The sequence below is a fragment of the Halichoeres trimaculatus genome, unplaced genomic scaffold (assembly GCF_033239565.1).
Source record: "Halichoeres trimaculatus isolate MK-OKI-2021-1 unplaced genomic scaffold, fHalTri1.1 fHalTri1_scaffold_42, whole genome shotgun sequence".
In the NCBI taxonomy this organism is placed as follows: domain Eukaryota; kingdom Metazoa; phylum Chordata; class Actinopteri; order Labriformes; family Labridae; genus Halichoeres; species Halichoeres trimaculatus.
This window is the reverse complement of record NW_027437220.1, coordinates 1-62,142: the sequence shown is the minus strand read 5'-3', so window position 1 is coordinate 62,142 and position 62,142 is coordinate 1. Positions and strand designations below refer to the sequence as shown.

Genomic DNA, 62,142 nt, shown 5'->3' with positions numbered 1-62,142 from the left:
AATTTGTGTTAGGTGTTGCAGTGTTCAGGCACATGATAAATATTTAATCCCACAAAACTATCAATATACTAAACTTCCATGTCACATGATTCTGGCTATTGTTTTTATTTCTTTTTTTGATTGTTTATTGCCACATGTGGTCCCATGGTCCTACTGAAGGCCAAGTGGCTGGGGCCACGGTTCGCCTCTGACATTTATATATATATATATATATATATATATATATATATATATATATATATATATATATATATATATATATATATATAATTATAAATTGTCTTACTTCCCATGACATGTAGTCATTAGTTCATCACATAAGAGTTTACATTCAAAAGTGTTGAACAACTTATCGTAATATGTCAAACATCTTTCCATTGGACTTTTTTTCTGAATCTGTTTTTTTCGAAGTCAGGATTGGTAAATTGCTCCCTGGTTAATCTTGACTTCCTTACAATGGCTAAGGTTGGTTAAGAGATGCAGCCAAAAGCTGGGAGAACAACTGTGTCCTCAATCATTCAGACTTTTTGTGGAAAGAGACGATCTTTGTTGTGATGTGGATGAGAATTTCTGGCCCAACATACAGAAACATAAGGAGGTGTAGGAAGACTGCACTGCTCTGTAATTCCCACAGCACTGCATGAACAGTGTTCCCTAAAGAGACTGTCCTTATATGTTCATCACAATGATGGGGAAGGTCAACAGAGTGCAGCACAAACAGTGAAAGTAAAAATATGAATATTTTCCAGTCTCTTGTCATCAATCTCCCACATACACTTAGATGTAACTTACAATTTCCATTAACTGTCATCAAAGCTTTAGGCATAGTTATACATCAGAACTTCCTTCCAGAATACTCTGTTATACTGACAACATGACTAAGCACTTTAACTTCTCTATCAATACACAGACACAAGGACTCATCATTCTGATGCACAGGCATGTTCATTGACACAGAAATTTACTTTTAAGGGATGAACTAAAGATTTTTCGAACAATACTGGCTTTTGCAGGTAATCGATGGTGTTTTGCAATTTGTACAAACTGTTCTGAAAAATGCACTTATTGTTTTGCAATTGGCAATGATGATTCGAGAAATGTACCAAAGCAACTGAAAAAAAAAATATAAATATATATATATATATATATATATATATATATATATATATATATATATATATATATAAATTTTTATATATATATATATATATATATATATATATATATATATATATATATATATATATATATACATACTATATAAGTGTTGTCAGGCGATTAAAAAAATTAATCTGATTAATTACAGGATTTGTAATTAATTAATCTAATTAATACCATTTTAATCTCATATCTGCTTAAGGTCCCAAAATAAAGACTTTGAATTCCAGGACATTAAAATTACATTAAAAGACATTTAAAAATAAGGTGGGAATATATACAACACATTTTTAGGTACCCTGAGGCATAAGGAACGTATTATGAAAAGTTTTTATGGTTCTATCTTTACAAAATCTACACAGTCCTGCACCTAAGGTAAGCTGATTTGATTTTTAGGACGTTTTTTGCTTCTGTTCACATTTTTACTCGATGTGGACTCAATTTTCACTGCAATATGAACTTCTATACTTCTATGAGGTCAGGAGAACCAGGGCTAAAGGCTAAAAACTGTGAGGAACTATATACAAAACACTTTTTTCAAGTCTTGGATCAAAGAAAAGTGAAGTATTCTCAGTTTAACATGCTCTGAACACACAAACTGTTGCTCATTGGTGCAGAGCAGCCCCAAGCTAACACACGACACAAGGAAGATGGAAGGAAATTTTCAAAGAATTCTTTAGATTTAAACACATGACATTTATCGATCATTCAGGGCTTGTTTGGTGCAGTAAAAAGTGTAAAATGACCTGTTTTTTACAGAATTGAGCTAGACCAAACGGTTGATTTTCTGTAGATTTTCAAATAGGACGTATATAAACAAGATGTGGACGACAGTCCCATTAACAGTGCTCTCTCTAACCCCCCGTGCAAAGCATGTTGCTGACGTCAGGTGTGATACATTCAGGGACCGTCCGAAATTTGAAAATCTGACGAGAACACCACTTCTTCCATGTAGGACAAACGGTTTGTAAATGCTAGGCATTTGAAAATAAGTGCGTCTTTGAAAGCCTCGCATGTTTGGGATCCAGATTAATCTGCGTTCATTTTTAGAACGCGTTAATTTGCGGTGTCATTAATTAATCTAATTAACTGGTTAAAATGACAGCCCTAATATGTGTGTATATATATATATATAAATATATATATACATATATATATATATATATATATATATATATATATATATATATATATATATATATATATATATATATATATATGTGTGTGTGTGTGTGTGTGTGTGTGTGTGTGTGTGTGTGTGTGTATATCAGTGGCGATTGCTCTAAGACTGCAAGGGAAGCTCAGCTTCCCCTAAAATGTCCCCCAAAAAGTGGTGCTATGTACTGCTGTGTGTACATTTCATTGACAAAATGAATTCCTTCATCTTTTGTTCAGAATCAGCTACCTATCACAGGTAACAGGCTTAACCTCCTCCTCGTTCATCCCCGCAGCATCTCAAGCGCTTAAACACAGTCAGACGCTGGGCGTCTTCTGACTTCACGGAGAAGCGGGTTGTTCCACTGTGGAAACTGGACGGTTATTGGATAAACGCTGGGCTTTGTCTCGTCCTCGGACACGAAGCGTCTCTGGGGGTCTATGAGACAGTGGGCTGGCCTGGACGCTGGGCTTCTGCATGGTGATTGGATGATCTGTCAGAGGCCGAATCCCTTTTTGATTGACAGTGAAATGAGCCAGTCAGCGATCTTGAAGTATAACCCTCCACGGGAGCATCTTCTCAGTTGTACATTCAGTTGTTCTGGACTGATTCGGTGGCTTTAGCGATCCCAAGCGAGTTTACCTTTCTTAAAAACGACGAGCGTTGTGTTTAAAGATTCTCTCTCTTTTCACCAATACAGCTACAGCTACAGCTATAGCTGCCGAGTTTCTCCCCCGTCACTCACACTTACAGCCTGCAGGTGTAGAGAGGAGCTTCTGTTTAAAGCGGCTCAAGTCTAACACCCACAACACAATGGGCCAAGACCCTTTTAGCAGTCTAGCTCTGCTGGCCATTGAGAGAACACTGGTAAAATCCCTGGAAAAAACACCTGGTTGATACGACAGGGTCACAGATCATTTTCTTGAGAAGAATGGAGGGTAGAATTTACGTTTAAATATATAATCCAATTTATGATGAAGGCTGGAAAAAATGAGCTTCCCCTCCTTGACTTGACCAGCAATCAATTTTACTGTAAAATAACAGATTTTCAAAGTAAAAATTTTAGATCCTAAAATAAAGGAGTAATAGCTGTGATGTTTTGGTGGCTTTAAATTTTTATGTTAGCCATAAGTTCTGACAATTCTTGGTCTGGATGTTTTCACTACTACTCTGACTTCTCACAAACGAGAAACCAAGCGATTAATGTGGAATAACATTAATTTTTTTTGTTATCCATGAGTTCCCACAAATTTTGTTCCGTATGTTTTTGGTACCTGTCTGACTACTTACAAAAAAATTCAAGAAATTTTATTTTAGAAAGAAGAGATTTTCAAAGTTTAAAGTCTTACACTATAGAATTGAAGGAGTAATATCTCTGATGATTTGGTGGCTTTCTTTTTTTTTCTTTTTTTTTTTTTTCTTTTTCCCCCTTGTCCTGTTCATTGTCACAACAACAGAATTATGGTCTGGCTACCGTATTGTGCAGAACACATTTGCTTTTTCCAAAAGGGAGCCGTTAGTGTATAAGGCTCCCTTTGAGTGTTAAAATTGTACTCTTTATTACTGTTTTTGGATATATATTTTATACATATATATACATACACACACATACGTATATATGCACACACACACACACACACACACACACACACACACACACACATATATATATATATATATATATATATATACACACATACGCATACATGTATCCATACAGTTTCCCTCCCGTATATTGCCAAGTTTGAAGATTACTGCTTAACCAGAACAAGGTGATATCAGGAAAGAAACAGTGATAAAGGGAAAGAGTGTAGAGAAGAGACTAGACAGAGGGGGAGAGAGAGACAACAAAACAACAGTAGAGAGCAACCACAACAACTGAACAAATGACTACAGACAGGAGAAATAAACAACCAGCTACTGAGCCTGAAAAGAGGCAGTATCCTGAGGTCTTTGACATCATAATCACAAGAAGCACCTGTGGAGAAATGAACTGGAGAAATCATGAGTAGCAGTGAGCACAACAACGACAATTGTAAAAAGGTACATATACGTATATAGAAATATACACAGAAGCATATACTCACCTACACATATAGGGGTACAGGTGGCAGTACAGAATATTGGGTTTGATTTAGGTCAGGTGATCATGCCAAGGTGTGATCATGCAGATGTGGCCCCGCTGTTCCCAGAGGCCAAACACGCACTGAGACAGCCCTCATATCCGGGCATCTAGCAGCCACAACAGAGCACAGGGCCCAGACAGACCACCACGGAGACAGCAGCACGCCAACCCAGGAGGAGGCAAGGAGGGGGCGTCCCCCGACACTGCGGAGGGAGGACCCCAGGGGGCCAGGGACTGAGGCCTACAGGCCCCGCTAGACGCAGGGCCCCCGATCGAGTGCAGGGGGTAGGACCCAGGGTCACCTGTGCCCAAGGGCCACTCACCCCCGAGGAGGGAGGGTTCGGCCAGGTACCCGGGAGGAGGGACCCAGCCCAGGCCACCACCCATCACGAGTCGGTGCCAGCCCCCAGCGCACCCGGCCAGACACCGGAGACCACAGAAGTCCTCTCCCCAAAAACCCAGTGTCCCCCTTACACAACCCCCTGTCCCAACCCACCCCTATCCCCCTCTCATCTGTACCCCAGCTCACCAGCCCTCCACTGGGACCCTGACACCCGCACATAAACATTCTGTCCATCCATACCCATACGTTGACACAACAGCACAACGACACCACAGCACCACAAAACGACCACACAACAACATCACAACACGGCAGCACCATATCACAACACACCTTTGGAGCCTCCAGCCACTCAGGTGGTGAAATACCCCTCCTTTTCCTCCTCACTCACCAAAAAATAAAAAAAAAAATTAAAATTTTTTTTTAAAAAGGATTAAATAAATAAATAAATAAATGAATAAGTAAATATGTAAATATAAAGCCATGGGCATCCCCCGGGGCGCCGCAGGATCCCCGCTGTGCCACTTGCCCAGAACCCAAGGCAGCAGATCCCTTTTTTACCCCATGCCCCAGGGGGCACTGTAGAAACAGGGGTGTGAGAAGAGCTCCCTACCCCACCTCTGATTTGGTGGCTTTCAATTTTTTTGTTATCCATAGTTCTGACAATTCTTGGTCTGTACGTTTTCAGTACCACTCTGACTTCTCATAGACTCAATCAATTTTACTGAAGAAAGACAGAGATTTTTTAAAGTTTAAAGTCTTACATTTTAAAATGGAGTAATATCTCTGGTGTTTGGGTTGGCTTTTAATTTTTATTATTATTATTTTTTTCTTTTTTTTTGTTATCCATAAGTTCCTACAATTCTTGGTCTGTATGTTTTCAGAGCCACTCTGACTTCTCACCATAGAATGGAACTTATTGTCAATGTAACAAGTACAACGAAATTGAAGTCGCAGCAGCAATCAAGAAAACAAAAGTAAGAAAGTGCAAAAAGGTCCATAAGAAAAAAGATTATGATAGCTTGTCTATCATTCTCCAGTTCAGCCAGCCTCCACCTCCACACGGTCCGGACTGAGCTTCTTTCAGTCATGCTCCATCTCTGTCTTCTGTATCCTGTCTACTCAGGTGAAGCTCTTCCAACATGACGTTGGTGTCTGATGTTAGCTTCGTTAGCCATGTCTGTGAATAGCATGATGCTACTCTGCCCTCTGGAATTCCCTCTATTGCTGGGTTAGCATGGATAGTTTGTCCATCTTATTGGAGATAGATCTTACATATCCAATAACGATGGATCCAACAGGTCTATGTCTCAAACAGGTCCATGTCGTCACTTCTTAGTTCACACCTGAGAACCATCACGTCGTCCTCACCTCCTACTCCTCACCTTGTAGGAAGACATCGGGCCTTACACCAGTTAGCGTTGACATGCTACAGGCTGCAAACAGCTGAGTTCACATGTAAACAATGCAGCCATGGTTACATGTAGGATCCCCAGACAAACACAGGAGCAAAAGTTGTAAAAATATCACTAAGCCACAAAAAGTTTGGTGTCCATGACCAACAAATGAGTCACACAAAGTAATGATCCACTCCAAATACAAAGATTACAAAATAAGAGACGAAAAAATTACTAGAAACGGACAGGAAAGAGAGAGCTTCTGCAAAGGCAGCCATAACCAACAGAGCGGCGCCTAGCAATAGGTTGTATTTTGTTATCTATATTTATCTTATTTGTGTTAACTGAAACATATTCCTACCTGTACAATAATATATTTCTTCATTGCTGCTCTGGGTGCTCCATAAAACCCTATTCAGTGTTACTACAAGCTTAATCTTTATGATTAGACTTTTAAGACTTTAATCTGACATGTGAACTGCAGGTGTCTTGCCGCCCTGCTCTTGCACTCCATGAACACTGCTCAAACAGGGTGTATATCAGTGTATCATGGCTGACGACCTCAACACCTTCTACTGCAGATTCGAAAGGGACCACTTCACACCTGCCCCTCTCCTCTCTGCAGTCACTCTGCCCCCCCTGCTACCACCCACTGACACTGAGCCCCTCATCTCAACTCCATCTCACCCCCGGGGCTCCAGCACACCCACCCCCCAAACCCTCCAAGTGAGCGAGGAGGAAGTGACCCGGCTGCTGCAGGGACAAAAAAACAGGAAAGCTCCAGGCCCTGACGGGGTTTCCCACTCCTGTCTGCGAGCCTGTGCAGACCAGCTAGCTCCTGTCTTCACCCAGCTCTTCAACCGGTCCCTGGAGCTGGGGTGGTCCCCTCCTGCTTCAAGCGCTCCACCATCATCCCTGTCCCCAAGAAACCCTACATCTCAGGACTAAATGACTACAGGCCTGTCGTGCTGACATCTGTGGTCATGAAGACCTTTGAGCGGCTGGTGTTGGCCCACCTGAAGACCCTCACAAAGGACCTGCTGGACCCCCTGCAGTTTGCCTACGGGGCAAACAGATCAGTGGACGACGCTGTCAACTTGGGGCTGCATTACATCCTGCAGCACCTGGATCATCCTGGGACCTATGCCGTGTCCTTTTTGTGGACTTCAGCTCGGCCTTCAACACTGTGGTCCCCCCCTCCCTCTGCTCCAAACTGGCCCAGCTCACTGTGCCTCCTGCACTCTGTCAGTGGATCTACAGCTTTCTGACTGACAGAAGTCAGCAGGTGAGGCTGGGGCAGGCCATTTCGGACATTTGGACCACCAGCACAGGGACTCCCCAAGGATGTGTCCTGTCTCCACTACTCTTCTCCCTCTACACCAATGAGTGCACCTCCACAGACGCCTCTGTGAAGCTGCTGAAATTTGCAGACGACACCACCATCATCGGTCTCATCCAGGACGGTGATGAGACTGCTTACAGACAGCAAGTGGATCAGCTGGTGCTCTGGTGTAGTCAGAATAACCTGGAGCTGAACTCGCTCAAGGCGGTGGAGATGATAGTGGACTTTAGGAGACATCCCCCCGCCCGGTCCTCAACAGCCCGGTGTCCATTGTGGAGCACTTCACATTCCTGGGCACGATCATCACGCAGGATCTGAAGTGGGAGCAGAACATCAGCTCCATCCTCAAGAAGGCTCAGCAGCGGATGTACTTCCTGCGCCTCCTGAGGAGACATGGACTGCCCCCTGAGCTGCTGCTGCAGTTCTACACTGCAGTCATCGAGTCCGTTCTGTGCTCCTCCATCACTGTGTGGTTTGGAGCTGCCACCAGGCAGGACCGATTCAGACTGCAGCGCACTGTGAGGACTGCTGAGCGCATCATTGGTGTCCCCCTGCCCTCCATCCAGGACCTCTACTGCTCTAGGACTCAGAGGAGAGCAGGAAACATTGTGAGGGACTCCACTCACCCTGCTTACGGACTCTTTGAACTGCTCCGGCAAGCGCCTCAGAGCTCTGCGGACCAGGACAAGCCGGCACAGGAGTAGTTTCTATCCGTCTGCAGTCTCCATATTAAATAATAAAAGCTGTTACTAACACTGGCACCTTTTTAGAACAGTTTATAGCTGCACTACGGACCGCACAGTTGCACTTTTCCAACTTCAATTGTAAATATCCCAGTATTCTGTAAATATTTCTGATGCACATTTTATCCCAGCCCTTTTCTACACCCACATCTTTTTATTTATCTATTGTTTATTGTCATGTTTATGTGTCATGTTTGTGTGTACCTCTTGTGCTCGAGACAACAACTGCCGGAGTCAAATTCCTTGTATGTGTTGCATACTTGGCAATAAAAACAGATTCTGATTCTGATTCTGAATCAGTACAGCACGCACAGTGCAACCTTTTCTCAGAACAGTACTCAATTTGTTAATTGATCAAGGGCGCCATCTAGCGACCATATTTAACTCATACACTTATCTAACAGCAAACACAGGAAAAGATACAAATCAGTGTCATCTTATAATGCTTTTAATATTTTGTCATACACAAGTTCGTTTCGCTCCAAAAATTATTTTGGTTCAAACAAACAATGTGATTCAGGTTAATTTGAAAAATCTAAAATTTGTTTTAATGTCATCACTATTAGGAGGATCACTGTGCAGAAATTCAGATCACCTATCATTGTTCTCCTTCGCTTTTTCCTGCAGTAGCTGTCACACTCGACAACCAACACATGAAAAAAACAAAAGCAACTGTGTTTAAATTATAGGTCATTTCTGGGTGTTTCTGGCTCTGCAAAGCATGTTGGTACATTACCACGACTCTGCGATGCAGGTACAAGAGAACTGTGGAATCATTATGCGTCTATGAAATAATAACCTGTTCGGTGCTGTTTTGGCATCCAGCATATTATTGTTGTGCTTTCTACGATCATTGCACCTTTCTGCATTCTCTGTCCTCTTTAGCTTTTTCCTGCAAAAGCTGTGATATTTGACCCCCAAGACATGAGAAACTTTCAAAGTTAAGGGGAAGACAATCGCGAATGAGTGTACCTGCAGTTTAAAGTTTGATTTAAATTATATGTCATTAATAGGTTTTTCTGGCTAAGGCAAAGTGTTTTAGTGCTTAACCGGGATTCTATGATGCAGGTACACGAGAACTGTGCAAATCAATCGTGCTTTTGTGACACAATCACTGAAATGAATAATTCCGAATACACTTCGAGTGTCGTGAGCCTTTTCGGGTTTGTTTTTGAATGCAGCATGTTATTGTGTTTTTCGGGGTGTTTGTCGCTCTACAGAGCGTTTGGGGTCATTATAATGACTCTTTGATGCAGGTACAAGAACAACTGTGGAATCATTATGCTTTTGTGACACTAATACTGAAATTATAAAAACAGAGTACAAAAACATGTAATTCCGTGTCCTGAGCATTTTCTGTGCTGTTTTGGCATCCAGCATGTTATTGTAGTGCTTTCTACGATCATTGCACCTTTCTGCGTTCTCTTTCCGCTTAGGCTTTTTCCTGCAAATACTGTGATATTTGACCCCAGAAACGCGAGGAACTTTCCAATTCAAGGGAAGAAAAGTATGAATAAGAGTTTACAGTTTGATTTAAATAATAACATTTTTATGTTTTTCTCGATAAAGCAAAGCGCTTTTGGTGCTAAACCACGACTCTATGATACATGGGAACTGTAAAACAATTGTGCTTTTGTCACACACCTACTGAAATGATAAATCAGAGTACTTCTCCCGTTTCCTGAGCCTTTTTTGTACTGATTTGTCTTATTTAGCATGTTTTCTAGTCTTTTTGGTGTTTCTCTCCCCGCAAAGCGTTTTGGTTCATTACAGTGACTCTCTGATGCAGATTCAAGAAAGACCGAGGAATTATTATGCTTTTGTGGCACTAATCCTGAAATGAGCAAAACACAGTGCAAATACATGTAATTCGGTGTCCTGAGCCTTTTTCTGTGCTGTTTTGGCATCCAGCATGCGATTGAAGTGCTTTCTATGATCATTGCAAATTTCTGCATTCTCTGTGCTCTTACGCTTTTTCCTGCAAATACTGTGATATTTGACCCCCAAAACGCGAGAAACTTTCAAATTCAAGGGAAGACAAATGCGAATAAGAGTTAACAGTTTGATTAAAAATAAAAGGTCATTTTCATGTTTTCCTCGCTGAAGCAAAGCGCTTTTGGTGCTAAACCACGACTCTATGCAGGTAGATGGGAACTGTAAAACAATTGTGCTTTTGTGACACTATGACTGAAATGATAAATCAGAGTACACTCCGTTTCCTGAGCCTTTTTTGTGCTGATTTGTCTTATTCAGCGTGTTTTCTAGTCTTTTTGGTGTTTCTCGCCCCGCAAAGCGTTTTGGTTCATTACAGCGACTCTCTGATGCAGATTCAAGAAAGACCGAGGAATTATCATGCTTTTGTGGCACTAATCCTGAAATGAGCAAAACACAGTGCAAATACATGTAATTCGGTGTCCTGAGCCTTTTTCTGTGCTGTTTTGGCATCCAGCATGCGATTGAAGTGCTTTCTATGATCATTGCAAATTTCTGCATTCTCTGTCCTCTTACGCTTTTTCCTGCAAATACTGTGATATTTGACCCCCAAAACGCGAGAAACTTTCAAATTCAAGGGAAGACAAATGCGAATAAGAGTTAACAGTTTGATTAAAATAATAGGTCATTTTCATGTTTTTCTCGATAAAGCAAAGCGCTTTTGGTGCTAAACCACGACTCTATGCAGGTAGATGGGAACTGTAAAACAATTGTGCTTTTGTGACACTATGACAGAAATGATAAATCAGAGTACACTCCGTTTCCTGAGCCTTTTTTGTGCTGATTTGTCTTATTCAGCAGGTTTTCTAGTCTTTTTGGTGTTTCTCTCCCCGCAAAGCGTTTTGGTTCATTACAGTGACTCTCTGATGCAGATTCAAGAAAGACCGAGGAATTATCATGCTTTTGTGGCACTAATCCTGAAATGAGCAAAACACAGTGCAAATACATGTAATTCGGTGTCCTGAGCCTTTTTCTGTGCTGTTTTGGCATCCAGCATGCGATTGAAGTGCTTTCTATGATCATTGCAAATTTCTGCATTCTCTGTCCTCTTACGCTTTTTCCTGCAAATACTGTGATATTTGACCCCCAAAACGCGAGAAACTTTCAAATTCAAGGGAAGACAAATGCGAATAAGAGTTAACAGTTTGATTAAAATAATAGGTCATTTTCATGTTTTTCTCGATAAAGCAAAGCGCTTTTGGTGCTAAACCACGACTCTATGCAGGTAGATGGGAACTGTAAAACAATTGTGCTTTTGTGACACTATGACAGAAATGATAAATCAGAGTACACTCCGTTTCCTGAGCCTTTTTTGTGCTGATTTGTCTTATTCAGCAGGTTTTCTAGTCTTTTTGGTGTTTCTCGCCCCGCAAAGCGTTTTGGTTCATTACAGCGACTCTCTGATGCAGATTCAAGAAAGACCGAGGAATTATCATGCTTTTGTGGCACTAATCCTGAAATGAGCAAAACACAGTGCAAATACATGTAATTCGGTGTCCTGAGCCTTTTTCTGTGCTGTTTTGGCATCCAGCATGCGATTGAAGTGCTTTCTATGATCATTGCAAATTTCTGCATTCTCTGTCCTCTTACGCTTTTTCCTGCAAATACTGTGATATTTGACCCCCAAAACGCGAGAAACTTTCAAATTCAAGGGAAGACAAATGCGAATAAGAGTTAACAGTTTGATTAAAATAATAGGTCATTTTCATGTTTTTCTCGATAAAGCAAAGCGCTTTTGGTGCTAAACCACGACTCTATGCAGGTAGATGGGAACTGTAAAACAATTGTGCTTTTGTGACACTATGACAGAAATGATAAATCAGAGTACACTCCGTTTCCTGAGCCTTTTTTGTGCTGATTTGTCTTATTTAGCATGTTTTCTAGTCTTTTTGGTGTTTCTCTCCCCGCAAAGCGTTTTGGTTCATTACAGTGACTCTCTGATGCAGATTCAAGAAAGACCGAGGAATTATTATGCTTTTGTGGCACTAATCCTGAAATGAGCAAAACACAGTGCAAATACATGTAATTCGGTGTCCTGAGCCTTTTTCTTTGCTGTTTTGGCATCCAGCATGCGATTGAAGTGCTTTCTATGATCATTGCAAATTTCTGCATTCTCTGTCCTCTTACGCTTTTTCCTGCAAATACTGTGATATTTGACCCCCGAAACGCGAGAAACTTTCAAATTCAAGGGAAGACAAATGCGAATAAGAGTTAACAGTTTGATTAAAATAATAGGTCATTTTCATGTTTTTCTCGATAAAGCAAAGCGCTTTTGGTGCTAAACCACGACTCTATGCAGGTAGATGGGAACTGTAAAACAATTGTGCTTTTGTGACACTATGACAGAAATGATAAATCAGAGTACACTCCGTTTCCTGAGCCTTTTTTGTGCTGATTTGTCTTATTTAGCATGTTTTCTAGTCTTTTTGGTGTTTCTCTCCCCGCAAAGCGTTTTGGTTCATTACAGTGACTCTCTGATGCAGATTCAAGAAAGACCGAGGAATTATTATGCTTTTGTGGCACTAATCCTGAAATGAGCAAAACACAGTGCAAATACATGTAATTCGGTGTCCTGAGCCTTTTTCTTTGCTGTTTTGGCATCCAGCATGCGATTGAAGTGCTTTCTATGATCATTGCAAATTTCTGCATTCTCTGTCCTCTTACGCTTTTTCCTGCAAATACTGTGATATTTGACCCCCAAAACGCGAGAAACTTTCAAATTCAAGGGAAGACAAATGCGAATAAGAGTTAACAGTTTGATTAAAATAATAGGTCATTTTCATGTTTTTCTCGATAAAGCAAAGCGCTTTTTGGTGCTAAACCACGACTCTATGCAGGTAGATGGGAACTGTAAAACAATTGTGCTTTTGTGACACTATGACTGAAATGATAAATCAGAGTACACTCCGTTTCCTGAGCCTTTTTTGTGCTGATTTGTCTTATTCAGCGTGTTTTCTAGTCTTTTTGGTGTTTCTCGCCCCGCAAAGCGTTTTGGTTCATTACAGCGACTCTCAGATGCAGATTCAAGAAAGACCGAGGAATTATCATGCTTTTGTGGCACTAATCCTGAAATGAGCAAAACACAGTGCAAATACATGTAATTCGGTGTCCTGAGCCTTTTTCTTTGCTGTTTTGGCATCCAGCATGCGATTGAAGTGCTTTCTATGATCATTGCAAATTTCTGCATTCTCTGTCCTCTTACGCTTTTTCCTGCAAATACTGTGATATTTGACCCCCAAAACGCGAGAAACTTTCAAATTCAAGGGAAGACAAATGCGAATAAGAGTTAACAGTTTGATTAAAATAATAGGTCATTTTCATGTTTTCCTCGCTGAAGCAAAGCGCTTTTGGTGCTAAACCACGACTCTGTGCAGGTAGATACATGGGAACTGTAAAACAATTGTGCTTTTGTGACACTATGACTGAAATGATAAATCAGAGTACACTCCGTTTCCTGAGCCTTTTTTGTGCTGATTTGTCTTATTCAGCAGGTTTTCTAGTCTTTTTGGTGTTTCTCGCCCCGCAAAGCGTTTTGGTTCATTACAGCGACTCTCTGATGCAGATTCAAGAAAGACCGAGGAATTATCATGCTTTTGTGGCACTAATCCTGAAATGAGCAAAACACAGTGCAAATACATGTAATTCGGTGTCCTGAGCCTTTTTCTGTGCTGTTTTGGCATCCAGCATGCGATTGAAGTGCTTTCTATGATCATTGCAAATTTCTGCATTCTCTGTCCTCTTACGCTTTTTCCTGCAAATACTGTGATATTTGACCCCCAAAACGCGAGAAACTTTCAAATTCAAGGGAAGACAAATGCGAATAAGAGTTAACAGTTTGATTAAAATAATAGGTCATTTTCATGTTTTTCTCGATAAAGCAAAGCGCTTTTGGTGCTAAACCACGACTCTATGCAGGTAGATGGGAACTGTAAAACAATTGTGCTTTTGTGACACTATGACTGAAATGATAAATCAGAGTACACTCCGTTTCCTGAGCCTTTTTTGTGCTGATTTGTCTTATTTAGCATGTTTTCTAGTCTTTTTGGTGTTTCTCGCCCCGCAAAGCGTTTTGGTTCATTACAGCGACTCTCTGATGCAGATTCAAGAAAGACCGAGGAATTATTATGCTTTTGTGGCACTAATCCTGAAATGAGCAAAACACAGTTCAAATACATGTAATTCGGTGTCCTGAGCCTTTTCTGTGCTGTTTTGGCATCCAGCATTGTATTGTTATGTTTTCTTTGTATATATTTATTCTTCATTCACTGTCCTCTTTTTTTTTTTACTGCAAATGCTGTCATATTTGACCCCCAGAACGTGAGAAACTTTCAAAACAAAGTGAAAACAATGGCGAATAATTGTACTTTGGGCTTAAAGTATTATTTTGAATAATAAGTCATTCATAGGTTTTTCTTGCATAAACAAAGCGTTTTGGGGCTTAGCCAGGATTCTTTGATGCAGATGCATGAGAACTGTGCAAATGAATAGTTTTTCATTATGGAAAAATAACCAAAATGAGCAAATCAGAGTACAAATCCATGTTCTTCCGTGTCATGAGCCTTTTATGGCATCCAGCAGGGTATTGTAGTGCTTTCTATGATTCTTGCACCTTTATGCATTTTCTGTCCTCTTTAGCTTTCTTTTTCCTGCAAAAGCTGTGATAGTTAACATCCAAAACGTGAGAATCTTTCAAATGCAAGGGAAAACAATCGCGAATAAGTGTTTTAAAGCTTAAAGTATGATTTTGAATAATATGTCATTAATAGGTTTTTCTCGCAAAGGCAAGGTGTTTTGGTGCTTAACCACGACTCTTATATGCAGGTGCATTAGAACTGTACAAATCAGTAGTCCATTTGTGACACAATCACGAAAATTACTTGTTCCGAGAATTTCTCCTATGTACTGACTCTTTTCGGTGTTGTTTTGTCATACAGCATGTTATTGCAAATGCCCTGCACATGCCCTGCAAAGCGTTTAGGGTCATTACACTGACTCTTTGTTGCAGGTACAAGGAAACTGTGGAATCATGATGCTTTTGAGACACTATTACTGAAATGAGCAATTCAGAGTACAAACACGTGTTATTCCGTGTCCTGAGCCTTATTTCGACATCCAGCACGTCATTGTTGTTCTTTCTGTGATCAATTGCACTACTGTGTTGTCTCTATCCTCTTCAGCTTTTTCCTGCAAAAGCGCTGGTATTTGACCACCAAACCTGAGAAACTTTCAGATTCAAGGGAAGATAATCCGCGAATGAGTGTACCTAGAGTTTAAAGTTTGATTTAAATAATATGTCATAAATAGGTTTTTCTCGCTAAAGCAAAGCGTTTTGGTGCTTAACCACGACTCTGTGATGCAGGTACATAGGAACTGTAACATAATAATGCTTTTGTGACACTATGACTGAAATGAGTAAACCAAAGTAGGTACTTTTTCCCGTGTCCTGAGCCTTTTCGGTGTTGTTTCGTCATACACCATGTTGTCATGGCTTTTTGTTGTTTCTCGCCCCGCAAAGCGTTTTGGTTCATTACAACGACTCTCTGATGCAGGTTCAAGAAAAACTGTGGAATCATTATACGTTTAAGACACTTTTACTGAAATGAGCAATTCAAAGTACCGATACATGTAATTCCGTGTCCTGAGCTTTTTCGATGTTGTTTGCCATGCAGCATGTTGTTGTGTCTTTTTGGTGTTTCTCGCCCGCAAAGCGTTTTGGTTCATTTCAGCGACTCTGCGATGCAGATTCAAGAAACTGTTGAATCATTATGCTTTGGTGACACTGTTTCTGAAATGAGCTGAAAATCCATGTAATTCGGTGTCATGAGCCTTTTATATGCTTTTATGGCATCCAGCATGATATTGTAGTGCTTTCTATGATCATTGCACCTTTCTGCATTCCCTGTCTTCTTTAGCTTTTTCCTGCAAAAGCTGTTCTATTTAACTCTCACAACGTGAGAAACTTTCAAATTCAAGGGAAAAAAATCGCGCATAAATGTTCTTCAAGCTTAAAGTATGATTTTGAATAACATGTCATTAAAAGGTTTTTCTCGCTAAGGCAAAGCGTTTTGGTGCTTAACCAGGATTCTATGATGCATGTGCATGAGAACTGTGCAAATCAATAATGCTTTTGAGACACACTCACCGAAATGAGAAAATCAGAGTTCACCTCCCGTGTCCCGAGCCTTTTCGGTGTTGTTTTGTCTTACGGTATGTTGTTGGGTTTTTTTGGTGTTTCTCGCTCTGCAAAGCGTTTTGGCTCATTACCACGACTCTGCGATGCAGGTCAAAGAGAACTGTGGAATCATTATGCTTTTGTGACACACTCACTGAAACGAGTAGTTCAGAGTACATTATCCGTGTCCTGAGCCTTTTCGCGATTGTTTTGTCATACAGCATGTTGTCCTGTCTTTTTGGCGTTTCTTGCTCCGCAACGCATGATTATGCTTTTATGACATAAGAACTGAAATGAGCAAATCAGAGTACAAATCCATGTAATTTCGTGTCATGAGCCTTTTATGTGCTTTTATGGCTAAAGTCAAGCGTTTTTGGTCCTTTACAACGACTCTATGATGCAGATTAATGGGAACTGTGACAAAATAAAGCTTTTGACACTACTACTGAAATGAGTAAACCAGAGTCCAGTGTCCTGAGCCTCTTTGTTGCTGTTTCGTCATACAGCATGGTGTTGTTGCGCTTTTGTCATTACACATCAATACCTCTGCTTTCTCTCTCCTTTTTAGCTTTTCATATTTGACATAGTTACGAGTTACATCAAAATGACTTCGGAAACAGCCCAACATGTTTTCATGAGAACTTAAAGCACGATTTAAAATATTTTTTCATTTTCCTTTATCGCTCTGCAAACCATTTTTCTTTCACTAAACAGGTCCATGGGTATTGCCGTCCTCACTACTTTGTCACTTAATCACTTCTGTGTGATCTGTGTTGTACAAAAATCCATCTTATTCACTGTTGTGCGTTTTCAGTGCTGTTTTGGCATCCGGCATAGTACTGTTGTGATTATTGTCATCATATCATATTTCTGCTATCTCTGCCCTCCGTAGACTTTTCCTGTGTTGCATTCATATCCAGGAGAAAACAATCGGAAAATGTGTGTTCAAGAGTGATTTTGAATGATGAACAAAAAGCTTTCAAAATCAAACATCAAACGCTTTGAGTTACCTACAAAAAGCTGACAGACGCAATAAAGATGTCTTCAGCATCTCAAATCATAAATTGAATCATGACATGGTCTTTTTTGCTCTGCAAAGCCTTATATGCATAAAACTGTGATGTGCTTTTTATTTGGATCAGTATTTAATTAACACATAATTGCTTTTAAGCTCATGTCACATAACTTTAGGTAATACTTTTTGAATGAGTTGTAACGACGTGCTATTTCACTCTGCAAAGGTAGAAACTCAGCTATGGCTTCTAAAAACATGAGCGGTTGTTGCTTTTTAGTGAAAAAATTACAATATTATCACTCAATATTTTTATGTGCTTCAGAATGCGTTATCAGCAAGTTTTACTGCCTTTATGGTACTTGGAACTAAAACGTGCAAAGCTGTACATTGTGACCACAAGATGGCAGCATGTGACTACAAGTGAAATCACCGCAAAACAATTTCATCTTCAGTATTCAGGCTGAACAATATTGAACTGGAAAGGTGCCTTGCAGAAAATGCGTTGAAAGGCTGACACCAAATACTGCAATGCAAAACTGTGAAATTAATTGCACAAAAGCAGTGCATGACAACTGAAAATGCAAAACATGTAAAATAAAAACTACATAAAGTTGTGGTACAAAGCAATGAATGACAAAATGTGAAATAATATTGCACAGAGCTGCGAAAACATTTGCCTGTGGAAAGACAGTGAAGATCATTGTCTTTACACCCCAGGAATAAACTACTTTCTGGGAAGTAGAACCAACCACTTCCACAGTAAGTGATACTTCATCATGTAAAGCCTAAATGAAAAACATACACACAGATGCATGCATGATGCACACACACACACACACACACACACACACACACACACACACACACACACACACACAAACGAAAGTTGAGTTTATGTGTATATTCACGTGTAGTCTATTATTGTCTCATTTTAGTCTGTTGGAGCTATTCAGTGACCTGATCCCATCCATTCACAAGAGAGGGCCACAAGAAAAAGATCTAAACCACCAAGCTACAACCTCACAAGTGAGGAACACCTTAGCTACATTGCCACAAAAGATAAAACCAAACCAAAGCAATTAAAAAAAAAAATAAAATACAAAAGGGTAAAAAGGTCAACAGGAAAACACAGCAAGACAACCAGCCATGTCACTTCTGTATGGCTCGCCATGGTACCTGGTGATCCAAAGGCAACAGAGGAATGGATCATCAAGTCTCTAACTGCTCGGTCAGGTGCCATGAGAGCTATGGCGAAAAGAACGGCATCTGTGGCGATGACGGCTTCACCTGTTAGGAATGTGTCTAAATTCGTATTTTAAGTAACAGTTTTTGCATAAATCCCATTTTAAGGCCTAGTAGGTTGCAGTTTTTATTGTTTTTATCAATGTGTTTTATGCCAAAGTTCACATTGCAATTTGCGATGAGCATATCAGTTGGTGTCTATTTATTCATTCATTTATTCATCATTTACTATGTAATTAATTGTCCTGATAATATGAAATAAATTATGTTGCCACATCGATAGTTGTTTAACAATAAAAATTAATGACTATCCCTTTGCAGCTGGACTGGCCCAACTTACCCGATAAGCGTCCCATTTTACCTGATCAGCTGACCCATTTTACCTGAACTCTGCTTGTGTAAAAAAGTTGGCACAGCTGACCAATCAAGACCTGTAGGGCCTAAAAAAAATACTGCATAATTCCAACACAAAATGTAAAGAAAACAACCATTATTATTAGCCATAAAACCACATTTTAATAGAATGCATTGTTTTTTGTAAATGCCTGAAGCTATTTACCAAGAAGTGGCCCAATTTAGCTGATGTCACCCTACATTGTGACCACAAGATGGCAGCATGTGACTACAAGTGAAATCACTGCAAAAACATGTCTTCATCTTCAGTATTCAGGCTGAACAATATTGAATTAAAGATACACCACCCACCCACCAAACCCAGTTATGAAATTAATGGTACAGGCGTAATTTTAGTATGTTCTGTCTTGATGTGCGCGCTGCACAGGATCTCATGTGTTCACCTCTGCTTTATTGTTCCAACGGTGGCACAGCAGCAGCCTTTGGTTTTCTCTTCAAGCCTCTCAAACCTTTTCTGAAGATTTTCTGAGTTTCCTATCTCTCATTTACCTGCAGGAGGCCTTGTCTCCATTGTAACTCCACATCACTCATCCTTCCTTGCTGGACATGACTGACCCGTTTTCTTGAGCTCCATGTCATTTAAATCCTCTTCACCTTTGGCTGCTATAGAAATACAAAAGAAAAACAATTCCCACCCTGATCATTCATCAGTGTTTACAGATGCACGTTTTCTGTATATAAAGTCAGCGCAAGCAGAAGTGCCCCTGTCACTCTGTGGTTTACATTTGCTTTAAATTTCATCCTGATCAGTTTGCGGAGTCTGATATGATGATCAGTGCGGTGCTTACGCTGAGTTCACTCGTGCATATTACACTGCAGCTGATCGCTGTTCCTTCTCCCGCTCCCCCAGGAGTCACCTTTCTGCTCTCTTTGGGATGGAAGTTATAGTTTTGCTGTTTTCCTCTCATTCTTTAAAAATCAGCAGAGGAGTTTTCCTCCAGCTTTCAGAGATCAAACCTGAAAGCCTTCATGCCACTCTGTACCTCTGTGCAGGGGCGTGTCCAGACTTTCAGACTGGGGGGCGCAAACATATAAATTATTACCATTTGTCTTGACTCACTACTTTAACTATGAGTAACTATGGTTGTATAACTATTATAACCCAGTGTATGATTTTAGAATAAAATGTACTGTGCATCAGCCTGTCTAATAAATTAAAAAAGACTTTTTTTCAAGCCCAGATAAAAAGATAGAGCTGACTGTAAACTGTGCCATTAGATAAGGCTAAACTATGTTTGTGTTAAATTGATAATTAATCTATAAAGGTTTTAAGATGTAGTATGTTTTTAAGTATTTAGCAGTCGGGGGTGGGCCGCGAAAATGTCTGAGACTTAAAAGTGGGCCCTGAGTTGGAAAAGGTTGGGAACCACTGAGTTAGAGCATCCTGTCTCTTATGAAACTCCTGAGCGCAGTGAGTGTGTGTTGAAATTTTCAGTTTGCAAACCAAAAGCAATTCAATGATACTTGTTCAGTAAACAGCAGTGACTGCATGCAGAGTATCTAATCCTAAAGAGTAAATTAATACAAGACCACATCTCTAACAAAGACATCAAAATTATGAGTGCTTTGCATTATGTTGAAGAGATATAGTGTACTTTATAGTGGACGTGAGAGATTAAGTGTTGGTGAACGATAACCATGTGTGAATGATACAGCATTCATTTACAGAAGTCAGTGCTTCAGAGTAAGGGGGCCCCCAAATGAAATTTGCCTAGGGCCTCATACTCACTTGGGCCCTGTTGTATTATTTGGTTGCAAAGGGAAACTGATATCATGGAACCAAAAATATGGCTCCAATATTGTGCAGATCTACTACTCATGCTTAGCTAAAGGGGTGATTCAGATAAATGTTAGGGAAGAAAAAAGCATTTCAAACAGGAATAAAGATATCGCCTCATCTTAGAAATAGAATGGACCTTCAGAAGTCTAAAAGAGTACCAAGTGTAACACAGATCAGTAGCTATATACACACTATGTAGTCTTGTGTGTATATACAGGAATTTTTTGGGAAAATTGTTTCAAAGTGTGCTTTTTAACAAGGATTGGAGAATGGACCCTTGTATGCCTTCTGTTGGGGTTAAAATCAAGAACACCTATAATGAAAAACTGTGGAATGTTGACCTATGCTGCAAGAAAGTTTGTAACTTAAATGGATTTCAGAAAAGACACCAACCCTCTCAAGAATGGCACAAAGTTACATTTGCACTGCTTCCCATAGATTATTTGACATATCGCACCAAAAAGGAAAATTGGAACATTTCATCATACATGGACTCCCTTTCTTGATTATGTGGGACCGAGAATGTGTATGGTATTCTGGCAGATGCATCCTAGACTGAAGGGGGTTCGCTAAAAGAGAAGGAGAGGTTCTGTTGTCTGTATCAGTTCATTCCCCATATTTATCTATGTTTATTGTGTGTAAGTTTTGTCATGTTCATCTGTGCTGTGCCTGTATACAAGTTTGGGGGATTGTGTTGATTGTGTGGGAGAGAATAGAACAGAAAATAATAGAATAGAACTTTATTGTCATTGTAACATGTACAACGAAATTGAAATCACGGCAGCAATCAAGAAAACAAAAGTAAGAAAGTGCAAAAAGGTCCATAATAGATGATGACAGCTTGTCCATCATTCTCCAGTTCAACCAGTTCAACCAGACTCCACCTCCACAGGGTCCAGGACTGAGCTTCTTCAGTCATGCTCCATCTCTGTCTCCTGTATCCTGTCTGCTCACAGCAGGTGAAGCTCTTCCAACATGGCGTTGGTGTCTGATGTTAGCTTCGTTAGCCATGTTTGTGAATAGCATGATGTGACTCTGCCCTCTGGTTTTCCCTCTATTGCTGGGTTAGCATAGCTAGCTCGTCCATCTTATTGGAGATAGATCCTACGTCCCCAATAACAATGGATGGAAAGACAGGTCCAAATCGTCACTTCTTAGCTCACACCTGAGGACCAGCATGTCGTCCTCACCTCCTTCTCCTCACCTTGTGGGAAGACATCAGGCCTTACACCAGTTAGCATTGACATGCTACAGACTGCTAACAGCTGAGTTCACATGTAAACAACGTGGCCATGGTTACATGTAGGATCTCCAGACAAACACAGGAGCAAAAATAGTAAAAATATCACTGAAGCCACAAAAAGTTTTGTGTCCATGACCAACAAATGAGCCAAACAAAGAAATGATCTACTCCAAATACAAAAATTACGAAAAAGAGACAAAAAAAAAAAAGACAAAAAATGGACAAAAAAAGAGAGAGCTGCTGCAAAAGGCAGCCATAGCCAACAGGGCGGCGCCTAGCTCTGTGTTTCTGACTGTATGATGATCCATAATAGGAATACTTGAGTCCAGATCAATGTGAGAGGATGACAAATGCCCACATTAAAAGTTATGTGGGTGATTTAATCAGTTATTATGTGAGTAAAGCAGGGTCACATTATCTGATGGCTACGCTGTTGTCTCCTTACAGCATGTTCTTAAATAGTTGTTTTTTTAAATTATAGCCACAACACTCATTTTAAATTTTTACTCATTTATTGAACATGTTTAGAGGGATTACATTATATGACGATCGTGAAGATAAGTATAGATGAACTAAAACGTAAATTTAAAAGGATTTGTACATGTATCTCATGAGAGAGCAGGCACAGCGAACTACATATTTGAAACAGTTCATATAGACTTTTACATAAAATGTAGCTCTTAGCAAACGTAGATTATAGTATACATTTCCTTTAAAAGTCGCCTGATCTAATGTAGGGTTTTTAGTTCCTGGGTTATGTAGCTGTATATACGATGGTTTCTCCTTTATCAGTAGGAAGCCATCACAAGCGGTGCTTACTCGTGGGTAGCAGATAAAGCAACATCAATCGACTGCTTTGTATAAATTACACACAATTTCTTCAGATTTTGCAAACATTTACCCCAGATGTATCTTTGAGTACGCCATTTATGTAACTCAACTTCTCCTCCTCTTTTTTGGACAATGCACACATAGTCAATGCCCGCCATCGCCCCCTGCGGTCACATATTCCGATGGTCACAGGTTTCAGTGCAGCACCGTTCAGACATCTAGCTGCATGCAATTATTTATTTCGTCCACTAGATGTCACAGTTGTGCCGTGTAGCACCGCTAAAGGAACAGAGGTACAAGGGAAATTTTAGAAGACAATTCATGTGTTTTACTGTCTTCTTACACTGAATAAATACTGGAAGAATTGTGAATATGTCAGCTCTCCCTCCATGTGCCAATCATCGCACGTTTCACAGACCTTGAAAACATTTTATTGCTCCATTCATCCCTTGTGGCAAGTGTTTGCAAGTTTCAATGAAGGTAAACTACCGGGATAGATTACAGATTAACTGCAGTGCGCATGTTTCGTTTCGACATAAAGTTGTCCTCTTTTTGCTCCTTTTAAGTTCTAGAGTTAATTTGATGAAAGAAAAAGAAGCATGGAGCTATTTTTTTCTAGGAGGAACTAAAAACGGGAATTTCTTCAGTGGCTTCTAATCAAACTTTCTCAATTCACACAAAAATTGCCCCTAGATGTGGACTATTTCCAGTTTGTTGTCAACCAGGAGATGCAACTTTTTAGAACATTTTCCAGCCAGGTTGAGATGCCGGAGAACATCACCCATGCTTTTACTGAGCTGTTAGCGCTGCACAAAGTCTGATCAATGAGACCAAGGAGTTGAAAATGCTGACATAGCACGGTGCATGTTCACTTTCAGGGGGTGTGGCAGGGGCAGTTTCCCGTCAGGAAAGAGGGTGCACAATCAATGGTATTTATGCATTTATTTATAATTTTCAGCAAAAAAAATCATCTATGGTAAAAAAACAAAACAAATGCACTGTGAGAATTTGAAGTTAATTGTACTTGTACTAGAACTTGTACTAGAACGCCTGTGGCGAGACGCAAGGATGGCTGTAACAAATGTGCACTATGAGAGTCTTCACAGCCTTGAAGATGAAGGTCTTCTAGATCCCTCTGATAGCATCCACCTCTTCTTTGTCCAGCATGTTTTCCTTCCGCATCTGCAAAGGGACCTGGGCCCTGTTCTACGAAGCAAGTTTAGCCTAGCGAGATAGCCTTGGAGCTACCTCGCTGAAGAGACCACAATCAAAATCAGTCAGAGAATATTGTGGGCTTTTGTTATGTTGAGGTCCCTCAAAGAATCGACCTTCAGTTCCAGTCACCATTTCAACATAAAAACAAAACAAAACAAAACAAAACAAAGCATTTACTGTGGTGCTCAAACAAAATAATTTGCATGTTTTTATAATTCTTCTAATTTGTACCAGCAGTAAATAAGACTTTAGACAGGAAAAGACAGGAAGAGAAGAGAAACAAAGTTTGCAGCATAACACACTTCTCAAGAATAGAAATCCTTCAGTAAGTGCATATCTTTTTTAACAGATGAAAGTTTAACATAGGATGGCCTCTTTTTTATTTTCATTTTTTTACAAACTCTCATTCAGTAGCTTAAAGATCATAAAATTGAACCCCTTTAAGACACATGGTTCTTAGGAGAATCATGGACAGGGGTCAGGGACACAGTTTTGTTAGAAAAGCCAGAACAATATGACTAAATAATTAAATCAATATCTAAGTCTTGATCTAATTTTCTGCTTGCTCTGTAAGACTCTGTGTAAGACTGAAAAAGTGTTGCTGGTGATTTACCAGTGACAATTTTTTTTCGGACGCCACCTGTGTCCACCCCTGTGGACACAGGTGGGTGACTCCAAAGAAGGTGACTGCCAGTGTAGCAGTGGGGGAATTTTTCTGCTGGCGTTACCACTGCAGAAGGCCTCTCTCAAGGATGTTTGTTGAGATCTGGATATGGAACTGCTTTTCAACATCAACTCCTCGACACATGGTTTCCAAGATATCATCAACACTGTCAAACAGTAAGCATAATCAGTAGATGTAAACTACTTGTGTTGAAAACAAATGCACAAGGATAACTTCATGTATTTACACACTAGATTTACGTTTTGATGACTTCTCCATTTTCCTGGCTCAAGGCATTTGCCTTACCCGTCTCAAAATGGTCTATTCCTCTACAAAAGTACAATAAGAATCTTGGTTGAAAAGAATAGCAAAAACGGGTAATGTAAGTTGCATCTTCAAGTAAAATAATCCCATATAATACATGTAGTATCTTCAGATATTTATGAAGAGAAGCACGCATTTACTTATTATTCGACTTAGCTTTTAACTTGGGGGGGGGGGGGGGGGGGGGGAGACTTACAACAGGTTTTCTATCACAGCAACTTGTTTTTTAATCTTCTTCACTCTTCAGTGCTGTGTTTTGTAGATTATCTACAACACTAAATCAGTAATCAACTAATTTGCATAACAAGTCACTTGTATGTTACGGTTGCATTTTCTTAATATATCACCTCTTCATGGCCCATATCCCTGGACATGTCGGCATGCCTTTTTCCAAGACCAGCCTGGGCAAGGTCAAACTCTTCAGAAAGAGGTTGGGGTTGTCTCCGGATTCAGGTTTAACAGTTATCCATAGATGGTATCCATAGCTAAAAGGCCTCCGAATTTTTAGATGCTGTGCCATAGGTTTTCAAACTCTGTATCTTTTGCTTTCCAGAACAAGATTTCCTGTGAAAAAAAATGGGAGAGATCTGATTTTGAAATATAAAGTCCGAATTTGAAATATAAAAATACTGTTACCATACTATACTAAAAATACAAAAAAGAATTAAAACATGACACACACACACACACACACACACACACACACACACACACACACACACAGAGATAACCTGGGCCCATATTCACAAAGGTTCTCAGAGTCCTCTCAGAGAGCTCCTAACTAAAAATTCCTAGCAAGTAGTCTTAGCTTAAGAGTGATTCAGGAAGGTTGTAAGAGCAACTCTGAGCAAGGAGGAGACAGAAACTTTTATCTTAGGTTGTGTCCGAAATCATTCACTCATTCTCTACTCACTCCTCACTATATAGTGAATTAGATGTAGTGGACTACATCAGCTAAATTAAAACAACATTTCCAACACTACTCACTCACTCGCCAGCCGCTAACAGTGACGTAATTACACTCGCATCGCTCATGGACGGCTAGGGATTTACAGTAATTATTACTCTCAAACACTGCAAAACGTTTTTTATTTCAGTGATAACTAATGTTATACTTGGCGTATTTTCCGCAACAGCCAAATAGAATAACTTATTACACATTATTTATAAAATTCATATACCATATATTTGCACAGCAACTTATGCTATATTTGAGAATTACAAAGTCCGGTGAATGCATCATCCGCAATGAAAAATTTAGCGGCTAACGTCTGTGTTGTTTGTTTCTCTACTCGAAGTTGTGAGACACGTTTGTCCCAAAGTTTAGCAGAGAGCTTAGAGTCATTCTCTGACAGTTTTTAAAGATTTTTCATGTTATCAGTAATCACTAATCATGTAATCAGCCATTCCTTCAGTTTGAACTCATGATGGTATATATTGCTATTATAGTGAGCATCTCTAATACACTACTTTACAAAATGCATTGTGGGATACATTGAGTGGACTATATATTGAATGACTGTGCTTACTCAGAATTCGGACAATAAACATCGAATTATACTATGTATACAAAGCTGCTTAATTGCAACAAACACTAGTCAGAAATTGTTAGAAAAGAATATGTATATATATAATATAATAGAAGCTTATTTACATTGTACAACTGAACTCAGAATCTCCTACTGGGAACTCGGGGTTGGTGTGGGTGCTCTAACTTACAAGTCGGAAATTCCGACTTCGGGAGCTGTTCCTGTTGGCCGTTCCCACCGGGAACTCGCAAATTCTGACTTCCGAATACAAATGGAATGCAGCATAAAGTCGAAATGATGAGAATAAAATTGAAATTTCAAGATCAAAGTGGAAATGACTAGAATAAAGCTGAAAAACAAATTCAAGATCAAAGTCAAAATGACGGGAATAAAGTTGAAATGACAAGAATACAGTCAAAAAATAATTTGAGATCAAAGTCGAAAGGACGAGAAAAAAAGTCAAAATAACCTGCTCTGATGTTTACCGGCAGTACGCCGGTTACAGTCAGGTCCTCAACAGTCACAGACACAACTTACAGTAGTAACAGCTGCCATACAGGAGCCTAAATGACAATCTTCGGAATCTGTGTTTGTGTGACAGGGTTGGTCTTTTATATTTTTATTGCATGTGGCGTTATATGAAGTGTGTGGGTAGGTAATGACTTTTCTGACTGGCCCTGAAGTACCCCCCCCTAAAACCAGCTCATTGGAGACCGGCGGGCAGGACTTCAGGACAGACACCTAAAAAGAGCAGCAGATAGCAGAGAGGGACGACAGTAGGACCGCAAGCAAAGCACGAGAAGCAACCCTGAAAAGACCCGATTGCTCTAGGAAGAAGAAGCAGCAGCCAGTTGTGGGCCTTTACGGTTTCCTGTGAAGAGAAGGAGGCTGATGTTGGGGAGTCACCGTGGAGTTGCCAAGGGGACCGTTGCTGTGAGGCACTGGCATTAGCTTTGAGGAGAAGCAACGTTGGATGCACCCCTCTCTGAGTTAAGTACCCTCACAGGACCTTTTTATATTGAACCTTGGACACGGTTATAATTGGGTCAAGGAACTTTTTAAACACAAAACACCAGTTTCATTCTTTTCTCTTTGTGGGTTTTAAGTGTTTTAAGGGGTTTAAGATCCTTTAGGGAGCTATTCTTTTATGCTAGTTCTTTTTTAGGATTTTACTCAGACACTTCTTTCTAGACCTGCAACCTGTCACAGAGCCATAATGTGTGTGTGTGTGTTTTTGTCAAAGATTTTCGTTATATTTTCTGTTATGTGTACAGGAAAGAAAAAGACATTTCAGGTACACAAAGCAGAACAATTTCGGAACAAAAACATTATATTCAATCACACTTATTCACACTACAAGAACTAAGAGACAAGACAACACACTCAATCGACATGGGGTATCAACAAGTGGACAAGTGGTATCGCAGAAATGAAGGGGAAGGGAAAGACAAGAGAAAAAGAAAGAAAAAGAGGAAAGGAGAAACATGCATTTAAGTATGTAATAATATTCAAATAATGAAAATAAATAAATAAATAAATAAATAAGAAAATTAATAAATAAAGAAAGAAAGAAAATCAGCAAGTCAGTAGTTCATAGGTTTTCAGCCTCAATGACAGGGTATCTATATGAAGTAAAAAGGGTTGCCAGATTTCATGGGAGGTCTTAAGGGAACCTTTCAGGGAGAATCTGATTTTCTCAAGTCTCATGCAATGTAAAATTTCTTGAATACATCTGTTATGTGTAGGTGGGGATAAATGAGTCCATTTAAGAAGAATGAGCCTACTTGCTAGCAAGGTAGAAAAGTCAAAAATACAATATGAAAATTTTGACCAGCCAGAGGATGGAAACAGTCCAAAAAGAGCAATAAGAGGGTCGGCGTTCACAGTGCAGCCAAGGACTTTCCCTAATGTATCAAAAATGGTGCCCCAAAAATCAGTCAGTTTAGTGCATGACCAAAACATATGCATGTGCTCAGCTGGAGACAGTTTACACCTGTTACAGGAGTCGTCTCTATCTGGATAGATTTTGGCTAGTCTCACATTAGTGAAGTGTCTCCTGCGTAAAATCTTACATTGTAGAAGTTGTTGTCTGGCGCATATAGAAGAAGTATGAGCAAGGTTAAGTATGCGGTTCCTTTGTTTGTCGGAGATTGTGATTCTGGGGTCCTGGTCCCAAATAGCCCCGAGGGAGTGGAGGGAGGTGGGGTTTATTCTGAACATTGAGTTTTACAAGACTGAGGTCTGGGATTTATGGTTTACTTTGGTCAAAAGAAGGGAATCCATCAAGGTCTCTGGTCTCTTTATTTGACCAGGATTCAAAAGCTGAGTCGGAGCAGGATGGAAGAAATAAAAGGTTTTGATAAACTGGAGCAAGTTTCGATGAGGAATGTAGGCCAAATTGTTTCCTTAATTGACTCCAAATTTTCAAGGTCTCAGAAATAATGGCGTTCTGTGCTATTCGCTTGATTGGTGAAGGTAACTGTGAACAAATCACTGACCATAACGCAACGGGTGAGGAGGCTAGTTCCATGCAGGCCCATAGAGGGTGATTATTAGGAGCCATCTTAACATTCCAATAAAGGATTTGCTAATATTGCTAGCCCAGTAGTATCAGTAAAAATCAGGTGAGGCCAGACCCCAGAGAGATTTAGGAAGTTGGAGAGTTGATCTTTATTCTAGCTTATTTATTGCACCGTAAAAAAAGGAATTAATCAGCTGGCCAAGTGAAGAAAAAAAAGATTTGCAGATGAGCACTGGAACATGTTGAAAGATATAAAGAAAGCAGGGAAAAGTACCGTCATTATGATCAGGTTGATACGACCTGGTAAAGGTAAAGGGATAGTGGACCACCTGGTCAGATCTGATCTGCAGCGCTCAAGTAAAGGTTGAAAGTTTTTTGCAAAAATACTCAGAGAATGGTTTTGTTACAAGAACACCAAGATATTTTAATCCTTGGGTCGTTTTCCTAAAAGGAAAGAGAGCGAGAGGGAGGTTCTCTGCAGTGGAGTTAATTGGAAGGTACTCGCTTTTATGTAGGTTAATTTTTAGAGGTGTCCCAGTCCGATATTAATATCGGATATCGGTCCGATATCAGCAAAAAAAAACAAATATCGGTATCGTATCGGAATGCATCTAAAATCTCCGATATAAGCACTCTGATATAAGCAGTCCATTCCAGACTCCGCTCCTGCTGTTTTTATTTGATTTATTTAGGTTATTTTCTGGATTTTCTAATTTATTCTTTATTTTATTCAATTACTAGTATTTTTTATGTTTAATGTTAAAATTTCTGTTACCCGTTGGTTAATAATAGATGGGTCAGTTTTTCCTCATACCTACTGTTGCTGACTGCTGTTCTTTGTTTGAATAAAATCACTGAATCAAGTCTTTTCTAACATGACAGACATACTACAAAATAAGTAATAAAAGTATGCATGTTTAATGCTGACATTGTATCGGATTAATATCGGTATCGGCCAATACTCAATGCTGCAGTATCGGTATCGTATCGGAAGTGAAAATGTAATATCGGGACATCCCTATTAATTCTATAGTCAGATAATTTCATAAATTGTTCTAGAATATCCAAGATAACAGGAAGTGATGAAGTTGGATCGGTGATGTAAAGCAGAAGGTCATCTGCATAAAGAAATAAGCCAAATCGAGAAAATCCCTTCAAATTTATCTTCATAACGAAGCCATACAGCTAAGGGCTTGACGGCTAGAGCAAGCAGAGATGGGGAAAGCAGGCATCTCTGACGAGTGCCCCAGGATAAAGGAAATGAATTAGATTTTATACCGTTAATATTAATCTTAGCCACAGGGGGAAATGTAAAGAAGCTTAATCCATGATATGAAGTTGGAGTCAAAACTGAATTTACTTAGAATATGGAACAAGTAGCTCCACTCGACCCGATTAAAAGCCTTTTCGGCGTCTAGAGATAGGATGATTTCAGCCGGGATGGAGTCTGAAGAAGAGCAGATGATGTTGAATAACCTTCTAGTATTACTGAAAAAGATTGTCGACCAGAGATGAAACTGGTCTGGTGTGGGTTCGTTAGTGTAGGGGTGACCTTCAGGAGACGAGTGGCGAGCACTTTGGACAATTTTTAGAGTCAACATTTAAGAGGGAGATGGGCCTATAGCTGCTGCAGTGGAGAGGATTTTTATCTTTCTTAAGTAACAAGGTTATTGACACTTCTGAGAATGTAGAAGGAAGTTTCCCTCTTGCAAACGCATCATTAAATACCCTTGCTAGGATGGGAGCTAGTTTGCTAGAAAAGGTTTTGAAAAATTCTGTGGAGTATCCGTCCAGGGGATTTGGAGCTTTGTAAAGACCCGATAGCTTCTTGGACCTCAGCAAATGTTATGGAGGCTCCTAGATTACTAAACACATTGTTGTCTACTTGAGGGAATGTAAAGTAGTCTAGGGGGTTTGGCTCTGACCAGTTGTGGAAGGAGATTTCGGACGAGTAGAGTGTTAAATAACAATTAGAGAAAGTATTAAAAATTTCCCTAGGATCTGTTGTAACTAACCCAGCTGGGGATGCTATGTTAGGTATGAGTTTAGAGGCAGTTGCAGAGCGGGCTTGATATGCTAATAGTTTGCCAGGTTTATCAACTTGTTCAAAGAAGCGTTGCTTTGTTTGTAAAAGCTGAATTTCAACTTTGCTGGTTGATAGCAATTCATATTGAGACTGTAGCTGTAATCTCTTTTTGTATAATGCAGCTGAGGGATTGGAGGCGTATTGGGCATCTAAAATACGGATTTTATCGGATAGTTCTGTCAACTTAGAAAGCTATGATTTTTTAGAATGGGAAACAAATAAGATGATCTGCCCGCGTAAATATGTTTTAAAAGAATCCCACAGTATATCACTGCTGATATCAGGCATGTCAATTATTGTAATTGTTAAAGAAGAAATTGATTTCCTCAATGAGAAATTCTTTAAATTTAGCTTCAGAGAGCAACTGTGACTTAAATTTCCAGAATTTGTGAGCAGGTCTGCAGAGGGAGAAAGTAATGTCTACTGATGCAAGGGCATGAACAGAGATGACTATACTATGATATTCACAGGCAACAGTACTGTGCAACAGTTTATTATCCAGTAGGAAGAAATCTATTTGTGAGAAGCTATGGTGCACATGAGAAAAGAAGGAAAATTCTTTGTTGTAAGGAAACCTAGTTCTCCAAGGGTCAGACAATCCCAAATGGTCTGTATGAAATTTTAAGGTGGTTGCTGATTTTGTTTGAGCGATATGTTTAGCAGATGATCTATCAAGTGTGGTGTCCTATACCAGATTAAAATCGCCCCAAACAATGATAAGGTGGTCTTAAAGATTAAGTGAAGAAGAAAAAAAAAAAAAAGATACAAATTTTTCATCATTCCAAGTGGGAGCATACACTGAAGCCAGGACTACAGGGGTGGTTTGTCAGAGACTATAACAACACGTCCGTTAGGATCAGATATAGTAACAGAGGTTTCGAAGGAGTTGTATAACAATTGCAAGCACCCCTTACCCTCTCAGTAAACCCAGAGTGGAATAAGTGACCCATCCAAGCCCTTTTTACACAAGATATTTCAGAATTGCGAAGGTGAGTTTCTTGTAAGAAGCACAGATCTCCCCTTCAGGTGTTGCACGTGTGATATTACCTTGTTGACTTTGACGACATCATTCATTCCTTTGACATTCCATGAGACGAAACGAAGATTTCTACCAGACATCAAGATGGATTATTCGCAGAACTGGCTGACTGAGCTGTGAAAAGAGCAGAGAGAGAAAATGAAACAGAGAAAGAGAGCAGAAAAAAGAAAAACAAGGAGGAGGGATAACAAGATACAAGGAGAGACAAAACACACACACATACTTGTCATCAGTGGCGAATCGTGGCCCCAGCCACTGGGCCTCCAGTAGGACCATGGGACCACACGTGGCAATAAACAATAAAACAAAGAAATAAAAACAATAGCCAGAATCATGTGACATGGAAGTTTAGTATATTGATAGTTTTGTGGGATTACAAATTTATCATGTGCCTGAACACTGCAACACTTAACACAACTTCAAACAATTAAAAAAATTAAGATATAAAATTGTACAAAAAACAAAAACAGGGTTTCAAGTAATCCAGCAACCACACAGTCTTCTCCATTACTTTCCGCCATTTCTATTCACGTTCTGCCAACTAGATCTTCTCTTTTCTCCTCACTCATTCACAGCTACAGTTAGGCGTTTATCCATCAAAGTGATACTCTGGGATGGAACAAGTTGGGTCCTATCACAAGGTTTAGGGCAGAAATTACCCCTACAGCAGTGTTTTTGTGCAGCAGAAGCCCAGAGCACTCACACCAAACACCTCCTCCCTGCTCGTGTGCCGGTTTCTAGTGATGCTACAAGATGTGCCGAGGCTTCGAAGCGCGCATCGAGGCTTGCTTCATTAGGAGGAGGAGCCAAAAATTATGACGTCCAAAGCCTCCTTGCCCGACTGTACCACGTGACTGCTTTGGAAAGTGGTTCAGAGCTTACCGAGAGGTTTGACAGCAGCATAAGCCCATCAGGCTCCATTCCAGGTGATATTTTTTACTACTTTCTCCTGTGTTTGTCTGGAGATCCTACATGTAACCATGGCTGCATTGTTTACATGCGAAATTAGCTGTTAGCAGCCTGTAGCATGTAAATGCTAACTGGTGTAAGGCTTGATGATTTCCCTCGAGCTGAGGAGGAGGTGAGGACGACGTGCTGGTTCTCGGATGTGAGCTGGGAGGTGACGACGTGGACCTGTCCTTCCATCCATCGTTGTTGGGAACGTGGGATCTAGCTCCGGGGGATGGACGAGCTAGCTATGCTAACCCAGCGGCATCGTGCTGTTCACGGACGTGGCTGACGGAGCTGACATCGGAAGCCACATTGGAGGAGCTTCGCCTGCTGTGAGCAGACAGGATCCAGGAGACAGAGACTGAACAGACTGCTGGGGAGGCTCAGTCCTGGACCCTGTGGAGGTGGAGATTGGCTGGGCTGGAGAGTGGTGGACGGGCTGTCATCATCTAATTTCTTATGGACATTGTTGCACTTTCCATGCTCTTTCTTACTTTTGTTTTCTTAGATGCTGCGGTGACTCCTGAATTTCCCCTCGGGGATAAAGAAAGTATTTTCTATTCTATTCTATTCTATTCTATTCTATTCAAAATGTAGGCTTTTGATAGAGTTGATCAGTCACTTATAGTGTTGATACTAGAGTTGGGAAAGCAGTTTTAGTTTTCAAAATAAAAAAGAGTAAAATCTCCCCTGTACTGTATATTATATTATATTGCCCATATATAAGCATATTCAGTGCTCCCTAGTTCCACACTTTCACTGTGCTCTGCCTGTTTGAGCTCATGCAATTTTCCTAAAGCAACAGAAAAGCATTATTACACAACCTGCCATATCATTGATACTACCATTTATGGGGAATTTACACACAGAATATTAAAAAATGCTGTTTTATATGAACATGTGTTCATTTATGTAGAGAATTTATTTTGTTGAACATTTTTTTATTTTCATTTTTGTAATTAACAGTCGTTCCCAAGAGCAAAAATAGGCACAGAAGTTCAATCACACATTATGTGGTCAAGCTATAACTGCCTGTGATTGTGTGCCTGATCAGCAGGTGGTTTCGTGAGCACATGAAGCTTCGCGAGATGAACCCTTTCTCAAACCACTTGGGCTTAAGTGGTTCGATGCTTCATGAGGCTTCATCTCACCATCACCACCGGTTTCCTCTGCACTCAGACGGGGCCATCTTTTACTTGACCAAAAACACAAATAAACGGACTCCAACCGAAAAAATCTGATATCGGTCTGAATTCACGCTTTATTTAGAGAATTTTCAGCTTGTTACTTTCACATAAAAACACCACTAAATAAGGCTCTAGTTCTCATCGTGTCTCTTCGTCCTGGCAGACTACCTGCGTTTGTTTATATCTGGCACGCCGTGCGCGCGGACTGATAAACTAAGCGGCGAGAGCCTCGTAGCCAGCTGTGGCTCTGCAGCAGAGGTAGCGCCGTTTTACGACACGATGAGAACTAGAGCCTTATTTAGCGGTGTTTTTGTGTGAAAGTAACGCATTGAAAATTCTCTAAATAAAGCGTGAATGCAGACCAATATCAGATTTTTTTGGTGGGAGCCTGTTTATTTGTGTTTTTGGTCAAGTAAAATATGGCCCCCTCTGAGTGCAGAGGAGCAGGGGGGGGGGGTGTTTGGTAAGTATTCGTGAATGGACGGAAGATGACAGGAAATGATCCCACCCACACCTGAAATAAATATGATTGGCTAAGACAGCTGTCATTGTAAAATTGTGTCCACATTCCCTTGAGTTACACAGGCATTCGTTGCAGTTACTGAAGGCCCTGCCTGCCAGAATGTGTCGCTGATTTACCCAGATACCATCAAAAGGAAAATTGTGATTGGTCCATTTTTCATTTAGTTATATAAACCCATTGTTTGCCAGGACAAGTTTATAAAAATAATATAAAACTCATTACTATGATTTCATTGAGTAAAATAAATAAATAAAAAATAAATAAAGAAATAAAATAACTATTAAGGAATTCTTTTAATATTTTTATTAGGCCTTCACTGAATACCTTGAAAGGCCCAGAGGGTTCCCCTCTGCTTCTCATGCACTCAAAACAAAACAAAAGAATCCCTTGGGAAAACTAAACTTCTGTATCATACAAGATACAAGACTTTCTATTCCTACAACTCCATCTTACCCCTGCTCCCATTACAAAACAAGAAAACATACATGAAGAGAATTAACCCCTAAAACAAGGAATGGCAACTGCTCAACAGATTATGCAAAATAGAGCAGCACCTAAAGCACTAAAGTTTCCAGTATGTGAGTATTAAATGTTAAAATATTCAAAACATATAACTGGTGGTGGTCGGATTCACATTGGGTCACTAAGTTATCTCATTTATCACTACTAATGCACAGCTGCATAATTCAGGTCATTGCTGCCTTTCATATGGTTGTGGGGGCTCTGCACACTGTCGTTGCTGACACAAAGGTCGTCGGACCTCCGCACACTGTCACTTCTGTCACCAATGGTCATCGGACCTCTGCTCACTGTCACTGCTGACAAAAGGTCGTAGAACCTCTGCTTACTGTCATTGCTGACAAAAGGTCGTGGAACCTCTGCTTACTGTCATTGCTGACAAAAGGTTGTCGGACCTCTGCACACTGTCATTGCTCAGTTCCAAGGATGTCGGACTTCTCACCTCTGTCATTGCTCACATCATGGGTTGAGTTGCAATCATCATATTTCCTTTCTATCTTCACTTACCCCAATTATTTGTGTTATTTAACATTATTTCTATGCCTTCTCTTTGCTTTTATCTAGAATCATCAGACTCCCCCTAAGGTACGTATTCTTACGGGTGATAATCATAATTCATGCCATTGTACCCCCTACATTGATTATTTTGCTCAACGCTTGATGGGTTCTAACCGCCAAACTTCATTTGCATGCATTTATTCATTAAATCTGTTCATAACTTTTTCTGTTGTATAAGTCTCTCTTAATTGAACTACTGTCATATCTGAGGTGTGGCATTTTCTTCAATGTTACTCAGTGAATGATTTGACCTCTGCAATATATCAAGCCACCTGAAAGATCAAAACTTTATTAGAACACAGCATTGTCTTTCACACATGGTATGAATCATAGCAAAAAACAGATCTTAAAGAGTTCAAAACAGTCTGCATGATAGGCCTGGGCGATATATCGATTATACTGATTAATTCGAACTTTTTCTTGTGGACGATTTAAAAAATTTGAATTTGAATTTTTCTCCCCCGCTATTGTGCACCTTTTATACTGCAGCAAGCGCTGACTCCACGTGTGTGCAGCATGCTTTAACAGTTCACTAACGAAACAACAGAAACCTAAGTGTCATAAAATGTTCTTAAATATCTTTGACACCCAGCACCTTGACAGACACGTGTTCCTTATGGTCTGTATCAACAGCCCTAAGAGGTTAATATAAACTAGACCTCTCGTCAGTAAACGTTCAAATCCCTTTCCTCCAATCCTCTGTTTTCTATCAGTCACCTTTCAGGAGTTTGATTAAGATCTTTAACTCAAACATTTCCAAAGCTGGGACCCTTTCATGTTCACCTGCAGATAATTAATAATGTGACTGAGGCGCGTCAAACCTGCTGCTCTTCAAAGTTAATACTCTGATCATTTTGAAAATTAGATAGTAAAGAAATATACATTAGTTTTTCTCAGAACATCCCCACTCTACTGAAGAAAATCCCCTCTTATGGTGACATGGACGGATCATGATTTGTGAAAGTAGACTGCGGGGAATAGCTGATATCGGAACGACAATGGGCGATCGAACTGAGCAGTGCTGCCTGGACAGACATGACTGAGAAGTTGTTTGGCTTTTACCTGGGGAAAGCTGAGTTCCGTCTTTCCCTGCAACTCCCTCTGTTCCACCAACTCAATCCTCCATTCAGCAGTAAGGCATGACATTTGTGAGCCCACACTTGAATAAATAGCATTTATTTTTACTTATTTGTCTGTATTAAAATACAGGATAAACAGGCTACAGCCTTAAAAAATAAAACTAGACAGAAACAAAGTGGGTTTTTTAAATCGTTTAAAAGCAGAATATAACAGAACAGTGCTGTAGTGCACTGAAACAGTACTGTACACGCTTTTCCTAGCAGGATTTTTAAATTCAAAATGTACAAAATAGTGCAGCTTTCAATGTGAATGTGCCTCCCTTATAACTACAAAGCGAAGTTTTTGAAACAGAAGAAGAGCTGAAACTTTAATTCCAAGAGTCAAATAGAGGTTACTTTTATTATTTTAAGTTTTTGACAAAATTAAAACAAAACTGGTTTTGAGTTGTCTCTGTCATTTGTACTTATCGTTTTCTTTAAAAGGAAAAAAAAAAACATCAAAAAATCGTAACTTGAAATTTTTCTGAAAAAATCAAAGATTTTATTTTAAGGCCATATCACCCAGCCCTACTGCATGAATTTCCACTGGATTTTTCCTGCGCGCTCTTAAGTGCTTGGCTGTGCGTCAGCGCGCACAACCTAAGCACCAATTTCAAGTTCAGTTTTGATTTTTAAAATTAAAGTCAAAAAGCTCACTCTTTCTTTGTTTTTTAAAATCCTTTATATCCTGAACAGAACATCTAACAATTTTCAGAACATACACGGATCCTGAAGACAGCCGTTTGTCCTGTATGGCAGCTGCCACTACTGTCAATTTTGCCTGTGGCTGTTGAGGAGCTGGGTGTACTCAGTGTACTACCGCTAAACATCAGGGCAGGTTGTTGAGACTTCTTCCCCTCATTTTGACTTAAGTCTCCCAATTTTGACTTTAAATTTGAAATTCCAATTTATTGTCATCATTTCGGCTTTAATCTCAAAATCGTTTTTCGACTTCATTCTTCTTCATTTCAACCTTTTCTTCAACTCTATTCTCGTCGTTTTGACTTTTATCTCAATTTTTTTTACTTTATCCTTGTCCTTTCTACTTTAATCTGGACATTTTAACTTTATTCTCGTCATTACCTCTTCATCTCGAAATTGTTTTTCGACTTTATTCCAGTCATTTCAACTTTAATCTCGACATTTCAACTTGGTTTGCGTCATTTTGATTTCAATCTTTTCGACTTTATTCTCATCATTATGACTTTAACCTCGATTTGCGCAAAATTGTTTTCTCCGTCCAAAATGGCCCTAATCTGCTTCCCTAGAAACAGATCCAGCCACTGATGATTACTTTTTTTTTCTTCAAAACATTGTCATACTCAAACATTTATATTTCCACAGGTATAATGCCGGTGTTGCTCATAAACGGGATAAGTTAACTGTACGGAGCCTAAAAAGGGGGACTCCAGTAGATTATAAACCCAACTATTGATAAAATATAACCATGGTGTTGTAGTGGGTGGCTATGAATGGTGTAAAGTGTAAACATCATGTCAGGCTTTCCAGAAATGTGTATTAGGTGTTTCATCTGTAAGTTTGAAATTATGCAAGTGTTCACAAGCTGGTCTACACAGAGATGGTCTTTGTGGTGAGGTTGTCCTCACAGCTTGAAGGGTGAATTTGTGCTGTAGCTGTATATTTGCATAGTCTTTCGATACCAGTAGTAACTTTGAGCCTAAATTGTTGCTTTCCTCTTTCCATAAGCTCCAAGACCCTGTGTTTCCCCTGCCCCTTTGACCCCCATCCAAACTGGACTACAAGTGAAATCATTTGTTGTGACCTTTTGTTTCTGTTTTTACAGGACCTCCAGAGCTGACTGAGCTGTGAGGGTAGCATCGCCTGGACCAGCATGGACCAGCTTGTGAACATTTGCGCCTTTTCTCACTAACTGATCAAACACCTAAAACACATTTCTTGGAAAGCCCAACATTATACTTATAATCTATATCATTTACAACACCAAGAACAACACTACACTACACTCGGCGCTGCCCAAGTAGCTGCCTGTTGAAGCAGCTCTCTCTTCTTTGTCCGTTTCTTGTAATTCTTTTCGTCTCTTTTTCGTCATCTTTGTATTTGAAGTGGATCATTACTTTGTATGGTTCATTGATGGTCATGGACACCAAACTTTTTGTGGCTTCAGCGATGTTTTTACTACTTTTCGCCTGTGTTCGTCTGGAGATCCTACATCTAACCATGGCTGCATTGTTTACATGTGAAATTAGCTGTTAGCAGCCTGTAGCATGTCAATGCTAACTGGAGTAGGGCTTGATGATTTCCCTCAAGGTGAGGAGGATGAGGTGAGGACGACGTGCTGGTTCTGGGGTGTGAGCCAGGAGGTGAAGACGTGGACCTGTCCTTCCATCCATCGTTGTTGGGAACTTGGGATCTTGGGATCTAACTCCGGTGGGATGGACGAGCTAGCCGTGCTAGCCCAGCAGCAGAGGGGCTGCTGGGGGGCAGTGTGGCATCATGCTGTTCACAGACGTGGCTGACTGAGCTGACATCGGACGCCGGTGACACATTGGAGGAGCTTCGCCTGCTGTGGGCAGACAGGATCCAGGAGACAGAGACTGAACAGACTGCTGGGGGGGCTCAGTCCTGGATCCTGTGGAGACTGGCTGGGCTGGAGAATGGTGGACGGGCTGTCGTCATCTATTTTCTTGTGGACCTTTTTGCACTTTCTATACACTTTCCTACTTTCGTTTTCTTGATTGCTGCTGTGACTCCTGAATTTCCCCTCGGGAATAAATAAAGTATTTTCTATTCTATTCTATTTTCTATTTATATATAAATATTAGGGCTGTCATTTTAACGCGTTAATTAGATTAATTAATTACACCGCAAAGTAACGCGTCATAAAAATTAACGCAGATTGATCTGGATCCCAAACCCGCGAGGGGTTCAAAGACGCACTTATTTTCAAATGTATTTTCAAAAGCAGGTTAAACTGAGAATACTTCACTTTTCTTTGATCCAAGACTTGAAAAAAGTGTTTTGTACATAGTTCCTTACAGTTTTTAGCCTTTAGCCCTGGTTCTCCTGACCTCATAGAAGTATAGAAGTTCATATTGCATCGAGTAAAAATGTGAACAGAAGCAAAAAATGTCCTAAAAATCAAATCAGCTTACCTCAGGTGCAGGACTGTGTAGATTTTGTAAAGATAGAACCATAACACTCAGGGTACCTAAAAATGTGTTTTATATATTCCCACCTTATTTTTAAATGTCTTTTAATGTAATTTTAATGTCCTGGAATTCAGATTCTTTATTTTGGGACCTTAAGCAGATGTGAGATTAAAATGCGATTAATTAGATTATTTAATTACAAATCCTGTAATTAATTAGATTAATTTTTTTAATTGCCTGACAGCACTGATAAATATATAATTATGTTTATTTATTTGGGTCACTCACTCCCTTTCAGGCCATATTCTCCTTACTATTGTCAAACATCTTTCATGACCAACACCAGCATGATACCTGTGGAAATATAAGCGTTTGAATGTGACAATGTTCTGAAATTTAAATAAAAAAAATACACAAATACATAAATAAAAGATTTGTTTCCAGTGTGTTTATACAACAGATTTGTTTTGCATGAAGTAGATGACCAAACACCAATACTACTAACACCAAACACAAGTGTGAAAAACTGTAGAAGAGAACATAAGATCATGGTGAAATATATAAAACTTTTCACAAAGTGCACTTTGTTAAATTAACAGTAGCAGCATCAGGGGTGTGCTATATCATACCATTTACAACAATACTGGTATAATTTTTTTGACAATATAAATTTGTCATTTACAGTGCAGAGACACAATGACATATGACGCTTCCTGCTGTGTACGAAACAACAATGGCAAGAGCGAAAGTAGCACTACAGCATCATCGTCCTCACATAAGGATTTAGTGCCTAAAAGAGGCGCAGAGCAGCGCAGAGCAGCGCAGAGCAGCGCAGAGCAGCGCAGAGCAGCGCAGAGCAGCGCAGAGCAGCGCAGAGCAGAGCAGCGCAGCGCAGCGCAGAGCAGAGCAGCGCAGAGCAGAGCAGAGCAGCGCAGCGCAGAGCAGAGCAGCGCAGAGCAGCGCAGAGCAGCGCAGAGCAGAGCAGCGCAGAGCAGCGCAGAGCAGCGCAGTGCCCATAGCAGCTGGATACCCGAGATTACAAGATCACAGGAAAACCACGTTTCAGCAGGAATCCCACCCATGACGACACACCTTCATGGTAATTAATTAGTATGTTAAGTAGGGATGTCCCGATATTTCATTTTCATTTCCGATACGATACCAATATTTATCCGATATGATATCAGCATTGAACATGCCTACTTTGATTACTTATTTTGTAGTATGTCTGACATGTTAGAAAAGGCTTGATTAAGTGATATTATTCAAACAAAGAACAGTAGTCAGCAAAAGTAGGTATGAGGAAAAACTGACCCATTTATTATTAACCAACGGGAAACAGAAATTTTAACATTAAACATAAAAAATACTAGTAATTGAATAAAATAAAGAATAAATTAGAAGACCCAGAAAATAACAGTAAATCAAATAAAAACAGCAGGAGCGGAGTCTGGAATAGACTGCTTATATCGGAGTGCTGATATTGGACATTTTCGATGCATTTCGATACGATACCGATATTTGTTTTTTTTGCTAATATCGGACCGATATTAATATCGGACTGGGACACCTCTAATGTTAAGCTCATCTTGCCCTCTCCAAACTTAAGCGCCTTTAGTCCATGCCTTCTCCTTTGTGTTGGTGTCCTTATAGAAAGAATGTGTTGTTAGAATAATGAAGTTTTTCGCCTGCTAGATTAACTTTTCCTTTTTTTTATTTTTTCCTTCTTTTCCCCTTGTCTGCATTATCTTTTCTGCTGAGCACTGTGTCATATGACAGCGTTGAAAAGACCAATGCATTTTTTTTTCTAGCAGTCAGATTAACTGCTATAGTGACCATCACCAGCCCTCCCTCTAGGCTACTCCATCATTCTAAACTTTATTTAACCCCTGATGTGAGCTGAAGGGGAGGGCTGTGCCACACCACAGTGTGAAAGAAGGGGAAATAATGACAGGCAGGACAAGACAAGACAAACAGAAGGGAGGACAAACGTCTACTACTGTTGATTTAAGATAGCAATTCAAGTGCTTGGCTAATGCAATACAGGAAGTAAAGGTTGTACGAAACCAGGGACACCAGAAATGGGGTCTTGAAAGCATGGGGAGCTTGGGCCTACGTGGATAGGAGAAGTGGCATGCATCACAGGATGTGAGAAGATGTGTAATAGTGCCCGACTCAGCATGCTCTGACGGGATCTATCATAACTCTTAGTTAGTCTCGACAGAAGCTTGAGTATCTGCACGCATGTGAGGTGGTCACCGAATATCCAAGTAAGTAAAACACAGCCAGGGGCGCCCCCCGGGGGCCACCAGGGCATCCGGGCCCCCCCACACAGTCCCCAAACCGCCAGGCCCAGGGACAACCCTAGGACTCAAGGGGGCACAGACCTGCCTCCCCGCCGATACCAAAGACAGCACCCAGGGCCCAGAGCAGCGGCCCCCCCTGCAGATCGCACCCGCCCTCCCCGACCACCCGTCCGCCCGGCCCTAAGCCACCCCCACCCCCAGCACCCAGCCACCCCCCCGCCCCCAGCGGCAGGCCGGAGGCCCCAAGCCACACAAGAGCCAGCCCCCCCAGGACCAGCCCCCTCCCCAGAGGGGAGGCCACGAACCACAGCCAGGCCAGGTGGGGCAAGATGTTGGCATGTAGCGGTGGGATGGAGGTCCAGGCCCATCCCCCAGAAAATCCGAGGCCATGAGAGGCCTAGCAGACACAGTGAAGGGGACAGAGGGATGGGGCAGCCCAAAATATTTGAGAGAGATGTGATAATATCAACCCAAAATTGTTGGACAGGTGTGCAGTTCCAGGTGGCATGAAGGTAAGTGTCTGGAGTGTGTTGGGAGCAGTGGGTGCAAGTGTCAGATTGTGCTAAACCCATTTTAAACATCCTATGCCCTGTAAAGTGGACCCTGTGGATGATTTTGTACTGGATTAGTTGGATATTACTGTTGCTCTTATGGAGAAGGTGTTTTCACAGATTTGGTTCCAGAAGTCAGCATTGGGGGTGAGGGCCAGGTCTTGTTCCCACTTTATAAAGAATTACGATACTTGATCAAACTTACACGAGGCTAAAACCAGCGCTCGAAGCATAGCTTGTTTACATTCCCTGCAGCTGGAAGGAGGAGGGGGGACGGAGCGCACTAGCGCTGCGCGTAAGGACACATGAGTTAGTTAGGTCCAGATAAATGTTTATATTTCCGAAGACTTAATGCACTTAAAAAATATTTTATGTATGGCACTCTTAAACTGTGGTATTACTTTTTGATTTTAGTTCTTGTAGGCAGAGAAAATAGCCTTTGAATTTGGTACCGTCTGTCCCTGTTAGCGTCGATTTCCTCGTCACCATCGATTAAAGTTTGTGTCTTACTGAGGGAGAGGAGACAACTTTCTACTGTATCTAATGTCCTTAGTGGTCACATAGAGCTCATACAACCCCACTTCAAAAAAACTGAACTATCCCTTTAATGGGAAGAATACTTGATTTAGACCAGTTTATTAAATAATCTGATGGATGGGAGAATGATCGGATTGAATTAATAGTTTCTTTTAATGATTTAGATTTGGATTTCTGATGTAACAATATGTCATCTGCATATAAACTGATTTTGTGATGAGATGTTGGAGTCTCGATACCTATAATGTTACTATTCTGGCGAATGGCTGCTGCTAGGGGTTCAATAAAGATAGTAAATAATGAGGGGGAGAGTGGGCACCCTCTAGATTAACTTTCCTCTGGATCTGACCTACTTACTTTGCTTACATTTCAAGCTTGTGTAGTAGTAGTAGTAAATGATTGGAGAAGTGGCATCCATACTGTGTGTGCAATAAAAATGCTGTTGTTCAGAAGCAGCAATCACTAATAATGAGTTGTTTGTTTTTTTCCCATAACGTCATGAATATCATTATCACAAATTTTTGGCTGGTCGGCTACTAGCTAGATACATTCAACAAAAAGAAACATTAAGTGCCATTCCAGCCATTCAGGGGGCTGATAGCAGACTTCTGTGTGATCCTAAAGAAATAAGTGGGACTTTTAGAGACTTCTATGTTAAACTATATACCGCCGAGCTAACAGTGAGTAAAATAGATATTATATCCTTTCTCTCAACTCTCAATCTTCCTCGATTATCAGAGGACCAACTTGAGCAACTGGATTCACCCATCACTATTGAAGAAATAATGAATGTCATCAAAAATCTACTTTCAAGTAAAGCTCCAGGCTTAGATGGCTTTACAGCAGAGTTTTATAAAGCATATTCTGCAGAGCTAGCACCTTTGCTTTTAGAAACTTATAATGAAGCATATGACAAGGGCAGACTTCCTCCCTCTTTGACAGAGGCTGCTATTACTCTTATTTTAAAAGCTGGTAAAGATCCCTTGGATTTCAAAAGCTATAGACCAATAAGTCTGACGTCCTACGATAAGTATATATTATCCAAAATCTTAGCCAACCGACTATGCAAAGTTATAACTTCCCTGATCCATCCTGACCAGGTTGGCTTTATACATCCTCCCTGTTCTGCAGACAACATCAGAAGGTTTATTGATATAATGTGGGTCTGTCAGGACTACACCTATGGAGATAATTTTGTTTCTTTATTATTCAATCAAAAAGAATAGATTTGAAACCAAAAAAGAGATTTGTAATCAAAAGACAATAAGTAGGAAATGAAAAAAAAAAAGTTGAGATCAAAACAGAGCAGGTTGCAATTGAAAAAAAAAAGTTGAGATCAAAATATAACAGTTTGCATTTGAAAAAAAAAAAGTTGAGATCAAAATACAACAGGTTGCATTTGACGGACGTCATGCTCAGCAGACCGCTGCTTCACCGGCTGGCCGAGAGGTCTGCACAGAGCGGACCGCGGTGCCGTTAACGAGAACCGAGATGCGGCTCGGCAAGGCTCAGCTGGCCGCTGTAGCATGGCTGCTAGCTGTTAGCGCACAGTTTAAAGCTTCTGTGAGCTTAGATGCTTTCACCACATGTGAAAATGATCCATCGTTTGATTTTTCAGCTCGTAGGGCTCGCGTTTGTTTTCACTCAGGTCCAAACAATTGATCAGTGAGCGTCACGTTGTCATGGCAACTGACCGGAGGAAGGCGTATGTCACTGTGTGTCAGAGAGAGACAGAGAGAGACAGAGAGAGACGAAATAATGCTACACCAGACAGTTGTCCTGAAGTTTTTAGTGCAAACAGTATTATAATTATTTATTTATGTGATTGGTTGAACAACATTCCAAGAGTGTCTTGAGCATTCTCACTCTGCTTTGACTGGTGTTAAAATGTTATACATAAATGTTATACGTCCGTGACATGTCCCGTTAGGCGCGACTCTGCTCAACGAAGTTGTAACGTTGTCAGGTGATGAAAAAGACACCTGATCATGTGTTAATGGAGTGCTAAAAGTGAATTAAAAAGCTTAGCCTGGCGTGGGGGGGCAGGTAAAGCCTGGCGGGCCCGCCAGGCTTACAATACACTGGGAGAAACCCTGTACTGTTGTGTAGGAACCATGCCCCCGCGTGTACCGTGGAACAGTGTTTTAATCACTAACTATCTTAGCTAATGTAACTATGCTCAGGCCGTGACTAGCAGAGACAACCATGCTAATTAGCGTGCTTGCAGCAGTAGGGCATTATAATTCATTATACTGTGTTGTTGTTTTTGTGAGTGTACAGCGGCTATCAACTTACCTCCAGGCGTTGTGTAAGGAAGTGGTAGCTGGCGCTCGCACTCGGTAAAGCCAGGTCAAACCAACCAATAGAAACTATTCTGTCATCCACCAGCGTAGGCCCCGCCCAGTAAGTGCAGTAGAATTCGCAAGCAAAACTTTGGAGTTTGCACACAAAAAGGAATGATTTGCAAGAGAAGGTTTTCAACTTGAAAGCAAAGAGGGCTGATTTATAAGCAAAATGGAAAGAACTAGGTTCTCAGTTTAATTTTTCAACCGCAACCTGTTGTGTTTTGATCTCAACTTTTTTTTTTTTTTCAAATGCAACCTGTTGTATTTTGATCTCAACTTTTTTTTTTTTTTCAATTGAAACCTGCTTTGTTTTATTCTCAACTTTTTTTTTTTCATTTCCTACTTATTGTCTTTTGATTACAAATCTCTTTTTTTGGTTTCAAATCTATTATTTTTGACTGAATAATACAGAAACAAAATTATCTACATATACACCTCCCCTCTGGCAGCCATCTCCTTGGACGCCGAGAAGGCTTTTGACAGGGTTGAGTGGCAGTTTCTGGGGTGCTTCTCAAAGCTCCAAAGTTCCATCCTCGCCTCCTCCACTTGCGTCTTAGTCCCGCCCACCAGAGATGCATGCCAGAGACGCGAGGAAACAAAGAGAGAAGAGAAGGAGGTTAATTTTATGAGCATTGAGATGTCCTCTCCTCCGGAGCGTCACATGAAGCGACGTATTTTAGTGATGATGGCGTCACGCACGAGACAAACTAAACTAAGGAAAATAATGTAAACAACAGGGCGCTCAACCGCAGAAAATTCATATTCACTTTCAGATCAGTTTAACATGAATATGTTCATGAATGAAAAAGAAAAATGTCACGTTTTCCTAGGCCCAGATTGATAGTTTTTAAGTCTTATATTGGGGCCACTTTGTGTTCATAAATAATGTGTTTATTCTGCTATAAGCACTGCTATAAGCACTGGTGGGACAGGAGGAGAGAGAAGTGGAGCTGTCTGCAGCGGTGCCTTTCATCCATTACGCGCACGCAGAGGGACAGAGGTGAAACTGTTGCTGTATCAGCCAATAATGGCATGATCTCACACCCATCACTGATAAAACAACAGTTTGCTACTGTATGAAAATGGCGTGGTTATGTGTTATTTTTAAAGGTATTATTGAACTGGCTCGAGTGGGCCAGTGGAGTGCGCAGTCAGCTGACCCGGAGCCTTTGAGTTTCACTTTCAGCCTGCATGTGTTGTCTGTTGTCCGGTCTCTGGGGCTCTTTCTAATTGTCTGTTGTCATCCTCAGTGAGAATGAATGTTGTAATCATCCAGATAAATATCAAACATGAAAATTCTCGGGGCGGCTCCGACGAGTCTGTGAGACGATGGTGGGGCTAAAGATTCATCTGTCAACCGCTCACACGAGAAGATAATCTTGCCTGAACGTCGGCCGATTTTAGTCCACGACCAGATTTCTTCCCCGATTGTCGGGAGGACCGAATCTGGGTTAAATCGGGGCAAGAATCCTGTAGTGTGAGCCAGACTTTATGCTTAGACAGCTTATCTTGCTCCATGGAGCTCGCATTTCACACATGTGGACAGCTGACGCTTTATAGCCGGCTCTGATACGTCACAAGGGGACGTGTCTGTCAGTGAAAAGACTTCCGCGAAGCCTGCTCTTGTGTTTCCTCGATTATGCCTCCTCCAGCTCAGTCTCCTCTCTCCTCTCTCCTCCGAGCACATTTGGCGCTTTGAAATGTCCTCCAGCATGGCTGATCACAACATACTTCCGGTGTCGCGGAGGAGAGAGGAGATAGGAGACTGCATTTTGGCACATTGGGAAGCACCCCTGCTCTCTACCCTGGAGTCTTTTGGTTTTGGCCAGAGGTTCATAGATTGGGTCAGCCTTATTTACACTCATCCCACAGCTTCTGTTCTCACTAATGGTGTCATATCCTCTCCATTTGAACTAGGTAGAGGCACTAGACAGGGGGATCCTCTTTCTCCCCGGCTCTTTGCTGTTGCGCTGGAGCCATTAGCAGTGGCTATCCGCAGTGAGCCTACATTTCCAGGCATTTTAGTTGGAGAGCATCGCCATAAATTAATGCTATATACATTCTCTTATTTGTTTCAGATCCTCTCTCCTCTCCCTGTTTAAAATTAAAGATAGGTTTTCTTCCGTTTCAGGTTTTAAAGTGAATTGGTCAAAGTCTGAGGCTCTTCCTCTTACACCATACTGCCCTAAATCTCTCTTCCAATTTGGTAACTTTGCCTGGCCCAAGAAAGGCATTGAGTATCTAGGTATAACATTTCCACCTGTGCTAGCTGATTTGATTAAAAGAAATTTTGACCCTTTAACAGAGAGCTTGCGAGCTGATGTGACACGGTGGTCCCCACTTTATCTCTCCATGTGGGGTAAGGCAAATATAATTAAAATGATGCGCATCCTATATAGGCATATCTCCTTCCTTTAAAATTTAACAATGAACCAAAAATCAACTTAAAGTGCAACAGCAACATAAAAAGGCATATCTCCTTTTAATATTGGTTGAACGACCATTAATAAAATAGAACTCAAAGAAACATTAAAAGACATCTTCCTTGAAATAAGGAGAATGAAAGAACCTGAGCTTATAATTTCAGATTTTTTTTTCAAAAAGACACGCCAGATATAAACAAACAGATATAAACAATAATAATGGAATGCAAAGTGAACGGCAGGTCATCCTCGCTCTCATAATCACTCATCTTCACGTTGTTATTGCATGATTCGTCCTGGCAGACTACCTGCGTTTGTTTATATCTGGCACACCGTGTGTGCGGACTGATACACTAAGTGGCGAGCGCCTCGTAGCTAGCTGTGGCTCTGCAGCGGAGGTAGCGCCGTTTTATGACACGATGAGAGCAAGAGACTTATTTAGCGGTGTTTTTGTGTGAAAGTAACGCGCTGAAAATTCTCTAAAAAAGGCGTGAATGCAGACAGATATCAGATTTTTTCGGTGGGAGTCTGTTTATTTATGTTTTGGGTCGAGTAAAATATGAGTGCATAGGAAACCGGCACATGAGCAGTGAGGGGGTGTTTGGTGCGTGTGCCCTGAGCTTCTGCTGCACAAAAAACACTGCTGTAGGGGGAATTTCTGCCCTAAACCTTGTGATAGAACCCAACTTCCATCCTGGAGAATCGCTTTGGGCACGGCACAGTGTGTATGGCCAGTGTGTCGCAGGGCGTTCAAGCTCCTCCTCTCCTCTGCTTGCCACGTCTGCACACGTCCCGTCTCCGCTCATCAAAAGATGTGTGCGGACGAGAACACAGCTTTTTTCAGAAATCAATCCATGGGTCACGTGTGTGCCGAACCGATTACGTCTATCTGGTCAATGATGATCCGCTGCACCACTAGTCACACCGGTGGACAAATGTCATGTTTAAAACAAAATATTTTCATATTTGAATTTTAAAGCTCATTAACTACAGATGTATTTATTCTGGAAGTTTATACTGTAAAGGAAAAAATAGGGGTTTTAATTAAATATTATAAATTATTATTTATATTTGTCACAAAGGACACAAAATGTAGCGTCACGTCAAGCACCCACATAAATGTGGAAATAGAATTAAATATTGATAAATAAGTAAATAAAAGCCCTCTACGCTCACGGTTAATTATCTTATGTCTTATCTTAAGTAGCAGACACTGCCAGCATGAAATACAGCAGAAAATAATATTCATATGAGAGGGTGGTTCTAAAGCCACATTTCCACCAAGCAGACCAGTTCGGTTCGTCTGGGTAAGGCATGGATTTTGTGGTGTTTCCACTGACTTATCCCGGGAAAGATCCCCAAATAACCGAGACGAGCCGTCCCACGTTTTAGGACCCTTTTCGTATGCAACTATTGCAGTTTTTCTCAGTTGCTTTGGTTCATTTCTCAGATCAGAATTGAAATTCTCAAAACTACTTGTTCAATCTTCACATCATTGTGTCACTTGTGCAGTAAATCAATTTCAATTGTTTGGACATGCATGCAAATGATTATGTAGAATTCTCTTTTGTTTGCTACATTATCAGGTGCTTTAGTCATATTTGTAGCCCACCTTTACCCACTATATTAGGAAAGGGCCTCTAGGTTCTTAAATATTATATTGAGAGCTAATGAAGAGATACTGCTTCATCTATGTTACTGTGTAAAAAATCCCAAGTGTGCCTTTAATATTCGATACCCACTCTTATTACGATCTTTCATACAGAGAAACCAAGATCAGATTAAATGATCAAACTTTTAAGTTAAATGCAAACTTCCAGTTTACTGAACATTTTTAAAATCAACATTATAACAAGTAAACCAACAATAAATCATAATTGCTCCTGAAAACTGTATTTTCTCAGTTTCTTGGCTTAAAATAATAAGTTTCTTAACTTGAAATAATATGTTCCTTAACTTAAAATAATAACCTATGTAAGGGGCCACACACACTCACACCTGCCTGGTTATTAAGTTTAGAAAAACCCTATAGTTGCAGGCCTGCGGTGAGGCCCAAAACTTAATTGCTGCTTCACTCTAGGAGCAAACCAAAATAAACCCTGAGCTTGTAGTTCAGTCAGTACTCACAGCCTCCAGTCCAAGTTCACGTGAAGAGAAATCCAAACAGTGTCCTACGATGACAGCTCCATCCTCCCACTTTGGCGAATGCAGGGTTAGCCTTTAGCAAGCGATGTCCAGGAAAGCAAAGATAAAATCCACACTTTGAACTTTTCCAGCAGTCTATTAGCACTTTGAGAACGACCAATCTTCATATCCAGTCCGGAATGATGAGAAAGAAGTCTCCATAGAAAGCTGACTGAGCAAAACTAGTCCGTTGGCGGCGCTACATCTGCTAGACTAGCGAATGCTACATGCTACGGTGCTAAACTGCTTCAAAAGTTCTGTAAACAACCTACTGCAGGGCAGACTTCGGGCAGAAATTATCCATAGTTGATCCACAAGCAATAGACGAGTGTTCATTGACGACCATTGAGCTAAAAGTCCAGAAAACTCTTCTAATTACTCAAAAATAGCAGCCACATGGCAGATTCAAACTGCGTCTCTCCAGGTCAAGCTAGCGTATCCCACTTCCGGTTTCTTAGTAAAGCGAATACGAAACTGATCGGCAAGGGTTGTGTACACAGCACTTCCTTTTAGCTCTTTCACAATAAAAACAAAATATAATACATGAAAACATTTTGTATTTCACTCGTTTTTAACTGATACTCATCACTCGTTTACTTTGAACAGATTTTAAACCTTTTTAACACATACATGAAATACAATTTTAACCATATTTATTTGTACTCTTAGATAATTATTTTATTTCTTTATTTTGTTTTTTTTTGTTTTTATTTATTTATTTTACTCAATGAAATCATAGCAATGAGTTTTATATTATTTTTATAAACTTGTCCTGGCAAACAATGGGGTTAATATAACGAAAGGGAAAATGGACCAATCACAATTTTCCCTTTGATGGTATCTTTGTAAATCAGCGACACATTCTGGCAGGTAGGGCAACGAATGCCTGTGTAACTCAAGCGAATGTGGACACAATTTGACAATGACAGTTGTCTTAGCCAATCATATTTTGATAAACTGTGGGCGGGCTCATACCTGTCATCTACTTACCAAACACCCCCTCCCTGCCCCTCTGCACTCTGACGGGGCAATATTTTACTTGACCAAAAACACGAATAAACAGACTCTCACCAAAAAAATCTGATATCTGTCTGCATTCACGCTTTATTTAGAGAATTTTCAGCGCGTTACTTTCACACAAAAACACAGCTAAATAAGGCTCTAGTTCTCATGGTGTCGTAAAGCGGCGCTACCTCTGCTGCAGAGCCACAGCTGGCTACGAGGCTCTCGCCACTTAGTGTATCAGTCTGTGGAGTTCCAGATATAAATAAACGCAGGTAGTCTGTCAGGACAAAGAGACACTATGAGAACTAAAGCCTTATTTAGCGGTGTTTTTTGTGTGAAAGTAACGCGCTGAAAGTGCTCTACACAAAGCGTGAATGCAGACCGATATCAGATTTTTTCTGTGGGAGTCCGTTTATTTGTGTTTTTGATCAAGTAAAATATGGCTCCGTCTGAGTGCAGAGGAAACCAACAGAGGAGCAGTGAGGGGGTGTTTGGTGCGAGCGCTCTGGGCTTCTGCTGCACAAAAACACTGCTGTAGGGGTAATTTCTGCCCTAAACCTTGTGATAGGACCCAACTTGTTCCATCCTGGAGTATCACTTTCATGGATAAACACCCAACTGTAGCTGTGAGTGAGAGAGGAGAAAAGAGAAGATCTAGTTGGCAGAACGTGAAGAGAAATGGCAGAAAGTAATGGAGAAGACTGTGTGGTTGCTGGATTACTTGAAACTTGTTTTTTTTTTTTTTTTTTTTTTTTTTTCAATTTTATATCTTAATTTTTTTAATTGTTTGAATTTGTGTTAGGTGTTGCAGTGTTCAGGCACATGATAAATATTTAATCTCACAAAACTATCAATATACTAAACTTCCATGTCACATGATTCTGGCTATTGTTTTTATTTCTTTTTTTGATTGTTTATTGCCACATGTGGTCCCATGGTCCTACTGAAGGCCAAGTGGCTGGGGCCACGGTTCGCCTCTGACATTTTTATATATATATATATATATATATATAATTATAAATTGTCTTACTTCCCATGACATGTAGTCATTAGTTCATCACATAAGAGTTTACATTCAAAAGTGTTGAACAACTTATCGTAATATGTCAAACATCTTTCCATTGGACTTTTTTTCTGAATCTGTTTTTTTCGAAGTCAGGATTGGTAAATTGCTCCCTGGTTAATCTTGACTTCCTTACAATGGCTAAGGTTGGTTAAGAGATGCAGCCAAAAGCTGGGAGAACAACTGTGTCCTCAATCATTCAGACTTTTTGTGGAAAGAGACGATCTTTGTTGTGATGTGGATGAGAATTTCTGGCCCAACATACAGAAACACAAGGAGGTGTAGGAAGACTGCACTGCTCTGTAATTCCCACAGCACTGCATGAACAGTGTTCCCTAAAGAGACTGTCCTTATATGTTCATCACAATGATGGGGAAGGTCAACAGAGTGCAGCACAAACAGTGAAAGTAAAAATATGAATATTTTCCAGTCTCTTGTCATCAATCTCCCACATACACTTAGATGTAACTTACAATTTCCATTAACTGTCATCAAAGCTTTAGGCATAGTTATACATCAGAACTTCCTTCCAGAATACTCTGTTATACTGACAACATGACTAAGCACTTTAACTTCTCTATCAATACACAGACACAAGGACTCATCATTCTGATGCACAGGCATGTTCATTGACACAGAAATTTACTTTTGAGGGATGAACTAAAGATTTTTCGAACAATAATGGCTTTTGCAGGTAATCGATGGTGTTTTGCTATTTGTACAAACTGTTCTGAAAAATGCACTTATTGTTTTGCAATTGGCAATGATGATTCGAGAAATGTACCAAAGCAACTGAAAAAAAAAATATAAATATATATATATATATATATATATATATATATATATATATATATATATATATATATATATATACATACTATATAAGTGTTGTCAGGCGATTAAAAATATTAATCTGATTAATTACAGGATTTGTTATTAATTAATCTAATTAATCCCATTTTAATCTCATATCAGTTTAAGGTCCCAAAATAAAGACTTTGAATTCCAGGACATTAAAATTACATTAAAAGACATTTAAAAATAAGGTGGGAATATATACAACACATTTTTAGGTACCCTGAGGCATAAGGAACGTATTATGAAAAGTTGTATGGTTCTATCTTTACAAAATCTACACAGTCCTGCACCTAAGGTAAGCTGATTTGATTTTTAGGACGTTTTTCGCTTCTGTTCACATTTTTACTCGATGTGGACTCAATTTTCACTGCAATATGAACTTCTATACTTCTATGAGGTCAGGAGAACCAGGGCTAAAGGCTAAAAACTGTGAGGAACTATATACAAAACACTTTTTTCAAGTCTTGGATCAAAGAAAAGTGAAGTATTCTCAGTTTAACATGCTCTGAACACACAAACTGTTGCTCATTGGTGCAGAGCAGCCCCAAGCTAACACACGACACAAGGAAGATGGAAGGAAATTTTCAAAGAATTCTTTAGATTTAAACACATGACATTTATCGATCATTCAGGGCTTGTTTGGTGCAGTAAAAAGTGTAAAATGACCTGTTTTTTACAGAATTGAGCTAGACCAAACGGTTGATTTTCTGTAGATTTTCAAATAGGACGTATATAAACAAGATGTGGACGGCAGTCCCATTAACAGTGCTCTCTCTAACCCCCCGTGCAAAGCATGTTGCTGACGTCAGGTGTGATACATTCAGGGACCGTCCGAAATTTGAAAATCTAACGAGAACACCACTTCTTCCATGTAGGACAAACGGTTTGTAAATGCTAGGCATTTGAAAATAAGTGCGTCTTTGAAAGCCTCGCATGTTTGGGATCCAGATTAATCTGCGTTCATTTTTAGAACGCGTTAATTTGCGGTGTCATTAATTAATCTAATTAACTGGTTAAAATGACAGCCCTAATATATATATATATATATATATATATATATATATATATATATATATATATATATATATATATATATATATATATGTGTGTGTGTGTGTGTGTGTGTGTGTGTGTATCAGTGGCGATTGCTCTAAGACTGCAAGGGAAGCTCAGCTTCCCCTAAAATGTCCCCCAAAAAGTGGTGCTATGTACTGCTGTATGTACATTTCATTGACAAAATGAATTCCTTCATCTTTTGTTCAGAATCAGCTACCTATCACAGGTAACTGGCTTAACCTCCTCCTCGTTCATCCCCGCAGCATCTCAGCGCTTAAACACAGTCAGACGCTGGGCGTCTTCTGACTTCACGGAGAAGCGGGTTGTTCCACTGTGGAAACTGGACGGTTATTGGATAAACGCTGGGCTTTGTCTCGTCCTCGGACACGAAGCGTCTCTGGGGGCCTATGAGACAGTGGGCTGGCCTGGACGCTGGGCTTCTGCATGGTGATTGGATGATCTGTCAGAGGCCGAATCCCTTTTTGATTGACAGTGAAATGAGCCAGTCAGCGATCTTGAAGTATAACCCTCCACGGGAGCATCTTCTCAGTTGTACATTCAGTTGTTCTGGACTGATTCGGTGGCTTTAGCGATCCCAAGCGAGTTTACCTTTCTTAAAAACGACGAGCGTTGTGTTTAAAGATTCTCTCTCTTTTCACCAATACAGCTACAGCTACAGCTACAGCTGCCGAGTTTCTCCCCCGTCACTCACACTTACAGCCTGCAGGTGTAGAGAGGAGCTTCTGTTTAAAGCGGCTCAAGTCTAACACCCACAACACAATGGGCCAAGACCCTTTTAGCAGTCTAGCTCTGCTGGCCATTGAGAGAACACTGGTAAAATCCCTGGAAAAAACACCTGGTTGATACGACAGGGTCACAGATCATTTTCTTGAGAAGAATGGAGGGTAGAATTTACGTTTAAATATATAATCCAATTTATGATGAAGGCTGGAAAAAATGAGCTTCCCCTCCTTGACTTGACCAGCAATCAATTTTACTGTAAAATAACAGATTTTCAAAGTAAAAATTTTAGATCCTAAAATAAAGGAGTAATAGCTGTGATGTTTTGGTGGCTTTAAATTTTTATGTTAGCCATAAGTTCTGACAATTCTTGGTCTGGATGTTTTCACTACTACTCTGACTTCTCACAAACGAGAAACCAAGCGATTAATGTGGAATAACATTAATTTTTTTTGTTATCCATGAGTTCCCACAAATTTTGTTCCGTATGTTTTTGGTACCTGTCTGACTACTTACAAAAAAATTCAAGAAATTTAATTTTAGAAAGAAGAGATTTTCAAAGTTTAAAGTCTTACACTATAGAATTGAAGGAGTAATATCTCTGATGATTTGGTGGCTTTCTTTTTTTTTCTTTTTTTTTTTTTCTTTTTCCCCCTTGTCCTGTTCATTGTCACAACAACAGAATTATGGTCTGGCTGCCGTATTGTGCAGAACACATTTGCTTTTTCCAAAAGGGAGCCGTTAGTGTATAAGGCTCCCTTTGAGTGTTAAAATTGTACTCTTTATTACTGTTTTTTGATATATATTTTATACATATATATACATACACACACATACGTATATATGCACACACACACACACACACACACACACACACATATATATATATATTTATATATATACACACACATACGCATACATGTATCCATACAGTTTCCCTCCCGTATATTGCCAAGTTTGAAGATTACTGCTTAACCAGAACAAGGTGATATCAGGAAAGAAACAGTGATAAAGGGAAAGAGTGTAGAGAAGAGACTAGACAGAGGGGGAGAGAGAGACAACAAAACAACAGTAGAGAGCAACCACAACAACTGAACAAATGACTACAGACAGGAGAAATAAACAACCAGCTACTGAGCCTGAAAAGAGGCAGTATCCTGAGGTCTTTGACATCATAATCACAAGAAGCACCTGTGGAGAAATGAACTGGAGAAATCATGAGTAGCAGTGAGCACAACAACGACAATTGTAAAAAGGTACATATACGTATATAGAAATATACACAGAAGCATATACTCACCTACACATATAGGGGTACAGGTGGCAGTACAGAATATTGGGTTTGATTTAGGTCAGGTGATCATGCCAAGGTGTGATCATGCAGATGTGGCCCCGCTGTTCCCAGAGGCCAAACACGCACTGAGACAGCCCTCATATCCGGGCATCTAGCAGCCACAACAGAGCACAGGGCCCAGACAGACCACCACGGAGACAGCAGCACGCCAACCCAGGAGGAGGCAAGGAGGGGGCGTCCCCCGACACTGCGGAGGGAGGACCCCAGGGGGCCAGGGACTGAGGCCTACAGGCCCCGCTAGACGCAGGGCCCCCGATCGAGTGCAGGGGGTAGGACCCAGGGTCACCTGTGCCCAAGGGCCACTCACCCCCGAGGAGGGAGGGTTCGGCCAGGTACCCGGGAGGAGGGACCCAGCCCAGGCCACCACCCATCACGAGTCGGTGCCAGCCCCCAGCGCACCCGGCCAGACACCGGAGACCACAGAAGTCCTCTCCCCAAAAACCCAGTGTCCCCCTTACACAACCCCCTGTCCCAACCCACCCCTATCCCCCTCTCATCTGTACCCCAGCTCACCAGCCCTCCACTGGGACCCTGACACCCGCACATAAACATTCTGTCCATCCATACCCATACGTTGACACAACAGCACAACGACACCACAGCACCACAAAACGACCACACAACAACATCACAACACGGCAGCACCATATCACAACACACCTTTGGAGCCTCCAGCCACTCAGGTGGTGAAATACCCCTCCTTTTCCTCCTCACTCACCAAAAAATAAAAAAAAAATTTAAATTTTTTTTTTAAAAAGGATTAAATAAATAAATAAATAAATGAATAAGTAAATATGTAAATATAAAGCCATGGGCATCCCCCGGGGCGCCGCAGGATCCCCGCTGTGCCACTTGCCCAGAACCCAAGGCAGCAGATCCCTTTTTTACCCCATGCCCCAGGGGGCACTGTAGAAACAGGGGTGTGAGAAGAGCTCCCTACCCCACCTCTGATTTGGTGGCTTTCAATTTTTTTGTTATCCATAGTTCTGACAATTCTTGGTCTGTACGTTTTCAGTACCACTCTGACTTCTCATAGACTCAATCAATTTTACTGAAGAAAGACAGAGATTTTTTAAAGTTTAAAGTCTTACATTTTAAAATGGAGTAATATCTCTGGTGTTTGGGTTGGCTTTTAATTTTTATTATTATTATTTTTTTTTCTTTTTTTTTGTTATCCATAAGTTCCTACAATTCTTGGTCTGTATGTTTTCAGTGCCACTCTGACTTCTCACCATAGAATAGAACTTATTGTCAATGTAACAAGTACAACGAAATTGAAGTCGCAGCAGCAATCAAGAAAACAAAAGTAAGAAAGTGCAAAAAGGTCCATAAGAAAAAAGATTATGATAGCTTGTCTATCATTCTCCAGTTCAGCCAGCCTCCACCTCCACACGGTCCGGACTGAGCTTCTTTCAGTCATGCTCCATCTCTGTCTTCTGTATCCTGTCTACTCAGGTGAAGCTCTTCCAACATGGCGTTGGTGTCTGATGTTAGCTTCGTTAGCCATGTCTGTGAATAGCATGATGCTACTCTGCCCTCTGGAATTCCCTCTATTGCTGGGTTAGCATGGATAGTTTGTCCATCTTATTGGAGATAGATCTTACATATCCAATAACGATGGATCCAACAGGTCTATGTCTCAAACAGGTCCATGTCGTCACTTCTTAGTTCACACCTGAGAACCATCACGTCGTCCTCACCTCCTACTCCTCACCTTGTAGGAAGACATCGGGCCTTACACCAGTTAGCGTTGACATGCTACAGGCTGCAAACAGCTGAGTTCACATGTAAACAATGCAGCCATGGTTACATGTAGGATCCCCAGACAAACACAGGAGCAAAAGTTGTAAAAATATCACTAAGCCACAAAAAGTTTGGTGTCCATGACCAACAAATGAGTCACACAAAGTAATGATCCACTCCAAATACAAAGATTACAAAATAAGAGACGAAAAAATTACTAGAAACGGACAGAAAAGAGAGAGCTTCTGCAAAGGCAGCCATAACCAACAATAGGTTGTATTTTGTTATCTATATTTATCTTATTTGTGTTAACTGAAACATATTCCTACCTGTACAATAATATATTTCTTCATTGCTGCTCTGGGTGCTCCATAAAACCCTATTCAGTGTTACTACAAGCTTAATCTTCATGATTAGACTTTTAAGACTTTAATCTGACATGTGAACTGCAGGTGTCTTGCCGCCCTGCTCTTGCACTCCATGAACACTGCTCAAACAGGGTGTATATCAGTGTATCATGGCTGACGACCTCAACACCTTCTACTGCAGATTCGAAAGGGACCACTTCACACCTGCCCCTCTCCTCTCTGCAGTCACTCTGCCCCCCCTGCCACCACCCACTGACACTGAGCCCCTCATCTCAACTCCATCTCACCCCCGGGGCTCCAGCACACCCACCCCCCAAACCCTCCAAGTGAGCGAGGAGGAAGTGACCCGGCTGCTGCAGGGACAAAAAAACAGGAAAGCTCCAGGCCCTGACGGGGTTTCCCACTCCTGTCTGCGAGCCTGTGCAGACCAGCTAGCTCCTGTCTTCACCCAGCTCTTCAACCGGTCCCTGGAGCTGGGGTGGTCCCCTCCTGCTTCAAGCGCTCCACCATCATCCCTGTCCCCAAGAAACCCTACATCTCAGGACTAAATGACTACAGGCCTGTCGTGCTGACATCTGTGGTCATGAAGACCTTTGAGCGGCTGGTGTTGGCCCACCTGAAGACCCTCACAAAGGACCTGCTGGACCCCCTGCAGTTTGCCTACGGGGCAAACAGATCAGTGGACGACGCTGTCAACTTGGGGCTGCATTACATCCTGCAGCACCTGGATCATCCTGGGACCTATGCCGTGTCCTTTTTGTGGACTTCAGCTCGGCCTTCAACACTGTGGTCCCCCCCTCCCTCTGCTCCAAACTGGCCCAGCTCACTGTGCCTCCTGCACTCTGTCAGTGGATCTACAGCTTTCTGACTGACAGAAGTCAGCAGGTGAGGCTGGGGCAGGCCATTTCGGACATTTGGACCACCAGCACAGGGACTCCCCAAGGATGTGTCCTGTCTCCACTACTCTTCTCCCTCTACACCAATGAGTGCACCTCCACAGACGCCTCTGTGAAGCTGCTGAAATTTGCAGACGACACCACCATCATCGGTCTCATCCAGGACGGTGATGAGACTGCTTACAGACAGCAAGTGGATCAGCTGGTGCTCTGGTGTAGTCAGAATAACCTGGAGCTGAACTCGCTCAAGGCGGTGGAGATGATAGTGGACTTTAGGAGACATCCCCCCGCCCGGTCCTCAACAGCCCGGTGTCCATTGTGGAGCACTTCACATTCCTGGGCACGATCATCACGCAGGATCTGAAGTGGGAGCAGAACATCAGCTCCATCCTCAAGAAGGCTCAGCAGCGGATGTACTTCCTGCGCCTCCTGAGGAGACATGGACTGCCCCCTGAGCTGCTGCTGCAGTTCTACACTGCAGTCATCGAGTCCGTTCTGTGCTCCTCCATCACTGTGTGGTTTGGAGCTGCCACCAGGCAGGACCGATTCAGACTGCAGCGCACTGTGAGGACTGCTGAGCGCATCATTGGTGTCCCCCTGCCCTCCATCCAGGACCTCTACTGCTCTAGGACTCAGAGGAGAGCAGGAAACATTGTGAGGGACTCCACTCACCCTGCTTACGGACTCTTTGAACTGCTCCGGCAAGCGCCTCAGAGCTCTGCGGACCAGGACAAGCCGGCACAGGAGTAGTTTCTATCCGTCTGCAGTCTCCATATTAAATAATAAAAGCTGTTACTAACACTGGCACCTTTTTAGAACAGTTTATAGCTGCACTACGGACCGCACAGTTGCACTTTTCCAACTTCAATTGTAAATATCCCAGTATTCTGTAAATATTTCTGATGCACATTTTATCCCAGCCCTTTTCTACACCCACATCTTTTTATTTATCTATTGTTTATTGTCATGTTTATGTGTCATGTTTGTGTGTACCTCTTGTGCTCGAGACAACAACTGCCGGAGTCAAATTCCTTGTATGTGTTGCATACTTGGCAATAAAAACAGATTCTGATTCTGATTCTGAATCAGTACAGCACGCACAGTGCAACCTTTTCTCAGAACAGTACTCAATTTGTTAATTGATCAAGGGCGCCATCTAGCGACCATATTTAACTCATACACTTATCTAACAGCAAACACAGGAAAAGATACAAATCAGTGTCATCTTATAATGCTTTTAATATTTTGTCATACACAAGTTCGTTTCGCTCCAAAAATTATTTTGGTTCAAACAAACAATGTGATTCAGGTTAATTTGAAAAATCTAAAATTTGTTTTAATGTCATCACTATTAGGAGGATCACTGTGCAGAAATTCAGATCACCTATCATTGTTCTCCTTCGCTTTTTCCTGCAGTAGCTGTCACACTCGACAACCAACACATGAAAAAAACAAAAGCAACTGTGTTTAAATTATAGGTCATTTCTAGGTGTTTCTGGCTCTGCAAAGCATGTTGGTACATTACCACGACTCTGCGATGCAGGTACAAGAGAACTGTGGAATCATTATGCGTCTATGAAATAATAACCTGTTCGGTGCTGTTTTGGCATCCAGCATATTATTGTTGTGCTTTCTACGATCATTGCACCTTTCTGCATTCTCTGATTCTCTGATTTAGCTTTTTCCTGCAAAAGCTGTGATATTTGACCCCCAAGACATGAGAAACTTTCAAAGTTAAGGGGAAGACAATCGCGAATGAGTGTACCTGCAGTTTAAAGTTTGATTTAAATTATATGTCATTAATAGGTTTTTCTGGCTAAGGCAAAGTGTTTTAGTGCTTAACCGGGATTCTATGATGCAGGTACACAAGAACTGTGCAAATCAATCGTGCTTTTGTGACACAATCACTGAAATGAATAATTCCGAATACACTTCGAGTGTCGTGTGCCTTTTCGGGTTTGTTTTTGAATGCAGCATGTTATTGTGTTTTTCGGGGTGTTTGTCGCTCTACAGAGCGTTTGGGGTCATTATAATGACTCTTTGATGCAGGTACAAGAACAACTGTGGAATCATTATGCTTTTGTGACACTAATACTGATATTATAAAAACAGAGTACAAAAACATGAAATTCCGTGTCCTGAGCATTTTCTGTGCTGTTTTGGCATCCAGCATGTTATTGTAGTGCTTTCTACGATCATTGCACCTTTCTGCTTTCTCTTTCCGCTTAGGCTTTTTTCCTGCAAATACTGTGATATTTGACCCCCAAAACGCGAGGAACTTTCAAATTCAAGGGAAGAAAAGTATGAATAAGAGTTTACAGTTTGATTTAAATAATAACATTTTTATGTTTTTCTCGATAAAGCAAAGCGCTTTTTGGTGCTAAACCACGACTC

The 62,142-nt window shown here is 40.7% G+C and overlaps 1 long non-coding RNA gene across 3 annotated transcripts; it reads right to left on the bottom strand.

Moving 5' to 3' along the window:
* Nucleotides 1–21,661: 21,661 nt before the first annotated feature.
* LOC141786550 (uncharacterized) lies at nt 21,662–51,063 on the bottom strand. 3 transcript variants are annotated; one of them, XR_012597836.1, is made up of 4 exons: nt 50,608–51,063; nt 32,340–32,445; nt 25,504–25,720; nt 21,662–24,998 (listed from the first exon to the last, which is right to left on the bottom strand). It is a non-coding gene; the product is annotated as an uncharacterized LOC141786550 (long non-coding RNA). The 3 variants fall into 3 exon arrangements; XR_012597835.1 differs by having other exon boundaries at nt 21,662–25,720; XR_012597837.1 differs by lacking the exon at nt 50,608–51,063 and adding an exon at nt 32,555–32,995 and having other exon boundaries at nt 21,662–25,720.
* Between the last annotated feature and the right edge of the window lie 11,079 nt (nt 51,064–62,142).